The 70,170-nt window shown below is 53.7% G+C and overlaps 1 protein-coding gene across 5 annotated transcripts; it reads right to left on the bottom strand.

The window, feature by feature from the left end:
- Positions 1–25,058: 25,058 nt before the first annotated feature.
- MYL10 (myosin light chain 10) lies at positions 25,059–51,810 on the bottom strand. 5 transcript variants are annotated; one of them, XM_082712652.1, is made up of 9 exons: positions 51,709–51,810; positions 47,287–47,426; positions 32,009–32,096; positions 29,543–29,635; positions 28,978–29,053; positions 28,037–28,141; positions 27,114–27,192; positions 25,595–25,643; positions 25,059–25,332 (listed from the first exon to the last, which is right to left on the bottom strand). In XM_082712652.1, exons 3-9 carry the CDS (start codon positions 32,009–32,011, stop codon positions 25,234–25,236), a joined length of 504 nt encoding a protein of 167 aa, XP_082568778.1. In that variant the 5' UTR covers positions 32,012–32,096; positions 47,287–47,426; positions 51,709–51,810; the 3' UTR covers positions 25,059–25,233. The 5 variants fall into 5 exon arrangements, with proteins under 5 accessions (XP_082568778.1, XP_082568775.1, XP_082568776.1 ...); XM_082712649.1 differs by lacking the exon at positions 51,709–51,810 and adding an exon at positions 33,232–33,542 and having other exon boundaries at positions 47,287–47,360; XM_082712650.1 differs by lacking the exons at positions 47,287–47,426; positions 51,709–51,810 and adding an exon at positions 37,602–37,727.
- Between the last annotated feature and the right edge of the window lie 18,360 nt (positions 51,811–70,170).

Consider the following 70,170-nt stretch of genomic DNA (forward strand, 5'->3'; position numbering starts at 1 on the left):
CCCAAGACAGGCCTTGTATGTATATTCCCTGGTTTATTACACCCGCTACCTGTCAGACTGCAGTGGCCTCTTTCTCAGGCCTCTCCCTGCCCTCTGAAAATGGGGCCAATTTTAGAAAGTCCCTAAGAGCTTGTGAACCAACAGTTTTTCAAGTTGTTGGTATATTTCTTGTTCATATTCAATTTGCTGTGCATAGCGCTCTCTTATGATCTTCCTGGAGAATGAGTAGAAATATCTCAACTTTCATTTCTGATTTCAGTAATTTACATTTTCTCTCTTTCTTTCTTAGTCACTCTAGCTAAATATTTGTCGGTTTAGGTGACCTCTTCAAAGCGACTCGGTTTCATTGATTTTCTTGATTGTTCTGTTCTCTCTCTTACTGATCTCTGCTCTAATCTTTATTCTTTCCCTCTACGAGCGGTGGGTTGTTTGTTCTTCTTTTTAGAATTCTTTAAGTTGTGAAGTTATGTTGTTGATTTGAGATTTTTTTTTTATGTAAGTGTTTATGACTATAAATATCCCCCTGGGTCCTGCTTTTGCTGTCTCCCGTAACGTTGGATATGTTGTGTTTTTGTTTTCATTTGTCTCTAAGTATTTTCACATTTCCCTTGTGATTTCTTCTTTGATCCAATGGTTGCTTAAACGTCTGTTGTATAATTCCCACAATTTTGTGACTGTTCCAGTTTTCCTTCTGTTGTAGATTTCTAACTTCATCTCTCTGTGGTCAGAAAAGACATTTTGTAGGAGGTCCACCTTTTCAAATCCATGGAGACTGACTTTGTGGCCTAACCTCGAGACTGTCCTGGAAAATGTCCCCTGTGCGCTTGAGAAGGATGTGTATTCTGGTTTGGGGTAGACCGTTGCATATGTGCCTGTTAGATCTAGTTATTTTGCTGTGTCGTTTCCTTATTTATATCTGTGTGGCTGCTCTGCCCACCATTGCAAGTGGGGCATTGAAATTGGCAGCTAGGGGTGCCTGGGTGGCTCAGTGGGTTAAGCCTCTGCCTTCGGCTCAGGTCATGATCCCAGGGTCCTGGGATTGAGCCCCGCATCGGGCTCTCTGCTCTGCAGGGAGCCTGCTTCCTCCTCTTTCTCTGCCTGCCTCTCTGCCTACTTGTGATCTCTGTCTCAAATAAATAAAATCTTAAAAAAAAAAAAAAAGAAAGAAAGAAATCAGCAGCTAAGGTTGTAGAGATGTTTTCTCCTCATAGTTCTGCCAGTTGTTGCTTCATATATTTCAGGGTCTGTCATTAGGTGCATAAGTGTTTATAATTTATATATTCTTGCTGCAGCAAGCCTTTTATTAACAGATCATGTCCTTCTCAGTCTTTCATAAACTCTTTAAAAAGTTTTTTTTTTCCAATGGTGGCTATAATCAAAAGGACTTCTTAAATTATAAACACCTCTTTTTCTATTTAAAATCTGTTTTGTCCAGTATAGCTACTGCTGGTCTCTTTCCGGCTCTATTTGCATGGAATACATTTATTCATCCTTTCACTTTCAAGCTATTTGTGCCTTTGGATTTGAAGCGAGTCTCTTACAGACTTGAGGTTTCCCAGGAATTGATGAATCACTGTATTGTACCTCTGAAATTAACCTAACATTGTATGTTTCCTAGAATTTAAATAAAACTTTAAAAAAAGAAAGTGAACCTCCTTTTTTTTTTTCTAAGATTTTATCTACTTGCTTGACAGAGAGAGATCACAAGTAGGCAGAGAGAAAGGGGAAAGCAGGCTCCCCGCCCAACAGAGAGCCCGACTTGGGGCCGGATTCCAAGACCCTGGGATCATGACCTAAGCCAAAGGCAGAGGCTTAACCCACTGAGCCACCCAGGTGCCCCAGAAAGTGAGCCTCCTATAGATAGTATATAGTTGGATTATGTGTTTTTATCCATTACACTTTTCTCTGTCTTTGGAGACTTTAATTCCTATACATTTAAAGTAATTACCAATGAGGAGAGACTTCTGTCATTTTGCTATTTGTTTTCTATATGCTTTCTTTAAAAAATATTTTATTTATTTATTTGACAGAGAAAGACACACAGAGAGAGGGAACACAGCAGTGGGGAGCAGGAGAGGGAGAAGCAGGCTTCCCACCGAGCAGGGAGCCCGATGTGGGCCTCAATCCCAGGACCCTGGGATCATGACCTGAGCTGAAGACAGCCGCTTAACAACTGAGCCACCCAGGTGCCCTGTTTTCTATGCTTTATAGCTTTTTCTGTCCCTCATTTCCTGCATCACTGTCTTACTTTGGTGTTTAGATGAACTTTGTAGGGAAATGTAGAAATTTCTCATTTCTTTTTGTGTAAATTCTATAGCTGTCTTCTTTGTGTTTACCGCTGGGATTATGTGTAACATCCTAAAGTTATAACATTCAAATCTGAATTTATGCCAGTTTAATGTCAATAAAATGCAAAAACTCTCCTCCTTTACAGCTCTGTCCCCACCCCTTTCAGGTATTGGCGTCAGAAGATTACATCTTTATACTCGGTGTTGCAAAAAACCATAAACTTGTAGTTCCTTTAAATGCATTAGTCTCCTGCATTATATAGAAAACAAGATTTGGAGTTATAAACCAAAGTTATCCTAGTTTTTACACTAATGTATTTTTGGTAAATATATTAGTCTTTCTTTTTTTAAATTTCACTATAGTTTACACACAGTGTCATATTAGTCTCAGGTACAATACAGCAACTCAACAATTCTATACTTTACACAAGAGTACTCATCCTGTATTCTTTTTGAAAGACTTATTTGAGAGAGAGAGAGAGAGCAAGCAGGGGGTGGGGACAGAGGGAGAAGGAGAGAGTCTCTTGGGCAGACTCCCCACTGTGCACAGAGCTGAATACGTACTAGATTTTATCATCGCCAACATATCTACCTTTAATTATTGAAATCTTTATTTCTCCATAATCTGCAAGTTACTGTCTAGTGACCTTTGATTTCACCTTGCAGAACTCCCTTGAGCATTTCTTACAGAGTGGGTCTTATGGCCATGAACTCGCTCAGCCTCTGTGTATCTGGGGATGTCTCCTCTTGTCCCTCACTTTTGAAGGACGGTTTTGCCAGACAAAGGGTTCTTAGTTAATAGTTTTATTCTTTTGGCTCTTTGAATACATTGGCCCACGGAATTCAAAGTCTCTGATGAGAAATCTGCTGGTAATCTTACTGAGGAGTCCTCAAGGGTGACGATTCACTTCTCTCTTGCTTCTTTCAAGGTTCTCTCTTTGCCTCTGCCTTTTGAAATTTTGACTATGATGTGTCTTGGTGTGTGTGTTTTTTTGAGTTCGTTTTACTTAAAGTTCATAGAACTTCTTAGAAATGTATATTCATGTCTTTCATCAAATTTGGGAGGCTTCTAGTTACTATTTGTTCAAATATTCTCTGCTTCTTTTGCTCTCTTCTCCTTCTGGGATTCCCACGGTGTGTAGGTTGGTCCTTTTGATGGTGCCCTGTAGGTCTCTTGGTCTCTGGTTACTTCCGTTCAATCTGTTTTGTTTCTGTTCCTCCGCCTCAATCATTTCCATGGTCCTGTCTTCAGGTTCACTCATTCTTTTCTCCTGCCTGCTCAGATCTGCCTTTTAATCCCTCAGTGAATTTTTCATTTCAGTTGTTGGGACTTTTTAGCTCCAGAATCTTTCTGGTTTCATCTCCTTGGGTTTTCTGTCTCCTTAACAGCACTGCCATTTTGTTCACACATTGTTTTCTTGACTTCCTCCATACTGTCCTTTAGTTCTTTGCACATCATTAAGACAGATGTTTTAAAGTCTTTGTCTGGTATATCTGCCTTAGGGCCATTTTCAGGGACAGTTTCTGGTGAATGATTTTTTCCCTCTGATCGGGCTGTATCTCCCTGTTACTTTGGTATGCCTTGAGATTTGCTGCTGTTGTTGGTAAGAACTGCACATCTGTATCTAATTGTGTGGTAAGTCTGGAAATCTATTCTCCCTCTTCCCCCAGATTTGCTGGGTTTTTAAAAATTATTATTGTTTATTGTCTTTGGTTTTTCTTTTCTTTCTTTCTTATTATTTATTTATTTTTTTGATGGTTATAGGCTGTTTCTGTACTGAAGATCAAGCTGAGGCGTAAACATAAAGTCTTCTCAGATCTTTTCCGAGTCTTTCTTTGAGCACGCTAGTCTTTCTAAATTTCCCCAAATATGCAGTTGTTCTGAATGTCTGAGGGATTTTTCCCCCAGCCCTGGCTCCCACCGTTTACATAGAGGCTGCTCCAGGAATATGTACACAGCTGCCTGCCACAGGTGGGGGTGGGGATAGGTAGCAGCTATTGTGCTATGAGCTTAAAGTCACTGAAATCGACTGCAGTCCCAAAAAATTTTTAGAACTACTTTACTGACATATAATTCTCATGCCACACAATTCACCTGCCAAAAGTGACAATTCATCGACTTTTAGTCTATTCTCGGTGTTGTGCAACTATCAGGACAATTAACTTTAGAACTTCTTATGATCCCCCCACCCAGTCAAAAACCATACCCTTTAGCCATCATCCCCAATCCCTCCATACCCTCTGGCCCCCCAGACTACTCATCTGCTTTCTGGCTCTGGATTGGCCTGTTCTGGATTCTTCGTACACATGGAATCACACACCCTGTGGCCTTTGTGTCTGGCTTCTCTCACTGGGCGTCATGTTCTCAAGGCATGTTATGGCAGGAGTTGATGCTGGTTCTGTCCTATGGTTGAGTCCTATTCCATTGTGTGGATGGACCACATATGCTGTATTGTTCACCCCCAGATCAACTGCAATTCACCATCTAAGCCTTCCCCTGCAAGCTGAAGCCTTCAATAGACTCCAGAGCCCCAAAATACTTCTATCAGACAGATCCTGTCCAGTGTAACTGTTGTCTAGGTGGAGAGGGAGATTCCTGGTGCCTCTGACGCCACATCCTCCCAGAGTCCTGTATTCAATTTTTTAGAGATGATGGCTGTCTGCCACCGTGAAGACTCATTGTCACAGTGGACTTCCTGTGGCTACAGATGGATCCGAGTGTTGCAAGGGGTGGATTGCAGCAGACGCTTTTTGGTGTCCCCATGTCACCCCCCCCTCAGCTTCCCTCTGATGGCACAGCAGCTGGGCGGACAGTTGTAGGTGAACTTGGGCACATGGATAGTGTCCCATGTAAGCCTGTGACATGTGTCTGTTCCCACTCCGACTCGGGCTCCTCTCCAACAAAGGGCCCGTTGAGTCTATGAGCAAACACTGCAGGCAGAATTATGGGAGAGAAAATACTCCCAAAGGAAACACTCAGCCACTGGGGCACAGGTGACAGTGGACGAATGTTCCATTCTCCTTCTTCCAGAAAGACAGTTCTGGAAGACATTCTGAACTTTGCAGGGGTCCCTATGGCATCAAGCCCCCCATTGCTGAGAGCAGTTATCTGCTGCTTTTCATCTTTTCCCCAAGATTCCTCTCTCTCTTTCTACTTATTTCCTGAGCTCTCAAATAAATTCCCAAGGCCTTGTCTTAGGCTCTGCTTTGTGGGCAATAAATTCAGACACCCCCCTAATCGTGGGGTCCTGGGGGAGGGGCTAGGATGGCCAGGGCAGCAGGCAAGGCCCTTCCAGTGTTTACAGAGGCTGTCATTTACTGACACACGAGGGGGGCACAGGCCGCCAGGACACACCAGCAGAATACTGGCTCTCATTTTCAACTGTGACAAAGTTCTGAGCTTACCTATAGGCCTGGGACCCAAGCAAGTAAAGCCACTGACAATCAGTTCTTTCATGCATTCGTAAGGTTCCAAGAGAAAAAAAAGATGGTTTAGGTGGTTATCTTGATTGGCTGGGCCTACCTCCCTGGTGTCCACTGTGTGCAAAGCAGGTAAGTGGTCATCCTTTTACTAAATGAGGCTTCCGCCAGAGATCTTATTTTGCTTGGTCTGATGGTCAGGTTGTGCCAAATAGGACATACGATGCTTAGTAAGGTTCCAAGAGAAAAAAAAGATGGTTTAGGTGGTTATCTTGATTGGCTGGGCCTACCTCCCTGGTGTCCACTGTGTGCAAAGCAGGTAAGTGGTCATCCTTTTACTAAATGAGGCTTCCGCCAGAGATCTTATTTTGCTTGGTCTGATGGTCAGGTTGTGCCAAATAGGACATACGATGCTTAGAGTATCAACCATGACAGGAACAGAAAAATAACATTCGTGGCCACTTACCGAATGCCAGGCACTGTGCTCAACACTTCATGTGCGGTACCTTGTTCGTTCAAATGCCCTCTGGGGTCACCATCAGCTTTAACTTCCGTTTTCTGGATGAGGAAAACGAGGGACTCAGAGAGGTTAAGTAGTTTGCCCAGGGTCACTCAGCAGTCAGATGCCAGAGTGAGTATTCTCACCTTCCCTCTGCCCCTTAGTCGTCACTGTGAGTTCCTGTGGGGGTTTGAGGGCTGTAGGCAGGACCCTGGGAGACGGGTTCATCTCCACACACTGACTCCAGTGCAGGGCCCAGCTCCGAGCATCCACGGGTCTGTGTCCGCTTCTTGAACCTGTGCGTGCACAAGTGAGACCAGCCCCCGGCCTCCCTGGGTGACTCGCAACAGCCTTGAACTCCGCTCCGGCTCAGGCTTTCTCAATGCAGATGAACTGCTGTTGATGTTCTCTGGACATAATTTCCAGCAAGACAGGATCATTTGGAAAGTCATAAATACACATTCAGATGCACGTGATGGATAATAAACTCGGCTCCAACGAGTCACTTGAGTCTCCATAAATCTTGGCTGCATTTTCTTCCCTGGTGCCTGTAAATCAGGCCCCTCTCCTCCTCCTCCTCTGTCTTCCTGGCCGCCTCTACCTGTCATCCATTAGGGGGCAGGTGGAGCGTCTGACAGCCGGCCCCACATGCTGCCCTTATGCCCCGGTGCACATCCTGTCACCGTGCTGGGGGGCCCATGCGTCTCCCCACTTTAGGCCTCCTCTGTGCTTTCAGCCACATCTCATGGTTTACACCAGCCTGATGGGGTTTTAACAACATGCAATGTTTAAAAGCAGGCTGTAGCTGTTCCTTGCCTCCCTCCCCTGGGCCTGGGCCTGGGCCTGGGCCTCCGCAGGCTCTTTCCAATATGCCAACTATGCAAGTCGCAGGGAAAACCCCACGGGGGTGTGGAGCCAGACACAGTGGGCTGAAGTGGTTCTGCAAAGGGATTTCAGCCCAATCCCTTCTCTGGGCCTCAGTGCACTCATCTGCAGGATAGGGACAGTAAGCCCTACTTCCCAGGGCTGTTTCACTCTAGATAATTGTACTCGGGTAATCAAATCAGAGAAAGCCTCAAAGCTCAGTTCTCTGGGGCGCCTAGGTGACTCAGCGTTGGGCGTCTGCCTTCTGCTCTGGGCATGATCCCTGGGTCCTGGGCTCCCTGCTCAGTGGGAAGCCTGCTTCTCCCACTCCCGGTCCCCTCGTCTGTTTTCCTCTCTCTCTGTGTCTCTTTCTGTCAAATAAAGACATAAAGTTAGGAGCGCCTGGGTGGCTCAGTGGTTAGGTGTCTGCCTTCAGCTGGGGTCGTCATTCTGGGGTCCTAGGATCGAGCCCCCAGACGGGCTCTCTGGAGCCGGGCAAAGAGCCTGCTTCTCCTTCTCCCACTCCCCATGCTTGTGTTCCCTCTCTCGCTGTGTCTCTCCGTGTCAAACAAAAAAATCTTAAAAATAAAAAAAGCAATAAAATTAAAAAAAAATCAAACCACCCTTCAATTCCTTAACTGAACACAAAAGTTTAATTTTTTTGACCTGCAGAGTCCCGCATGGAGTTTTTCCTCTACCTTAGAGCCTCATTATCTGGAACACGTGCCCCTCCGCGACCGCAGCAGCCGGAGAGAGAGAGATGCAGACCGCCTCGGCTAGGAACCGCCGCAAACCCGGAAGTGAGGGGGCGGGGTCACCCCCTTGCTCCCATCCTATTGGTCAGAACTAGTCACATGGTCGCGGGCAAATCACAAAGGATGCTGGGACACGGAGAAGCGCATGGCTAATTGGGAGGCGTTTGCGTTTCTGCCCGAGTGTTGCAGATCGCTGCATCACAGAAGTTTCAGATCCTCTGTTGACCGCCTCCCGCCACCCGAACCCTAGGTGGCCCATGGATCCTTCCCAACCTTCTTAGTTTTCTTCTATTTAAAATGGGACAAATCGGGGACATCTGGGTGGTTGTCGGTTAAGCATTTGCCTTCCTCTTGGGTTATGATCCCAGGGTCCTGGGATAGAGCCCCACAAAGGGGTCCCTGCTCAGTGGGGGCCTGCATCTCCCCCTGCCTCCTCTGCCTGCTGCTCCCTCTCTCTCTGACAAAGAAACAAAGAAAAACAAACAAAAAAGGGGGGGGGGAGCAAATGAGGTCACTCTGAGAATTCCATGGTGGTTATAAAGGGTCCACAGCTGGGTCTCCAATAGGTGCTCAGGAAGTGGGGTTCAGGCAGGCCGCACGTTTTTCTGTCATGTAATGCACTCTCTGACGGCCAAGCTCTCTCTCCTCCACACTCCCACCTCCCAGAGCTAGTTGGGGCTGGCACCTAACAGCATCCCTGGCCTTTCCATCCCCTGGACCCTCTCAGCCTCTGTTTTGGGCTTCATTCGTCAAGAGAAGGAGAGCAAGGCTCCTGCCCACAGGTGGCCCCTGCCTGCAGGAAGCCCTCTGTGATTTCCCTGGCTCTCCTGAGTATGGGGAGAGAGTAGGCTACTCTAGGTCCTCTGCACTGTGGATAGGGAGGAGGCAATCTGGCATAGGAGGGTCTCCGTTGTCTGGGGCCTGCCCGCTCCCTGAACAGCCTCCCACAGCTGGGCCATGTGGTTTCAAGACTGGAACTCCTCATGCATGGTCTACCCTCCTTGTTAAGCATAGAAGCAGTGGGGCTGCTGCAGTAAGGTTGCAAAGCTGGATACCTAAGAGGGCAGAGGCTGGTGTGGCTGGAGGAAACAGACTGATAGGATACCCTCTGATACCAGGGCAAACTGTTGGAGACCCTTGGGCCCACCCCTCCCAGGGCTGGAGACAGCTGAGCTAAAATGAACCAGCCTAAACTGTAGGGACAGATGCCCTGAGTTCTAGTCTTTGCCTGGCTGCTAATTTAGCACGTGGCCTTAAGCCAACCCTTTCATGCCTGGGCCTCAACTTGCACATCTGTAAAATGGGGATCATATTCATGCCGCCCACCTTACAAGGTTAGCTACAAAGCACTAGAGAAGGGGTTCTGTGTGGGGGTAGGGAGGTGAGGTGTGGGAGAGCCAGAGGGAACCCTCTGTTGGGATCTGAAATCCTCTCAGTGACCAGCTCTGGGCTGGGGTAGTAACTCCAGCTCCTCTGGAATCCAGACAGGGCCGAGAGGTCAGCACTGGACAAGCGAGGGGCTGTTGTTTCTCTCTCTTCCCTCCCACCCTAAGGGTGAAGTCTGCTGCTTGTCCCTAGTGGAACTCTCTTTTTCCATCTCCCATTCTCAAGAGCACCCGTAAAATGCCAAAAATAAACACTGTGCATGGCTTTCATTTGAGGAGGGTTTGCCTTTCCCCTTTTATTACTTCTTACCATGACATACCAGCCTTTCATCTTTACACACCCGGGTCAGTGACCCTGGGAGGCAGGCCAGAGGCAGTGTGTCTGGGCCCCTTCAGTCACAGGAGGACTCACTTCTTGGAATGCGGGGGTAACCACAAGGGGCTGCCTGGGTGAGGCAGCAAATGCTGAACAGATGAGGGAACACTAGACCTGGGTTTTGAAGGATGAGTAGAAGTTCATCAGGCGGAGAAAGTGACATGTGGAGAGCCCTCCCAGCAGGTGGGGGCGGTATGTGCAAAAGGGACAGACTGGCTTGTTTCAGGACCAACAGGAAATTCAGCAAGGCTGGTTATCAGGGTGCCTGAGGTGGGGGGAGGGTGCCCAGAGAGGCCTAAAGGGCTGGTGTAGAGGCCTTGAATGCCAGGCTAAGGAGCCCAGACTTTATCCCGAGGACCATGGGGAGCCAAGGAGGAAGGGAAGTGAGGTGGGCACGACCACAGACACCTCCCCACCAGGGCCAGTCTTCGTCACATCGCTGTTTCTTCTTGTGTTGATGGGAAGTTGAAGGTGGCAGGGTGACCCATCTCCTCCCCAAACTTGAAGGCTTGAAAGAATCTAAAAGGAGCCTCCATATAAAATGACTCTTTAAAAAAAGTCAACATTTCCGTGATTTTGTAGGAATTAATCAGGAACACATGTGTTCTATTTTTCATAAATTGCATGAGATCAAAAGGGAAGGAAAAATCTCTTAGGGTAAAAGACAATGTGAGTCCCATCACCAGCTGAAAGGCCCTTCGTTTCACCCAGCATCCCCTGTGTCCCCCAGTGGATACGAGCCCCAGACTGGGCGTGGGCCACGGAGGGGGCTCAGACACAGCCCATACCCGGGGTGCTCACAGGCAGGCGGGAGCACCAGCCATGAGGGGCCACGGCAGTCCTTGTGACCCATGCTGGGAGGGAAAGCCCAGGGCTGGGGGAGGCCGGGGGAGCCCAGCCGAGTACGGGAACAGGACAAGGGACAGTTGGAGAAGACATGAGATGTGAGCTGGGAACGGACTAGGATTGCCTGGAATGCGCCGCTGAAGAATCTGGATTCCCAGGCGATTTCCTCCAGAGCGCTTGGAGGACGGGGGCTTGGGGCCAGAAGCTCTGGTCAGTCTCCCTCTTCCTGTGAGGCTTCGCCCCAGCCTCGAACCTCAACAGGCCATCTGTAAAGTGGGACGATAATGGGGCCTACTTCCTCCAGGGGGCGGCTGTGAGGGGCTGGGAACAGGCGGGGACTTGCTTGGGCCTCCCTCATCTCTGCTGGCCTTGTCTGACCTTGACCTCGGTGGGGGTCACAGCCAGGGCCAAGAGAGGCAAGAGAGCAGTCCCTCAGGCCTCCACCCTGCGGATGCCCAGCCCATCCAAAGGCCTGGGAATTCTGCAGCAAAGAAGAGGGGCCCGGGCCTCCCGGGATCCTGACTCTCCTGCGTGTGTCTGGGGTAGAGACCCGGGGCTCTGGGGGCCCCTTTTAGGCTTCAGCCTCAGTGCACCAGATCCAGGGCTCCCTCCCTGTCTCCCAACCCCCGACCCGGGGCCCCCCCACCCTGAGCTGCTCAGCACCCAGCCTGCCACCCCACCCGCCCCCGCGGTGGGCGCCGAGCCAGCCCTGCGGGCGGCGGGGAAATAATCCGGCTAGACGGGCTGCCACCTTGGCACGTCCCGAGGCGCCCGGGGCCGCGGGGAGCTTCAAAAGGAAAATTAATGTCTCTTACCAGCAATTAGAGGAAATTATTTAGATAGAAATCTTGTTTTATATCTCCCCATTCTTGTTTTTCAATCCCCAGCCTTTGATTTCTTTCTTCGGCGGGGATTCTCAGAAAGACACCGAAGCCTGGGCCGCGCACCGGGGCCTAATGAGCGCCCGGGCGCACCTGGCGTGGCGGCCTCGCCCGTGGAGGCAGCTGCCCAGGCGCGGTGCCTCCTAAACCCAGCCCTGGGGTCTTCCAGAGCGGCCGGCGGCCCTTTGGCAGCGAGGGCCCTGCTCCTGGGGTGGGCAGTCGTGGGTGGGCCTCTGCTCTGGCTGCCCGGCGTGTGGCCCTGGGGGTGGGGGGCGCCCCAGGTCGTGGAGTCTGGGGGTGGCGTGGTGCCAAGGGCAGGCCTGAGGGCCAGGGGTCCGAGAGGCAGCCTGGCTGAGGGCCAGCACCCTTCTCCTGTCCGCAGGGGGACCCCCCTCAGAGCCCTGCCCTTCAGCATCTCCCCGCTGCGTCAGGTGAGGCCCAGAGCCCCCGCAGATCCATCCCCGCCAGCTTCCCTGGCACAGCCCTGGCCCCGCCACCACTCACTCCGGCCCCATCCAGCTGCCCACACTGCCTGGCTTGTCCCAGACCAGAGCTGCTGCTGTGGGCCTGGGTCCCATAGGGCCTGGGCCTGAAGTCAGCGGACTGATCTGCCTCTACCTGGCCACCTCCAGCCCCTCCTTCTGGGTCCGGCCCTGCCTCGCCTCCTCCGAACCCCTGAGTCACATCCCTCCCCCAGAAGAGTTGGTACCGTCTGCACTTAGCCCAGGCCTCTGCCCTGATCCCGTCAAGCTGTTCATGGGCTCGGGAGCTCCTCAAAGCCGGGGAGACAATCTGCTGCATCTTCCAGTCCCCAGCCCTGGGTGGCCCCCAACAGGCTTCGGCAAGTGACAATGACTGCCTGAATAAATGAATGAATCAGGGGATGAATGGAGTTTACTGGGAAAGCCACCAAGAGTAGAGTGACAAGAGTCATCTTGACATGTGTCTCGGTCACTTCCTTCCTGTGTGACACGGAGCAAGTCACTTTATTTTTCTGAGCCTCAATGTTCAGTTCTGTAGAATGAGATCAATGGTGCTAGCTCTGCCTACACCACAGAGTTATGAGGATAAAGCAAAATAAAGAAGCTGAGATGCTTTACAATTGTATTAAAACCATGCGCCATCCCTCCTTCCTCCTCCCCACCCACCCGTCTGTCCACTGACCCACCCATTATCAACTCATCCGCCCGTCCATCGGTCCGTCCACCCACCTATCCCATCACTATCCATCCATCCATCCATCCACACTCATCTGTCCTTCTGTCCGTCCATCCATACTCATCTGTCCATCTGTCCGTCCATCCATTCTCATCTGTCCATCCATCTGTCCATCCATACTCATCTGTCCATCTGTCCATCCGTCCATCCATCCACCCATCCATCCATCCATCCATCCATACTCATCTATCCATCTATCCATCCATCCATCCATCCATCCACACTCATCTGTCCGTCCGTCCATCCATTCATAGTTATCTGTCCATCCGTCTGTCCATCCATCCTCCATCCATCCATCCACCCACCTATTCCATCACTCATCCATCCATCCAACCACCCACACTCATGGTCCATCCGTCCATTCATGAATCCACACTCATCTGTCCATCCGTCCATCCATCAGTCCATCTGTCTGTCCATCCATCCATTCATCCACCCACACTCATCTGTCCATCTGTCCGTCCATCCATCCATTCATTCACATATCCTTTCACGTATTCACTTAACAACCACTCGCTGAGGCTTCTTATGTGCCCAGCTTGTGTTAAGATCTGAGGGACCGAGGGGGCTCAGGGGTAAAGACCTGCCTCTGGGACCGCTTCCCAGGGAGAGGTCGGCAGCAGCAGCAGAGAGGCGTGGGCAGGAGCTGAGGGAACAAGGGGGAGCACGAGTCTTGGGATCCCAGCCCCAGAGCACCCCTGCTTCTTACCACCACTGATACACCTTCTGCTCTCAAACTCTGCTTGCTTTGGGAATCCTAGAACACCAGGAACCCCTCCTCCAGGAGTGCACCTGGAGGGCATGGACATGGAGGTGGAGGCGGGGAGGCAGGACACCGAGGCACCGAGAGGCTAAGCCATAACTCCATGAGTAGGAAGCTGCTGAACGAGGATATGGGCCCAGAGGCACATTCTTTTTTTTTTTTTTTTAAGATTTTGTTTATTTGACAGACAGAGATCACAAGTAGGCAGAGAGGCAGGCAGAGAGAGAGGAGGAAGCAGGCTCCCCGCTGAGCAGAGAGCCCGATGCGGGGCTCGATCTCAGGACCCTGAGATCATGACCTGAGCCGAAGGCAGAGGCTTTAACCCACTGAGCCACCCAGGCGCCCCCAGAGGCACATTCTTAACTTCTGCCTTGTGCTGACTGGTCAATAGCCAGTCAACCTCAAGTCAAATGTCCAGAAAAGTGCCAGCCAGTGGCCGCTACGTGGAGCTTCCATCTCCTGCCACGAGCCTTCATTCATTCCCTTCTGCTCCCGAGGCTCTGCGGAAGTGCCTCTAAGAGCCTTCCCACCTGGTGTGTGGCCGAGGCCCACTTGTCCTTCTGCTCCCTGGGCTGGAAGCATCTTGAGGGCAGGGATGGAACCCCAGGGGAGGCATCGGAGCCCCTGCACCCCTCGCTGAGCGTTTGGGTAACCAGAAACCCAAGGGTGCAGAGTGAGCCAATCACTGCACACTTCAGTGCTAAGCGCCCCCTACCTCCCCACACTCTGCCCCCCCATCCCGGGACCAGGGATGCAGAGAGATCAGGGTTCCCCTAACTGATGGGCGCATTCAGGGCCAAGCTGGAGCTGCCCCCACCTTCCCCAAGCCTCTGGCCGGGCAGGAGCGGCCAACAGAACCAGCTCCCATTACCAAGCCGGGTGCTGACAGCCGGGTCCGGGAGAACAAGAGGCCCTTTCAGGGTACAGGGCCGGGCGGGCCTCACGTTCAGGTGCATGATCTCACCTCGCAGAAAGCCAGTGGGCCTGCCAGAGGGCCTCATAAAGCCTTTGATGACCCAGCGTGGAGGACAAAAATCACAGGTCCCCAGGCCTCCCAGGCCTGGCCCATGCCCCGCTCCATGGACAAAGGGCTGAGTTCTGAAAGTGGCTCAGACGGGTGGGACCGCAGGGTGCTCGGACAGACGCAGAGTGTCTACCCAGCCCCTGCCAGCCGGGGCACCCTCCGCTCCCACTGCCTGGCACACAGCAGCCCGCTGGCCCTGGCACCAACTGTGGCAGCAGCAGCTCCATCTTGGATGGAATCTGCCAGAACTCCTTAGCCTGCCACTCATGGGAGGCCCTACTTTCTGTGATCTCGTAGGACGTGGCCTGGAAGCCCAAAGTGACCCAAACGAAATGGAACTCAGATGAACCCAGAAGGGCTGCCCTCTGCCCTCTTGGCATGGCATCTTGGCTCAACCCGCGAAGAGGTGGGCAGGTGTCTCTGGCTTCTCCGAGTCCTCCTGAAGCAGAAGAGAAGGCCAGGAGCAGGCGCACACCCCTCTCAGTGTGCCCGGCCTCGTAACCTGTTCAGCGGGTCCCCATTGAGAATGGCTCCTCCATGCCCTTGGGAAAATGGCCCAGCTCTGGATGAAGGCTCAAGGCTCTGCCACCTGACCCCAAGGGCTCCTCCCAGCCTCAGGGCCTGCCTCCCCACCGCCAGCACCGTGCAGCCTCTGCTGCCTCCCGGAGCTCCTCCTGCTCAGGCCTGATCTCCCACTCGATCTTCCGTGCTCAGGCTCCTCCCTCCGCCCCCCACAGGGAGAGTTCCTCTCTCTTCTAGGTCCCCCACTGCACAACGAACGTGCCAGGGACTTTGACGACTGTGTCCACGGCTCTCCGCACAAGTCTGGTTTTCGGAAGGCAGCCTGACCCACCCCAGGAGCAGAGAGATGGCAGACTTGGAGGACAAACGGCCCAGGACATCCTTGGCCTCAGTGTCCTCATCTGTAGAATGGGGATCCCAGTACCCATTTTTTTTTTCCTCCCAGGTGGTGACAGGCTTGAACCTCAGAAAGGAGGTCCGAGGGCTACTGAGTGTCAAAGCCTACCTAGCAGGTGGCCCAGGCCTCTCAGCAGCTGGTGACAGGGAGCTCACCCCATCACGGGCAGGTTTGTATAGACGAGACGGCTCCTGTCCAGGACTGCCTCCTCGGATGGCGGTCCAGTGAGGGTCCTCAGCCCCCAGCCAGGGCTACTCGGGGCCCAGCTTGATCTGTGGTCACATCCTAACGTTTCCCAAACTGCATAGTGGGTTTCTGGGGGTGCCCACTTCCCTTTCCATTTTATTTGGGTGTGCACAAGCCGGCCCAGGCCTCCAGCTTTTACAGCAGGCTCCTCCTGTCTGCCAGCAAAAGCTTGACGGGGCTTGGGGGTGGGGCAGGAAGGAGAACCAGTAATTACCGAACTGATGAGGGCATTTCTGGGATGGGTACTGCGCTGAGCGGGAGGCCCACAGGGAACGAGCCCAGGCTGGATCGGGATGGTTGTTCCCGGCCCCTGAGCATCGTGGCTCCATCCTTGGTCATTCCACCCCCCAACCATAGCCCCTGGGAAGCTTGCTGCTGTCACTGGGGGGCTAGACGGCACAGACAAGGCCCTCCCCACTGGAGGTGTCTGGAGGCCGAGAGCGGAGTCCTCGGCTAATCCAGCGCTCTGATGGGCACAGTGAGGGAGGCAAGGAAAGGGTGAGGGGGTTCTAGAGCCGGAAGTGGTGGGAGATACAAAGTAAGCCCATCTGCAGACCCGGAAACCGGGGATCACGGAGCAGATCACATGACGGATGGTGGCAGGCAGGAGGTACCCCCCAAAGAGATACCCCACTAGACTTCTAGCTGAGCCGCCCACCTTGAACCAAGGGTTTCAGCCCCTGACTGGGAGTCTTACCTGTGCCCGTCCAAGGTGCCTCTACCTGCTGCCTCATTGGCCTCATGGTAAGAAGCAAGGACCGATGGAGGAAGACTGCCTGGTTCAAATCCCAGCCCTGCCACTTACAGGCTGTGCAGCTCGGGGGCAGTGTCTTGCCCTCTCTGGCCCCGACTTTTCTCATCTGTGAAATAGATACAGTGGTAGGCTCTACTTCCCACGGTCATTGGGAGAGTTCTACGTATGAGCGCCTAGAAAGTGTACCGTGTGGGGAACACGCACGCTCAGAATATGCTGCCGTCTTTAACAGGAAAGCAAGATTTGAAGAACTTAAAAACCTTGCCTTGCCCTTCATCCAGAAATCTGGCAGCCAGGACTCATACTCAAGTCTTGTTTGCCTCTAGATTACATTTTTAACCTCGTGCGGGTGGCCCCGGGGAAGCTGGAACGGGGCATGACTGCTCAGCTGTCGGTAGATGGCGCTGTGGAGCCATAAGGACCCACCTTCGAGCCTAAGGCGGACGTTGTTCCCTTATCAGGTCCAGCACGGCAGACTGGGGTCCCCCCAACTGGGGTCCTCCCAGGCCCCGGGCCATACCCTAGACGAGGTGCTGCTCTAGAAAGGAGGTACCGCTCACCCTGTTTCTCTGATGAGGATTACAAGGACCCAGAGACATTAAGCCACTGGCACGAGGTCACACAGCAATAAGGCACTGGGGATCCCGCACCCCAAACACATCCCCTGAGATCTCCAGCCCCGCCCTCACGGGCCCCGAGAGGCCACAGTTACTCTCTGGAACTTGATGGGAACCAGGCATCCCCTTTCTGCCCCCACCATGGCTGGACATTCCAACAAAGCTGAAGCCGCCAGCTTTGAAGTCAGAGCTAAGCCCCAGATTAGGGTGGCTCCAGGCTGGCCTGTCCCTCCCAGCCCCGTCGCCAGGCCCACGCCCACAGTTCCCCCCAGTCCAGTGTCGTCTTGGCACAGAAAGATCTGGGGCCCAGAGAGGGAAAGCGTTGCTTAGCAAAACACAGCCCCTCTCCTGAAGCCCTCTCCTTGCTAAGGAGTCCCAGCCCCCTCCCCCTGACATGCCAGAGGTCTCACAGCCCCCTACCAGCACCCAAGAGGTCTCGTGCTAACATGTTGTCCCCCTTCCAGGCCCCATGGACACACAGGCATTAGCACCTATCACCCCAATGATGCAACTTGGACAGGAGAGTGATTCTGAATATATTCAGGGGTGTGGGGAAGACGGAAGGGGTATGACTGTGGAAGGTGGAGCTGGAAAGGGCTACCCCTCTCTGGACCTAGCTTCATTGTCTGTCCACGTGGCACTTTGCACCTCCGTGACCCTGGTGCATTCTTCCAGCTCAGCCTGTCACCAGCTCTGTGATTCTAGTTGGGTCATACCCCCACGGAAGCCAGGCAGGTGTGTTTGGGGGGGGGACACCCCCAGAATGCCAGGCAGCAGGTTAGGGGCTTTATGTACCCCTATCTTTATGTCCTGAGGAGCAACTGGGCTTCTAAAAGCCAGCCAGCCCCATCCCTGCCGTGTGGTCGCCAATGGTCCCAACAGAACCACAACAGAAGACCTGGTGTCCCATCAACTCCCCCTCACTGAACAGGCGCCAGTTGAGCTGCGAGCTTTGCTAAGCTGGGAGAGGCTGGGGCGGAGGGGGCAGGTAGGAGAGAGACAGATGCCAAGTGCCCCAGAACGCCATATCAGTGGGACCCAGCTGGCACATGAATCACCCAGAGAGTCTGGCTTCAAGACAGTGAACTCGGAGCTCCCGCGCATGCCCAGCAACAAACTCCCATGTGGCTGAGCGCCCATCTGTCTGTCTGTCTGTCTGTCTGTCAGCAAGCAGCCACACTCCCTCGGCCCCACCCTACTGGATGGAGCCTCTTCTGTTCAAGGGGATTTTGGACTCAAGACCAAAAGCTAATGCTTTTAGCACTGGGCTTCGAGAACACATGTTCCAGAGAGTTCCAGACTATTCGCTTTCCAAAGAGTCTCTCACAGTCTCTCCTCTAGAACCCACCTCTTCCCCCCAAACCTCAGTGATTCCCACCCCACATTTGTTATTTCTGCTCTTAGGTATTGTCTACCTTAGTTGTTTTCCTTAAATTGACTCACGGATATACAATCCTTCTGAAGAAAGCACTTCTAAAAAACCTTGCTACCAAACGTGAAAAGCTAGTTCCACACGCCATCATCAGGAGATGACCACAGAAACAGAGAGGGTGTTGCTCGAGTCCAGCTGGGTGCTGGGTCTGAAGGAAGGCCCCTGACCTAGGGTCTGCTTCCTGCTGGTTAAGAAGGGCGCGGGCTGGTCGGAGCCTCGCCAACATCGCCAACATCCAACAGAGCCTCTCTGCGTGATGTCATCAGGAGTGGACTTCTCCAGAAGACTCTCTTTTTCTATTTTCTACCTGGAAGCCTGTCATCATCCACTTTGTCTGCATTCTTCAGGTTATCACCTCCTCCAGGAAGCCTTCCAGGCTGGATTGGGCTCCTCCTCTGCGCTTTCTCAGCTCCATGGGCCTTTTCTGACTTTGCACTTGTCACTTTGGATTATTAAATTACACTTGTGCTCATGTCATTCCCAATGACACGGAGGTGTCCCACCTCCTAGGACGCAGCTTTACCAGGGCCTACACGGGTAGCCTACAGCCTCTCCACCCGCCCCTTGCCCATCTACCCCTCTATCACCTTGAGTCCTTCTTGTCTCATGATGTCATTTCCGGCATCTGCCTTCCCCTGGACGTGGGCTCAGCAGGGGTCCAGATGAGATCTGTCTGTCCACCACTGGATCCCAAAGCCTGGCCTGAGTGAAGCAAGGAGCTATCCCGTGAGGTTAACACTGCCACGAGCTTCATTTTCTAAATAGGGAAACTGAGTCACAGCAAGGTTAATGACCTTGCCCAGAAGTGACAAAGCCGGAGGCAAACTCAGAGATCCAGGCTGTGGAGCCAGCCAAAGTCACCAGGGCCTTCCGCCTGAGCAGGGTTCTTTGTCAGGTGAGACTTGAAAGTTTTATGTGTGAGACACACAGACACTAACACTTGGGCGTCCCCAGAGGCCCAGCCTAACCCTCAGCCAGACTGAAGGACAGCCCGACTGAGCACATTGTGGGCTCTCCCCGCCCCCATCCCCACCCCCACCCCAGCCACTTCCTGGCTGTGAAAAAGGTCCAGAGTCACCCCCAGGGTTGCCACGGAGATGGCCAGCGGAGCCCAGCAGGGTCCCTGCAGCAGCCAGGGGCCAGCCGGAGGGGGCCCCCCCTCTCCCGTGGTCAGCAGAGGCTCCCGGGAGATTCCCCGCCCAGCCGGCTCCAAGCCCCTGGGGTCCGTCCTGGAAAGACCTTCAAAGGACTTGGCCATTCTTGAGCGCGCGCCAGGAGGGAATCTGCTCTCAGAGTCAACTGAGCCAGCCGCACGGGTGGAAGGAATTTGCCGTTTCTCTTAACAGCGACCCCCTCGTGATTTTACGGGGGCCACTGTCCGAAGGCCCGGGCTGACGGATCACAGTGGAAAATCAGATGCCAAGATCCAGGCGGCTCCCAGGGCTAATTACCCTCAATGAGACCCAGCTGGCTGGGGGAGCCAGAGTGGGGCCAACATCTACCCCCCTGTCCCCTGCACCCAGCTCCCTGGGGACGTGAAGCCTCACCACGGCTGTGCTTGGGTTTGCTTCCTGTCACCTGCTGGGCTTGGGTTGGGGCCACCAAGAATCCCTGGACAGCCAATCTGGCCAGCTCTCGAGATGGGTCACCTCCCGTGCAACACAGCTAGCTGGACCCAGGGATGCCCATGGCCTCAGGGTTCTCTGCTGCCCTGGGGGCTAGAGTTCCTGAGACTCCAGGGACTATGGGATCCCATTCTGTTTGGGGGGGGAGACTAAGTCACAGACAGATAGGGCAGGCCCCATGCAGCCCTGGGGATGGATCTGGGAATGCTGCGGACCCTGGCTGTGACTTGTGGCCCATAGTGTCTTCTAGAAGGCCCAGAGCCCACAGCACTGACCACAGAAGCTGCCTCCGAAGGCCTCATGCAGTCTGGGTCAGCTCTCCAGGCCTGCTGGAGCTTGTTAAATGTTTCCCTAGAGTCTTTCCAGTGCCAGGTCCTGTGCAGGGTGCTAGGTAGGGGTGCAGGGAGGGAGAGAATCTACCCTGATCCCAGACTTAAAGCCCTATGGGAAAGGAAAACCCCACTTACTTGTCCCCAGCAAAAGTGCTGGGTGCCAAGATGAGGCGCTGGAGGGGGTGTGGCGCATTCCAGGCAACAGGAACTGGAGATGAGAGGCGGGACTGAGAAGAGAAAGCTGAGTGGGGCCAGTGGGCAGAGGAGGGGGTGGTACCAGGCGGGAGAATGTGCCAGGCAGCAGGAGAAGCATATGCAAAGGCCCTGTGGCAGGAAGAAGTGTCTGGCACTCAAGGGGCCCAATGAGGAGCATTTGCAGCTGGAGCCCAGAGCCAAGAGGGTAGAGGTACCGGGCGAGGTTAGGGAGGCCCCAAGGAGTTCTTGTACCTTAAAAAGCGATCCGAGATACAACTCAGGAGACATGATGAGTCCATCAACACTCACGCACACTGCTCCCGATTTCTCTCTGGCTTTCAGGAAACTCAACCCCCAACCCAGCTTCCTGGAGTAGAGGAAGATCCAGTAGGACCCGTCTGGTGGTCCTGTGGGGCCATGCCAAGTGTTCCTCAAGAACTGGATGGAAAGTCTGAGAAACTAAAGGCCGCTGGTTGTGGGCTTGGGTCAGGGGCAGTCAAATCACCAATGAAGCTCAGTGGAAGGAGAGGGGCCATGAGCCACCTAAGCTGTGGAGACGCCGAGAGAGGCAGACACCGGAGCCCATTCACTCCCATGCCCGTGGGGCCAGAGCCCACTGAGGACAGAGCTGGGTGTTCCTGGTGTTACCGATCCTCTCTGGGCTGTGGAAGAGAGTGGGTGTAAGTGGTCGGATGTCTGAGGGACAGGGGAGTGAATGGGCCCCCAGGGTCTTCTCCTGAGCTGCACGGAGCCCCTCTGGCCCTCCCAGCTGGCTGTCCCATGTCCTCGTGGGGCTGGGCCACTGCAGGGCGGGCAGAACTGGGCCTCCTGGAGCTGTGAGGCGGGCCAGCAGGTGCCCATGGTGTCTGTTCCCTCCAGCTTGGCTCTGGCCTGGTTCCCCAGGGCGTAAACAGGTCTGACGAGTTCCTCAGCAGCAGAGCTCTTGATTTCCAGGAAAGCCAAAGTCTTAGAGAGCAGAAGGAGCAAGGCCTGGGCAGAGAGAGAGAGGGCTCTTTTGGAGTACTGCTCCTCCTCGGCCTTGGGCTTTCCCCAGCCCCTGCTCGCAGACCTTGCCCTTGTGCCGGGGAGCTCCGGGCTGATGGGCACACCTCTCTCCCCACCTCCCCCAGAGGCAACAAGGAGCTTAGGAGGGTGAGGGACAAGGAAAGGAACCTTCTTGTTGTGGCCCTAAACTTTGTCCCTAAACTCCGTCCCTAGCCACACAACCCTGCTGCATCGGCTGGTATGTGGGATAGAGCTTGTGGGTGTACAGCGGGGCTGCCTGGGTCCCCGTCCCAGCTCCACCAAGTGACCTTGGGCAAGCTCCGTGCCTCCCTTTCCTGTCCTGCACTCACAGGGCTGAGATGTCTAAGAGCATGTGCAGACCTCAGCCTGGGGTCCAGCCCTTCAGATCCCACATTGTTGGCATTTTTTCACACCATAGACAACAACAACTCCATAACCCTCAAGATGTCATAATGTCCTAAATGCAGAAGCTGAAACTATGAAACTCTTGGAAGAAAGAATGAACATTAAACAACCCTATCAGGGGTGCCTGGGTGGCTCAGTGGGTTAAAGCCTCTGCCTTCGGCTCAGGTCATGATCCCGGGGTCCTGGGATCGAGCCCCATGTCGGGCTCTCTGCTCAGCAGGGAGCCTGCTTCCTCCTCCTCTCTCTCTGCCTGCCTCTCTGCCTACTTGTGATCTCTATCTGTCAAATAAATAAATAAAATCTTAAAAAAATATATCAAGGAAGTGAAAAGACAACCCACAGAACAGGAGAACATTTTTTTGCAAATCGTGTATTTAAAGAGCCTAGTATCAAAATATATAAAGAACTCTTACAGCTCAGCAACAAAAAAGATAAATAACCCAATTTAAAAATGAGCCAAGAAGCTGAAAAGACATTTAAAAAAAAGAAAGAGATAAAAATGGTCAATAAGAACATGATAAGATGCTCAGCTTCATCAATCGTTAGAGAAATGCGAATCAAAAACAAAATGAGATGCAACTTTACACCCACTAAGAGGGCTATTTTTAAAAAATAAATAAATAAATAAAAATAAAAACAAAAACAGTGGGGCACCTGGCTAGCTCTGTTGGTGGAGTATGCCACTCTTGATCTTGGGTTGTGAGTTCAAGTCCCACATCGGATGTAGAGCTTACTTAAAAAAAAAAAAAAATTAAAAATATAAAAAAGGAAAAAACCAAAAATAACAGTGCTGGTGAGGATGTGAAGAAAGTAGAAGAAACTCGAACATTACCACTGGGCATATAAAATGGGGCTGTCCCTTTGAAAAAGTGCTTTGAAAAGCAGTTTAGCAATTCCCAGAAAAGTGAAATATAGAATTTCTATATGACCCATCAATTTCATCCTTAGAAGAGAATCAAAAAACATGTTCACGCAAAAACTTGCACAAGAATGTTCACAGCAGTGTTACTCATAATAGCCCCAAAGCGGGAATGTCCTTATTATCTATCAAGAGCTGAGTGCATCAACAAAACATGGTCTAGCCACACAACGAAATGTTATCCAGCTATAAAGAGGAAAAGTACCACAACACAGACGAACCATGGAAACGTTATTTGAAGAAGCCAGACACAAAAGGCCATATACTATATGACTCCATTTATATGAAATGTCTAGACTAGGCAGATCCATAGAAAAAGAAAGTAGATTGGGGGTTGCTGGGGATTGAGTACAGAAAGGGGTGAGGAGTGACTGCTAACGGATTTCTTTATTCTTTTATTTTTAAGATTTTATTTATTTGTCAGAGAGAGAGAGAGACAGAGAGACAGAGAGAAAGCAGGCAGAGGCAGAGAGAGAAGCAGACTCCCCAGTGAGCAAGAGCCCGATGTGGGACTCGATCTTAGGACCCTGGGATCATGACCCGAGCCGAAGACAGCGGCTTGACCAACTAACAGGTTTCTTTTGAGGGGTGATGAAAATGTCCTGGATACAGACAGTGGAGATAGCCACCCAGATTTGGGAGGATACTAAAAGCCACTGAACTATATACTTTAAAAGGATAGGTTTTATGGCACATGAATTATATCTTAATAAAAAAGTTATTTTTAAGCATGCTATCATTTAAAAAAGTTACAGAAAGAAGTATGCTGTCTTTTGTGTATGTCTCTCTTTCTCTCTCTTTATTTAAGATTTTATTTTTAAGGAAGCTCTCCCCACAGCGTGGGGCTGGAGCTCAGAAGCCTGAGATCAAGAGTTGCACGCTCTACCGACTGAGCCAGCCAGGAGCCCACTGTGTGTGTGTGTGTGTGTGTGTGTGTTGTGTGTGTTTGTGTGTCCATGATTGTTAACTTTCCATTAAGGATGGGTAGGATTTTTATTTTTTTTTAATTTATTTTTATTTATTTATTATTTATTTATTTATTTGACAGACAGAGATCACAAGTAGGCAGAGAGGCAGGCAGAGAGAGAGGGGGGAAGGGGAAGCAGGCTTCCTGCGGAGCAGAGAGCCCGATGCGGGGCTCGATCCCAGGACCCTGAGATCATGACTCGAGCCGAAGGCAGCAGCCCAAACCACTGAGTCACCCAGGCGCCCCAGGATGGGTAGGATTTTTAAAAAAATAATTCTCCATGAAGTCTTTTTTTTTTTTTTTAAAGATTTTATTTATTTATTTTTGAGAGCGATAGGGGAGCAAGGGGAGGGACAGAGAGAGAGGGAGAGGCAGACTCCCCACTGAGCAGGGAGCCCAACATGGGGCTCAATCCCAGGACGCTGGGACCATGACCCGAGCCAAAGGCAGAGGCTTAACCCACTGAGCCACCGAGGTGCCCCAGTATTTTATTTTTAAAATAAATAAATAACAAACAAACAAATAAATAAATAATAAATGATGCAGGATTTTTTTAGAAGTATATTTGGGACATGAGATCTTTGTCAAAAATCTATTCCCAATACTGGGTTTTGCCTTTTCACCTTCTTCCAATATGTCTTCTGCTGGGGGCAAGTGTTTACTTTTGGTGAAGTCCAACATACGCCCTTTCATTTTGTGGTTGGTGCTACACGGGTCCTGTTGAAGGAGTCCCCAGAGTCCCCACCTGCTCCTTGAGCATTCCTTGAATCTGCCCCCTCATCTCCACCTTCTTGCCCTCTGCCCAGCTCCCAGATGCCGGGTCTCCTGGGCTCTGCTCTGACCACCCCCCTCCACCCCCAGGCGGGTTGGGTTGTGAGTTCAAGTCCCACATTGGATGTAGAGCTTACTTTAAAAAAATATATAAAAAAGAAAAAAAAAACACAAAAATAACAGTGCTGATGAGGATGTGAAGAAAGTAGAAGAACCTCGAACCCCACATCTTGTCCTGCTCATTGCACGACCTTACGGCCCAGGGACAGGGTTGACTCCTCTCTGTGTCCCCCTCCCAGACCGGCACCGGGTTTGCACGCCCCAGGTGCTCAGTAAAAGCTTCCTAAATGAAGGCATGTCCTGTGGCCCAGCTGGGGATCATTAAAACTGTCAATTAGTTCTAAACACCAGCTCATCAGGAACATTTGAGCAAAGCAGGGGAAATAAAAAAAAAAAAAGTTTTGGAAAAACCAACAACGCAGGAATGTTTCGCTTTCTCCCCACCCGGAGCATTAATCACGAAAACGCAGGCCTTGTTAGCATTCTTTATTCTTGCTTTGCCCCTGAGCCAGCGATAGGGGGACGTGGGGAGACGCTCCTTTGCACATGTTGGCTGCAGGGGGCTCACCGGGGGTCGCCCCCAAAACACCACGGGATTTTGCTACCTCCGAATGTTGGGGGGGGCGGGGAGGGGGTCCCTGGCCTGCTAGTCCTTCTCCTCTCCATGCGTGATGACGTAACACAGGTTCTGGTAATCCAGGTTACCGCACGCATCTGGTGGGAAAGCCGCAAACATCTGCTTGACCTGGGGAAGGAGTAGGGAGTCAGCCTGGACTCGGGTCGGAAGGGGGCCGGAGCAGGAGGCCACCCGAGAGTGTCAGGCAGAATGCGGCTCCCCTCTCCGCAGGTCGAGGTGGGGATGGCCAGGGGCCTGCAGCCAGCCTCACTCACCCCTGTCCTCCCCCGAGGAGTCACCGTCTAAAGAAGAGGGGCCATCTCCCGGGAAGGGGGCCTTCTGCCCTTGCCCAGGAAGATTCTAGGCTGTGCCCTGGGAAGCCCGCACTCACCTCGTCCTCACTGAACCGGTCGGCCTGGGTCATGAGCTTCTCTTTGATGCTGCTCAGAGGGGAAAGGAAGGGTCAGGTTGAGGGGGAGGGCGACCCCGGGGTGCACATGCGGATCCCGGGGGTGGTGAGAGCGGACAGGGGGTGGGGAGGCATCGTGCCCCAGGAGGACGCCGGCCAGACGACTGTGTGGCCTCAGGTGGACCCTTCAGTCTCTTCTAGGGACGCTGCTAGTTCGGCCAGGGAGCGACTCGCACTGACACTTCCCCGTGCCTCCGAGAATACAAGGGCTGGCCCTCCGCCGAGGCAGGAGACAGCCTTGCCCAGGTCTCCTTTGCTCCTCATAGCCCTGGGAAGTGAGTGCTATGAGCCCCTTGTATAGAGGGAACAACCAAGGTGCCAAAAGGTCAGGACTGGCAGTAATAGGATAGGGTCTGAGCGGCCCCAGGGCCTAGGGGAGCAGCAGGAGGTGAAGCCCCACAGGACTGATGCCCTAGGAGCTTGGAGGGCCCCCTCCGGGCCCCTCGGCAGGGCACAGCGGGCGGAGAAGGGATCAGAGGGCTGAGCCAGGCCTGAGTGCCAAGTGTCCCGCGGCGCCGCAGGGGCCAGCCCGCTAAGGACCGACGCACATTTCCCATTATTTATGTTACTGTGGGACAGTCACAGTTTCCGACTCTCCGGGCTGGGGACTGTTCCCAGACTCCCTTTCAGCTGGAGCCTCCTCTGTGGCCTGCCTGGAAGGCGGCCACCTCTTCCAGGTCCGATAGCCCCGGGGGTGGGGCTGTTGGTTCCCAAACTGGGTGCCAGAAGTGTTCCTGGCCCAGCCCTGGTGGGAGAGAAGGTGAATGCCGGGACAGAGGCTGCCCTCAGTGCCTCGCGGGGGTCCCCAAGACGGATGTGGGAACCGTGGATCCCGAGGGAGGGGCGAAGGAGAGGGCCCCAGCCCGCAGGAGCCCTGAACAACCCCTCACTTAGCCCTGGGCATAATGTGGCTCACAACTTGGGGGTGGAGCATTGGGGCCCCCACCTCCACATGCCAGCCCAGTGGCGCCCAGTGCAGACACGCAGCCCAGGGCCTGTCGCAGGACCTACCCCACACAGACCCTCTCTGTGCTCAGCGTCCCCCACCCGACCTCCAGCCGCCCCCTCACCAGCCCCGCAAACGCCAAGCCCTGTTCCTTCATAGTTGTGTTGTGGCATCTAGAATGTTCCCTGCCCCAGCCTAAGTAGCCCTTTGTTTCCCTTCAAGGCCCACCTCTACCACTGGGAAAATCTCCCCTGGTGACCCCACATGCCCCATACCACACAGAAATGGGGGGCACCAGGTCCCAGAGAGGGGAAGGGACACCGAGTGGTGGCTAAGCTGGGCAGGGCAGTGCCCTCCTGGCTCCTGGCCAGACACTGCCCCAGCTGGCTAAGTGCTGGGAGAGTGGGCGGCAACCGACCCTGACCTCACCCAGCTCACTGACCACCTGAACCTTTGGGGAGAGAAAAACCAAAACAAAGGGCAGAGGGGACTTACAAATCAGCCTTGACGAAACCTTTCCCTTCAGTGTCAAACACCTTGAAGGCATGGAGGATGGTCTCCTCGGGGTCCGTACCTAGAAACAGCACATTCAGGCAGGGAGAAAGCCAGGGTGAAGAGGACAGGCCAGCGCGAGGAGTTGAGGGGGGCCTGGGGGGGCTTCTTCAGTTGGAGCAAGAGAAGGGAGATTTCTGAGAAGGAATAGGAGTAATGACCAAGGGTGCTGCGTGTACTTATGAGCAGCCTGTGCAACTGTACATGGAGACCCCACGGAGCACTTATTATGGGCTTAACCCTCCTGATGATTGGCCTGATTTTATAGACAAACTAAAGCTCAGAGGTCATGATTAGTGAGGTGGGGTTGGCATGGGGGCATCGCTGGGGCTCTCTCATCACCCAAGACGTGCATGAGAACTGGCAGGCCAAAAGGACAGTGCTGTACTTGGGGGCTGAAGACTGGGCTCGGGCAGGGCCTGGAGATCAGAGGGAAGGCATTGGGAAGGGTGTCGGTGGGGAGGAGTGTCACCTCCCAGAGGGCCTCCTCCCTCTGTCTAGGGAAGCCTGGAGCCCAGGAAAACTCTACTAAGGGTCAGAGGGTAACTCCCCAGGGCCCAGAGAGAAAGGGACAGAGCTGCCTGGACCGCTGCCCTGACCCCACATCCCTAGCCCAGGAGCTGCCGTGGTTAGAACTGGGAGTCATGGTTGGGGGTCTATCCTTGCTGAGCCCCTCGAGGGGAGGGGAGGGTCTTCACACAAATTGTCTCCTCCCAGCCCCAGAAGTTCTCCTTCTGCTCTGGCCTAGAGGTGGAAACTGGGGTAGGGCTCAGGGGGCTGGCAGCTGGGGCTGCCCTATGCTCCCAGCGGTCTGCACACGGAGCCCGACCGCCCTCCCGCCCCGGGCGACGTGGGGTCTCTCTCACCCTTCAGCTTCTCCCCAAACATGGTCAGGAAGACGGTGAAGTTGATGGGTCCAGGCGCCTCCTTCACCATGGCTTCCAGCTCCTCATTCTTCACATTGATGCGGCCTGGGGCGGGGGGGGGGGCACCCACAGGAGCACAGTGAGGGACAGAGGGGACCCTGCCCGCAGGCAGTCCAGGAGAACAGCGCTCAGGACCAGGGTCTCCCAGTTCTATCCTCCCCACCCCGCCGCCCCGACCCCGCCTCAGCCCTCAGGCCCTGCCCACCTGCTGGGGGGACCTTAAGAGGGGGTCACATTTGGCCACAGCACTGGGCTGCTTCCAGCCTCACTGCCCAACCCCCCGCCCCCGCTAACACCTCGGCCTCCGGGAAAGAAGAGCGAGTTGGTGATTATCTCCATTTCACGGAGGAGAAAACTGAGGCCCAAAGAAGCTGAAATGGAAGTGCGTAGGGGCCCGAAGACCGGGAGCTCGGAGCTCATATGCCATAGGAGGAGATCACCTGGGGGTTCCTCATGGTCCCACGGGACAATCACATCTCCGAGAGCTCAAAGCATAGCTCAGGCACGACTCGGTTATGCCCCCTTCCCGTGAGCTGAACCCCCTCCCCATTCATGCCTTAAGGCCTCTCCCTGGGCAGCTTCCCCCGGCAGCTGAAACCTGGTCGCCTTGAACCCAGACACCTCCCCCAGCATCGCCCACTGCTTTCTTGGTCCGCTTCCCCACCCTGGGCCCCTAGGCCAGGCCATTCGTGCACCTGCTGCCTTTCCTGTGTCCTTGGCCCAGACCATACCTTCCAGGCACAGGCCACCCACCGCACCCAAGCCCCTCATACCGCTGCAACTGCTGCCCTGGCCTGTCCCCAGGTACCCACTCCTTCCAGAAGGCCCGGGCTCAGTTCTGCCCCGAATCCCGAGCCCCCCCCCAGCTGCTGGTCACCCACCCAAGGCGGCAAAGGTGTCCCTCAGGTCCTCCTTGTCAATGAAGCCGTCCCGGTTCTGGTCCATGATGGTGAAGGCCTGGTGGAGACAGGGGTACTGAGCCACTCGCCCAAGCTCGTGCCCTCCCCCCCTCCAAGGGTCCTACACACCGCTGCCTGGGGAACCTCCAGCCAGTGGGTTTCCTGGCTCAGCATGGCACCAGCACGACAGTGTTGGCAGACCCACTCCGTTCCCACTGCATGCCAACACACGGCGGGGGTGCCATGCCCACCCCTCACGTCATGCTGCGGCAACCCCCTTTTACAGAGAGGGAAACTGAGGCTCAGAGAGCAGAAGGACTCATGGAGGTCACGCAGCAAGCAAAGGCTCAGGTAGAGAGGGGTGGGGGTTGCCCAAAGACAGTAAGTCATGTCTCTGGGCTCAGAGGCACAACGTGGGAAGCTCTAAGGATAGTGACGTCATCATCGCCCCCAGGGACCAAGGGTGACCCGGGCCTTGCCAGCCCCTTGGATGCTTTCCATGCATTGCGCTAACACTCCCGCTGGCCCCGAGGGCACACGGACCGACCTCTTTAAACTCCTGGATCTGGGACTGATCAAACATGGAGAAGACATTGGAGCTGGCACCACCTTCTGCTCTCTTGCGGGCTCTTCTGGGTGCCTGGGAAGTGCCAGGTGGGAGGCAGTGAGAGGGCCTTCCTCCGAGGTCAGCCGCGCATCCGACCTGCCACCCACCTCTCCATGCCATGCTGCCCGTCCCAGCCTCTCCCAGTCCCGAGTGACAGGGCCACCCTGGGCCGCGGGGCACCGCAGAGGACAGGGCTCTAAGGAAACCTGGCCCGTAAGCGGGGCCTTTGTCCTGCCTGAGGCCAGAAGCCTGGGGACCCCCACCCCATGGGCCAGTCAGCAGCTTCTTGACCTGGTGGGGGGAACCCAGGCGGTATAGCAGAGAGGACCCAGTCCGGCTACATCTCCCTCTGTCCGTCCCCCCTCGGGGCTCCCCAACACCCACCCAGGGCCCAGCTCCGAGTGCGGATCCATCAGGAAACGGCTGCCCAGAGCCCGTCTCCACAGCCGGTAGAGCAGGCGACCACCCACGCGGAAGGTCTCTAGTCGGCCTTCCTGACTCCACGTGCTGCTCGCAGGATATCAGGGGCCTGAGAGCATAACCTTGAGTGTTCCCTGAAACCTCTGGGTCCCCAAGACCCCCCGAGGGGACTTCGCCCCCAGCAGCTCTCACCAGGGCCTTCTGTGGACGAGGAGTCTCACTCAGCCACGGCTTGTGAGACCTCAAAGAACAGCCCGGGCTTCACAGAACCAGAGGGGCAAGGGGTGTCCCTTGACCCCCCAGCCCTCCTGCCTCCATGTCAGTGGTGCCAAGCCTCTGCCCACCCCGGCCCAGAGCGTGGGCTCCCCCTGCCTTCCCCCCACTGCCCCGGCCCCTGTGTGGTCTCCTCTTCCCGAACTCACTCCCGTGCCCCCCCCAGACTGCGCTCACCCCCATTTCCCCTCCGGCTCCTGGGCTCAGGAGCTGCACCGCCGGCTGACTTCTAATTAGCTTTTACTGGGTGCTTTGTCTCCACTAATCCTTTGAAAGGGGGCAGGCAGGACGCTATGTGCAGTAAAGCCTCTGTAATATTTATAAATCCCTTCAGACATCATAAAGAAAGGAACCTCCCTGCGGGGCTCATCTCACATAATTACATACACATTTCCCTCTGATTAATAAAAAACAATCACTTCCGTCTATGGGATAGTCTGCCTCTCTCTCCTCAGACCTGCCCTCGGCCTGCGTGTCCCCCACCCCGTCTCGGGCAACCTTCTGGGTGCCCCTGTTGTGGGCCACTGCCCCACTCTGGGCCAGGCCCCCCCCTGCCAGAGCCCCCTGAGGGAGGCCAGGATTGTTCTCGTGGACTCCACAGGGGCCCCCTGAGCCCCAGGGGCTTAGGCGGCCTCCCACTCTCCCAGCTGGGACCTTTTCCAGCCCAGCCCCGTCTTGGAAATTGCCTTTTACAATGTGCCCTTAAAAAAAAAATGAAAATCTTCCGAAAGGAGCACCTCGGGGCAGAAGGGGGTTACCCAGACCTGAATTCTAATCCTGCCTTTGCGGCTCACAGCCCTGCAATGCTGAGAAATTAGCAGCCTGCTCTGAGCCTCAGTGTCCCCATTTATAAAACCAAGATGATGTCTACCTCAGAACCTCGGGACACTGATGAGGTGCCTGCTGGGCTCCAGCCAGGCCCTGTGCCCAGTCCCGGGGACCCAGCGCTGAATCAGGCCCTGCCTTGTCCCCAGGGATTCCCCGGAGACAGAGGATCAGTGGGGAATGATGGAGGGACGGACAGACACTAAGAGCACAGAGCAGCCCTTATGCTGTTGGGGCAATCAGGGCAGACCTCTCGGAGGAGGTGGCTTCTGAACTGAGACTTGACAGTCAGGTCAGAGTTCTCAGGCCAGGAGGGAAAGGGAAGGTGTGAAACAGAGACTTGAAAGGGCCGTGCCATTGAGAGCCTGCAGGGACACCCAAGGGGCTGGGGACAGAGGCAAAGAGAGGGCAGCAGGGCCCAGGCTATCCTGGAATATCAACCCCGGACCCCCGGGAACCATGTCCTCTCAATGGGACCAGAGTCCTGCTTCTGCTATGAAACCTCTAAGCATAGCCCACCCTGTCTCCTTCTACCCCCTTCTTCTTTGTTCCTATCCGCCCCCCTGACCCCACACCACTTCACCTCAGCAGCCCCCACCGAGTCCAGGAAGCAGAGATGCAAATCGGGACGTACATGGATGGACTGACCACCCGTTAAGGACAGTCCAGGGTAAGCCAGGTGCAGGGGTAACATCAAGGGTGAAGAAAAAGGTCAGGACTAGGGACAACATCAGGTCAAGTTCAAGGATGTCAGAGGAGCAAGGTCAAGGTCAGGGTGAGTTCAGGCATGAGATGAAGGTCAGAATCACGCAAGAAGTCAAGGTCACAGGATGAGGTCAGAGTTGAGGAAGGAGGTCAGGGTCAGGAGGCAGGGCAGCCCCAGCATACCATGGTCTGGAGAGCTCCCTCTGGGCGCAGCAGGGCTGGAGGTTCTCGGGGACGGCTCTTTAAATAGCGCTCCGGGTCCGGACAATAGCTAGGAGGGTGACAAAGGACAGGATGGCGCCCTCCCTGCCAGACACCTGTTTGGGGCCATTCGGAGTGGGTGGGGTCCAGATACCGTCCAAACCACAGGATCTCCGCCCGTACTGGGCCAACCGGATCTCTGCACCCAAGGGACAAAGGCCCAGGAAGGGGCACTTGGCTGAGAACACAGAGTATGTTGAGGCCTGGAACCCGCCGGGAGGACTTGGCCTTGGGCCATTTGAGGTCAGGAGAGCTTCCAAGGCAGGGCCAGCCACCCCGGGTGGGGAGCATTCAAGGCTGCAACATGGCCCGACCCCTTGAGCTCTGTGACTCTTGAGTGGGCCACCGTCCTCCCGTGAGAAGTGCAAGCACATGTCACCCCCAGTCAGCTCGGGGAGAGGGTTTCTGCACCAGCCTGACCCACAAGACCCCTCAGGCAACTCGACTACTGCCGTGCGGTTGGTTACTGGGGCGACCATGACCCCCTCCAGCCCTCGGGCCATTGACAATGTCTGAGGAGCTGAAAAGGCAAAGAGGCGGACCAAAGAAACGTGAACGTGACCCCAAAGAGGGAGAATTGGACAATCAGATCCCTTATTCCACGCTGGCTGCAAGTACCCCTGGCTGGGGCCCGTCCCTACCGGGCCTGACACAGCCCAAGAATTCTCCAGGAGATGTGCCAAGCCAAGTCCGCACCTGCCCCTGGCAGGCCTCGTGGGTCTGTCGCACCCCCCCCCCGCAGGCCGTCTGGCCAAATGGGCTCCCATGTGAGGCCCCCCAATGTCTGATCGGCCGCCAGCGCCGGTAGCACGGGGCTTGTCTCCAGGCCCTGCATAGCTTAACTGTCCCCGGAGCTGGTCTCCAGGCCTCCGGGCCGCAGGATGGCTGATCCCAGCCTGGGTGCAGGGAGTGTGATGATGACAATAAGCGGAGTAGCTAACTTTCATACAACACAGAAGGTCAGGCCATGTTCTAAAACGCGTGACGTCACAGCGAATCCTCACCCCAATTTCCTGGGGATAAAACTGAGGCTCACGTGGGTGACATCACCCATCCAAGGCTGATGAGTGTAAGTGCCAGGATGAGTCTTTCTAGTGATTCCAGAAAGGGAGTTTCTGGAAGGTTCTGCCCATCCTGATGCTCACCTTCCTGACTTCGCTGGGACCTGTGATGGAACCTTCCACCCTGAGCAGGTGGCCCACTGTCCACGTTGGCTTTGGAGAGCCGCCTTTCCTGGCCTGGTCCATGAGCCTGGCCCCGGGGGCCTCCTGGCTCCGGGCTTGCTGAATGGGGAGACATTCGCCATCTGGGGCTTTAACACCTGCTTCCTGCTGGCCGGAGGACCCTCACGATCAGCTCTTGTCTCTGGAGATCACCACCGGGGTGATGATCTCTCACCCACAGAGGGGCTCTGGAGAGCTCAGGACAGTCCCAAATAGGCGGAGAGCCTCCCAGCCTGCCGGATGCAAGGAAATCCAAAAGAGCATGCCGGTGAGAGGTGGGGACCAAGTGCTTAGCCAACCAGTCCTGATGCTTTCCTTCCCTGGCCTCCTACAAGCAGGGGAGAGCTACAAGAGCAGGGAGAGCTGATCCAAAAAAATCAACAGAGACTGTGAAAACTCACGGGAGAGACGGAGAACATTTGTCCCTGGGGCGAGCAGGGGTGAGGCAGGGGGAGCCTGCAGCGGCCCCGAGCAGGGGAAGCACTAGGAAAAGGAGGTGGCCTCTGGGGTCAAGGGCTTTGGAAGGCAGATCGGCCACACTGACAAAACCTGCAGCCCCGTCAGCCAGGTGCGGCTGCAGAGAGTCTGTTGTCATTGCTGGGTCACACTGTTTGGCTCTGCGGACCATGGGGTGGCGGCCAGTTCCAGGGTCACAGAGAACCCTGAGGGGTCTATGCTCTCAGCCAGGGGCCTTCTGGAAGTAAGTAGCTTCCCAGCTGGAATTTCAAGCTGGTCTGAGGAACGCAGAGGAGTACCAAGCCCCTTGTGGAGGGGGCATTTTCTAGAGGGCAACATGAGCTCCCAGGGGTCACCAGACCTGGAAGAGAGCTTGAAAGACCTCAACTGCCTTTGGACATGGCTTTCTCCCTTGCAGGGTGACAGCTGTCACCCACACCACAAGAAGGCAGGTGGTCCAGGTGACCTCGCCTGTTCCTCCTCACCCCTAACTCTCCCTTCTAACTCTCCTCTGTCAGCAGGCTGTCCTCGGCGTCCGCGGCCCCCATCCCGGCCGGCCACCTCCTTGACCTTCACAATTTTCCCAGTGATCTGCAAAATCTCCTTCCTCCAAACCTTTGACCATGGAGCACGTTCCCCCACCCCAACCACACCTCCATCCTCCCATTTTCTATCACTTCTCACCTCCTCCCAGAAGCCTTCCCTGGTTTCTCTACCCTCTCTTCTCCCACTGGAATCTCTGCTTCTCTCTGACCTCCATTCTGTAGACCAGTTATTACCTGCCTTTCCCTTGGCCTTGGGGCCTTACCATCATTGCTGCTTGGCCTCTAGCCACTTGGCCACTAGGAGCACAGAGGAGCCTCAGTAAATCAGATCCCCAGGGGTTTTTTCATAAGTAACTTTCCACGTGGGGAATCACTGTCATAGACTTTCTGGCTAGAAGGATCTCAGAGCCCCAGAGGAATCCATTGGCCCCCTGAGTGCAGCCCACCTCGCCTGAGTGTCCTTTGCAGACTCCCTCGAGTGGTTCTTGCTTGCACACCACCTGTGATGGGGAGCTCGCCACCTCCCCCAAGCAAAGGCAACTCAAAATTGGCAAATGTTTATCCATTACCTACTGTGGCCCCACCCTGGTGTTCTGGGGGACTAAAAACTCATCCTTGACAAATCCCTGGGTTTGAATTATTTTAGTAACACAGTCAGACAAGGTAGGCTGGGTTTATTCACTCATTCATCAAATATTTATGGAGTACTTAAGAGTGCTGAGCATTGAGGGGAAAAAAACAGGTATGGCTTCAAGAGCGAGGGGACAGAGTGCCATTACCCATTCAGAGAAGTCACGAGGGGCTGGGACTCGAGCATGGGGACAAAATGGAAGCTGTCACTGCTTCCAGTGCGCAAGGAGAGGGCGGATGTATGGCACGTCCCAGAGCACCCACAGAGCTGCCCGGATATGTGAGGGGCCAGGTTCAGGCAGGAGAGGGGAAGCAGAGGGACCAGGGTGGCTCAGAAATGGTGGCTGAACCATCCAGAGGTGACCCGAGCAGGACCAGGCAAAGAGTTCCCAGACCTGGCTTGGAGGCTCCCTCTTCTGGTTTAGGGTGTCTCCTGGCCCAAGGGGCAGAGGGATCCTAGCTCCTTTGTCCCTCTTCAACCATCATACACCACAGCTCTTTTTACAGCAGGATGCTGTGGCCACAGGCCCCTTGAACAGGATTCAGCATTCATGCTTCAGCAGAGCGAGCGTGTTTGCCAGCACCCCCCTCTCCCCCCTCCGCCCGGCTACAGCTATAAACCAGGCAGGAGGCATTCCGGAGACATTCTTCCTCGCTTTAAAGGTTTCCCTGTCTTTTCTAAGTGGCTCCAAATTAGAGGAAGGCTCCAGACAGGGGCGGGTCTGGAGAGGAGGGGACACCAGGGAGTTTGGGAAAAGACAGACCTCCCCTTAATTGTCTTCAAAATCTCGGTCATCCCCTCTGGTAATTAGGGAGTTGACAGTGCATAAGGCAATTTCCTTTGGGGTAAGAGAGGGGAAACAACTAATTGGCTCTAAGCCTGGGTTTTGCCTGCAATATTAACTACAGGGCGGTGGGCTGCTCTAGTACTGGGGGGGCCCTGCCTCCTAGAGCTTGTTTGGAGAGTCTCTGACAGTGGGGGGTGGGGGAAGCACCCCTCTGCCCACTCTCTGATTTCATTACTGAGCATGTGATGGTGGGGGGATGGTGAGAAGTGAGTATCAGAACCCAGACCTCCTGACCCTCTGCTTGCAGAAGACTCTTCCCATGTGCTCACATCTCCTTTCTCAGACCCAAGTGGCCCCCGAGGTGGACAGGGTTGGCGTGGTGACCTTCTACAACGGAGAGAGCTCAGGGGTCCAGCCATGAGAGCATGGGGCTCTCAGTGCAGTATTACGCACCCAGAGAAGGATGGTGTTAACATCTTCCCAGCCAAAGTAGCCACAAGGCAGGTGGGACTGAGCACCCGCTTGGGCTGGGTTGTTGCGGGGTCTCAACAGCCCAGGAGCAAGCTAGGGATTGTGGTTCACAGTCAGCTCAACCGAGACATGTGGTTATAAAAGTGAACCAATCCTTGGGCTGCATTAATAGAGGTCTAAGTCTTCAATCCAGGGAGGTGACTGTGCTACCTTGCACTGACTACCACAAACAATAGAAGATCTAAGCTTGTTCCTAGCCCTGTGCTTCAGGAAGGGTGCTTTTTGGAGGACAGCAGCATGCAGTCACAGGAATCACGGCTGAGGGGCTCGGGGCTCTCAGCTGGAGAGAAACAGCCTGATTGGGGAGCATCGCTATGGCAGCTTTGTCAGTTTACCAGCTGGGCCAAGGCCTCTACATGCACCCAGCCGGGACCAGCCCTCAGTTCTGCAGCCTCTGTCTTCCCTCCTCCCGGTGTCGGCAGTGAGGCTTGCCACCCTTCTCCAACCTTGGCCCATTGGGAAGACCTTCCCCTCTGTGACCCCACTTAAATCCCATTCTTGGGGCTATTAGCTATTATTATGTAAAGAATCGCCCCAAATTACAGTGGTGCGCTCCCAGGTTCTGTGGGTCAGAAATTCAGGAAATACAGAGCGAGGACAGTTGATGACTGCTTCGTAAGGTCTGAGGCCACAGCTGGGAAGATGTCACGGCTGGGGAAGGCCAGTGCCAGAACCATACAAGGCTTGACTGCTCATGTGTTTGGTGTCTAGACTTGCCAAGACTCAGAGTCACAGCCATCAGATTTCTGCAGGGTGGCTCAGGACGCCAGCGCCGCTGATCCCACAAATAAGGTAGAAGCCCTTGGCTTCTAGCAATCTAAGCTCAGAAGTCCCAGAATGACACTTCTATGATACCCTCTTGGGCAAAGCAGTCACCGAAGCCCACCCAATGGCAAGGAGACCCGCATAGACCCTGCCTCTTGATGGAATGAGCCAAAGAATTTGTAGGCACAGTCTGTGACTATCACTCCCAGCCAGCCCAGGCTTGGGGGAGCGCAGAACATGGCCCAAGGTCACCGAGCTGGTAGGTGGAGGAGCCGGAATTCAGAGCCAGTCTGGAGGGACTCTATCCCTCAGAAAGTATGTGAGCCCAGAAAGCCTTTCCAGAAAGTTCACCTGGGGCCATTCAGTACGGCAGGTGGTCACTCACGGTCTTTCCACAGCTCAGTGGCCTGACGTCAGAAAGGGACCAGAGCAGGGATGAGAAGCCAGGCCCCCTGGTTCACAGAGAGTCAGGCAGCCCTTATTCCATTGGACAGATCGGGAAACTGAGGCCTGGATCAGGGAAGGGCTGGGTCAGGGTGTCCCTGTGAAGCTTACACCCCATACCCCCGGGGGCTACCTGGGAGCAGAGCAGGTGAATGTGAACAGGCCCTCCGCTGAGACATGGGGCATCCTGGCAGCCGATGGTGGCTCCGACAGTCCTGGGGCTCCGGGCCCTCCCAGGGGCCCAGAGGCTGCCAAACAGGCCCAATTTGCTGTACTAATGTGTGCTTTCTGCTGCTTGGAGCTTCCTCACGCCCTCTCCTGTGAGCCGGGCCAGCGGCAACAGAGCAAACTGTAATTATGGCAAGCCACACCCTGCTGCCCTAGCTTAGCAATTAGCTGGGTTGCCTGGTATCCGGCAGCTTCCACCCCAGCCCGGCTCGGGGTGGGGTCAATCAGAAGCTGGGGGGCAGGGGTGGCCCGCTTTTTAAAGCCCCCACATGCCCTCTCTCAGAAATGAACCTGCAAACAGGGCTTCCTTCCCTAGCTGGCCGCCTATGGCTCCAGCAAGACCTCAATCACCCTCTGAGGGAGATCACAGAGCCAGGAACCCATCCCCACCCCATACACACACACACACACTCACACACACACACACACACACACACACACACAGGCCAGGCCCCCCCATGGTGGACGGAACAGTGGAGAGCAGAGCCCTCCCTGGGAGACATCGTTCCCTGGTGCCCAGGCTTATGGGCTGATCTGTACAGGGACTGGCAGAACAACCACAGTCTGACCATGACTTTGATATCAGATAGACCTGGGGTCAAGTCCTGCCAGGCGCACCTGCTCTGTGACCTCACACGTCACTCAAATTCCCCAGGATCGCCGTGTCTTCACCTGGAACACAGAGTGAGCGGCGTTCCCTTTGCAAGTTTGTCACGAGGTTTAAGAGCATTATGCCTGGAACGTGATTGGTGCTTATCCATTGTGGCTACAGACCCTGTCTGGTCACTGGCAGATGTTGCTGTCAGTGACGAGGTCCCTAACTCCCCCCAACTTTAAGACTGCACCGCCCAACTCACCCCTGTCCCAGTGGATAGGCAGATTACGATCACTGAGCCTCCAGAAAGTGAATTCCTGGGGAACACTAGGTCTGCCTCATCCCAAGTGAGTCCCCCAGTCCCGCAAGGAGCCAGGTTCTTGATGCTTTCTTCTCTGCCTCTCTCGCTTCCACTTTCAAGGGACATGGGGTGTTTGGCTTGTGCAGAGCTCCAGCTTCAGGGAGGAATGGCTGGAGGGAAGGCTGAGGGGATCATCAGAACCTTGTTTCAGCCAGTATTGAGCCCGTGGTTTCTCCCCTCTCTTTGCCCGAGCCCTGGGTTCCCCTCTTGGCCACTGTCTGACTCCATTCCTCAATCTGACCAATCCTTTTTGATCTAGAATCCCAGGTGCCCAGTGATTCTGAATGTTGCCTCTGCTGCACAGATCAAGGCTCCTTGGACATAGTCCACAGTGATCCTCATGTTTCAGTCTTTAGTTCTACACCTCCAGACCCAATCACTGAGGCAAGGACACCATGCACAGGTCCAGGAAGATACTCACATATATTGCATCTGCCTAGAACCTAGAATACAATGGAAATGGTGACCTCTGCAGTTGAGCAGTGCACAACCCAAATGGCTGTACATGGCCACCCCTCTCCAAGGTTCACATTCTCAACTCCTTCTCTCAACCACATATGACACATGTCCCAGGGCCACAGGTCCAGCCATCGAACTGACCTCTCCTGTAGGACTTCTATCCCAGCAGGATGATGTTCTCTGTGAAGCAGAATAAAGACTCCCTCTTCACTCTCTTCTGGATTGGTGCTCTCCTAGAATTCTGAATACAGTTCTGGCCTATTTTGTGGGAGAAACAGATACACTGAAAAAGAGATTGCTGGGACTTGGGAGATGGTAAGAACCCAGACTCACATTGTCCACGTCTGGCTGGGACCATGAGTCAACAGATGGCCCAGCAGAACCTCTCAGAACTCAGGTTTACAGAACTGGGATGATCATGATTGTTACTCGTGGGATACCCTCATCATTGGCTTAGGCTTGGCCTTTTCTTTTTCTTAATTGAACTGATTGATTGATTGATATAATGTTACCCATGAATCCACCATCTGACCCAGGAACTAGAACATCACCAAAAACTTATATCCTCATCATCTGTCAGAAGCCATCCTGAATTTTGTGTTTACCACTCTCTTCCTTATTTTTGTTTTATTACATATTCATGTGTGATTACTTAATATATTATTTAGCTTTGTTTTTTTATATTTATTTTTCTTTTTCATTTTTTAAAGAGGCTCCACACCCAATGTGGGGCTCAAACTCACAACCCTGAGATGAAGAGTCACACGCTCTACCGACTGAGCCCCTTGCTTTGCTTATTTTTAAACTTTAATGTATAAATACAGCAGAAGTCTTCAGGGACTTGCTTTTTTACTCAACGTTATATTACTAAGTATGGAAAACTGAATGACTGGCTCCAGGCTTTCTCACCTCCCAGATCAGCACTGTGGGTAAACTATTTCCCTGCCCTGAGCCTTTAGGCTTGGCCATGTCATGCTGTAAGATCTAAAAATTCAAGTCCTGTCTTGACCTCTTTAAGCAAAATGGTGCTCACCAACCCACAGACCTCTGGCTGGGGCAGGGCTGCCGGCCAAGTTCAGTCTAGATCAGCCGAGACCAACCAAGCCCCAGCCAAACTAGAGATCCATGAGAATGAAGGATGACTTTCACCATTGGAGATGTGGGGCCATTTGTTACGCAGCATTATCGTGCCCATAGCTAACCATTACATCGGAGTTCGTCATAAGAAGCTGTATGTGGCTTATTCTCATAAACCATGGTCATGACCACAGCACCAAGGTCACCCTTTTGTTATCATGAACACCACCACCTTGGACACTCTTATAAAGATCTCTTGGCGCACGTGAGCAAGAGTTTCTCTCGGGAATACGGTGAGAAGTAGAAATGCACATTTTCAACTTCACGAGGTAGTGTCACGCTGTTTTTCAAAGTGGCTGTTTCAGTCTCACTAACTGGATATGAGACTCTGGTGTATGAGCCCCATCCTCTCCAACACCTGTTGTCAGACTCATGAACTCTGGCCCCATTCAAGGGGTCTACCTGGTGTCTCACAGCATATGGGAGGAATTGTGTTTCCCTGAATAGATATGTTGGGATTCTCCCCTCCCGACACTCCACCCAACCAGACCTCAGATCATGGTCCTAGGTGGTGGTAGTCTTTATAGAGGTCATCAAGTTAAAATGAGGTGATTAGAGCTGACCTTAGTCCAATACAACAGTGTTCTTATACAAGGTCAGTCTGCTTACAGACATAGACATAGAGGAAAGAGTGGGAAGACACAGGCAGAGAGCCATCTGCAAGCCAAGGGACACCTGAGGCTAGCCTAAGCCTAGATCAGATTCTCCCTCCCAGCCCTTAGGAGGAGCCACCCTGACCTACACGGTGACCTTGGACTTCAGGCCTCCGGGGCTGAGAGACAATGACATTGTCTTGTTGAAGTCCCACAGTTTATAGCACTTGTTACAGCAGCTCCGGGAAGCTAATACACACAGCAATCTTAATTGGCTCCTGCCTGATTACTTCATGAGGCTGAAGCTATCCTCTTGTGTTTATTGGTCTTTTCTTAAACTCGTATATGAAATGCTGTTCTGGTCATTTGGCGATTTTTCTATCGGGTTTTTTCCTTCCCGACTTACAGGAATTCCTTATTGATTCTTGATACCGGTCTCTGCTGGCATTTTCTCCATTGACAGCTTGTGTTTTTATTTTCTTTAGCATTTCTTTTTATGGGGTTGCCCTGGGTGGCTCGGTTGGTCGAGAGTCTGGCTTTTGATCTCAGCTCAGGCCATGATCTCAGGGTCGAGGGATGGAGCCCCGCGTCAGGCTCTGTGCTCAGTGGGGAGTCTGCTTGTCCCTCTCCCTCTGCTCTTCCCCCCACCCCCTCTCTCAAATAATAAAATAAAATTAAAAAAAATTAGGATGTCTTTTTATGAATAGAAGTCCTCCATTTTAGTGTAACTAAATTTCCCCGTCTTTTCTTTGGAGGCCGGTGTTTCCTGTGCCTTCTTTACTAGCAGCAGCTAACGCCAACAACCGCTAGTACTACATTTTCTATAATGGGGATAATAAGTAAAAATAGCAAGTGACAAAATACCACACAGGATTCTATTTTGGTGTGTGGCCAGATGCACTGAAACCTGCCCACCTTTCAATAGGCCCGGACTTGGAATAAAAAGCAAACGATTCGAGTTGGGTCTGTCCCTGCAGGGGCAGGTTCATTGTGACTGAGCCGGGCTCCCGCCAGCAGATCCACCCTTCCAAAGCGAGCAAGGCCAAAGCCGCACTGCCAAGGGAAGTGTGGTGACCTTGATTTGAAATTGGCCTGTGTTCTTCTGAGAAAGAAATCGTGAAAACAGTGCTTGCTTTGGCAAGATGTGCATCACTCTTGTCCTTCTGGGGAAGATCGCATTGCTCCCTCCAGCAGGGTCCTGAGCCAGGCCGGGGCGCCCAGCTTCATCCTAAAGAAGGCACCAGAATGGGGTGGGGGTGGGGCAGATGCGGAGGGTCCCAGGTTCGCCATCAGAGAAGCTTAGTGGCAACATTCTGTTGGAAGGAAGGACTTGAATTAAAGTCGGCTGGCTCAGTTGGTTGAACGTGGGATTCTTGACCTCAGGGTCCTGAGTTCAAGCCCCACATCGAGCATGGAGCTTACTTTAAAAAAAAAAAAATTAAATTCATATAACGAATGCCCTGAATATCTACACTGTTTGTTTCAGGGAATGGAGGCGGGCCCAGGGGGCCCTGGAGGGAACGGATGGGAGAGCTAAAAATCCACTAAGCCATCACTTGTGCCTTGTCTGGTCTAGAACCAGAGGGTGGGAATTTCCTTCTCCGGAGGGGGGTGGAGGCATATCCAGGAGAGGAAGGCAAGGCCCGGGATGGTCAGACGGAGGGTTCGCATGGGGAGTGGGGAAGAGGGGGAGCGTAGAAGGAGGACCCTCCCCTTAAGGAGGACTCCTCCCTACTGACGATGTCATGGGTTCCAACTTTTCTTCCTCCACACTGTCCTGCCATCCAGAATCCCAGCCTCGGGGGAAAGGGAGAGCACATTCTCCTCTGCCTGTCCCATCTCCCGATCCGCTTACTTGGGGGGACTGTGATAATTAATTTTACGTGTCCTCTGGACTAAGCCATGGTGCCCAGATACTTGGTGAAATCTTATTCTGGATGTCTCTGTAAATGTATATTTTAGATAAGATCAGATCGGTGGACTTTGGGTAAATCAGATGTCTTCCATAATGTGGGTGGGCCTCATCTAATCAGTTGAAGGCCTTAATAGAACAAAAACTTGACCTCCTGTCAGCAGGAAAGAATTCTGCCTTTGGAATCAGACTGTAACTTTCCCCTAGGTCTCCAGCTGCCAGCCTACTCTGCGGATTTGGGACTTAACAACATCCATAATTACATGGGCCCATTCCTTAAAATAAATCTCGGTCTCTCTGTCTCTGTCTCCTACTCTGTCTCTCTCTCTGTAGGAGGAACAGCTGCAGGAATCAGGAGATTGTGGGCTGGCTTGGGGCAGAGAGAGAAGTTAGGTTTTACCCCACCTAGGGAGAGATACAAGGTAGTGAACTCTCCCATTGCTTCCAGAATCAGCCACGGGAGGAAATGTCAACCCTGGCATACAGAGAGCTCTCAGTTAATATCATCAGAGGAAGGGTGAGTGCGTGAAGGTTGTGGAGGGGTCCCCAGCCCTGGGGCATCGGAGCGGGGGTGCGTACAAGACTGAACTCTCCAAGAGAAAGAGAAGGGCCTTCCCTCTCTCCTAGCCCCACCTCAGACCCCGGCACAGGACTGGGCACACTGGGGATTATATAGCCTCCCAAGGTCATGATCCTGCTCCCACCCGACCCTGGAGCACAGAGGTGCAACCGACGCCTTACATTGACCTCGGGCTGCTCACACTGTGGGGAGCCTGCTAGGCGCCCCGAAGAACCAGGGACACTGTTTGAAGTCCCGGCACCTTCTAAGCATGGGGTTTAATAAGCTGGGTGCTACGGGCACCTGGATGAAAGACGCTATATAAAAACAGGAGATAATTACCAATTAAAGCCATTTTCTTAGAAACAGGAAGATCCCATGTGCCAAGAGTAAACAGTGGGGGCAGGCCCTGCCCGGGCAGAGGACCTGACGTCTGGGAGAGTCATTCTGGGTGGGCTCAGAAGGAGCTGTGAGTCAGAGCGCGGGGTCAAGTGAGGCCAGAGCTCCCTCCTCCTGAACCCCCGCAGCTAAGAAATCAGCAGAGAGGCAGCAGCAGGGCCCCCCAGGGCCCTGACCCCGCTGCCCTCCGCTGAGCCTGGCAAGAGTAAAGGAAGAACTGCACCAAGCCCAGATCGTGGGGCTACTTCCTCTCACTTGGGGGCACCCTGACATCCTCTGCAGGACAGGACAGATGGGGAAAGCTGACTCTGTGGCTCCCATTTCACTCATGTCACAAATATCTTTTGAGCCTGTCCCATGTGACGCTAAGTGCTTGGGCTGTAGCAGTAGACAAGAGACGAACGTGCCTGCCGTCCCAGGGGTAAGCAGCCGAGCCTCACAGGTGGTTATGATGGAGCAGGTGCTGTGTCTGGGACTTTAGCTGGGCTGACTCCTCTAACCTTCACCCCGACCCAAGAAAGTTAGGGTCCCCATTTACAAAGGAGACTAAGTGATGTACTTAGCACACCTCACTATTAAACTAGACGCTCCAGGCTGGGAGCTTATAACCTGAGTTCCTGCCCTGCCTGCAGCTGGAGGTTTCTGCAGACCCCCAGCCTCCAGGTGGACCCGAACCCCTTCCCAGTCCACACGTCTCTCCCGGAAGCCCCTCAAAGCCAGACTGGGAAGCCAAGCTCTTCCTCCACAAGCCCAGACTGGCCATATCTCCATTACCGAGAACCTTCCACTCCACCTCGCAGCTCCTGGGCGGGGACCAGCTCCCGCCTCTCCCACTCCCTGCTTTCTGTGTGCTCTTCACACACACAGGGTTCAGGCGGTGTGTTTCTCTCTTTTTTTTTTCTTCAAAATTTTATTTAAATTCTAGTTAGTTACCATACACTGCAGTGTTGGTTTTAGGAGTGGAATTCGGTGATTCATCACTTACATACAACGCCCAGGGTTCATGGCAGCAAGTGCCCTCCTGCAACCCCCTCCCCCATCCAGCCCACCTCGCCTCCCCCCCACTTCCCTCCATCAACCCTCAGTTTATTATCTAGCGTTAAGAGTCTCCTATGGCTTCCCTCCTCTCTCTTTATCCCTCTTCCCATATGTTCATCTGTTTTGTTTCTTAAATTTCACATAGGAGTGAAATCATATGGTATTTATCTGTCTCTGGCTTATTTTGCTTAGCATAATACAAGCAAAATATTTGCTCCTTCCACAAAGAGCAAGATTTCATTCTTTTTGATGGCTGAGTAATATTCCACTATACATACATCTTCTTCAGAGGCTGTACATCTCGGAAGGGCCAGTTGGAATCTAGAGTCGGGACCTGCTGCCCAGAGCAGATCCAAGAAGGGCCTCAGCTCTGTTTACCACCTGTCATGGTGACCTGGTAACTCGCTTACCACTAGCTGCTGGTTAATTCCTGCCTCCCTGCCCAGTGGGTAAGTTCTTTGCAAACTATAAAATCCCTAACAATGGACGTGGGTATTGAAACACTCAAGGCAGGGATGCCTGGGTGACTCAGTCTGGGAAGCATCTGCCTTCAACTCAGGTCATGATCCCAGGGTCCTGGGATCGAGCTTGACATTGGGCTCCCTGCTCAGCCACTTCTCCCTCTCCTTCTGCTGCTCCTCACTGTACACACATGCTCTCTCTAATAAATAAAATCTTAAAAAGAAAACCCACACACTGGGGTCAAATGTACAGGCATAGTCCAGTTTCCCCAAATCACCTGGCTGCAGTCAACGTTTCACAAAGGAAGCGACCCTACTGCGTCTGGCACCTTTCATGTGCCGGCCGCCATGCTGGGGTGACCTCAGCCCTTAGCTGGGGTCATCCCCACCTTATGGGTGAGGGACTTGACCCTCGGGCAATGGGAGTGCTGCAGTGGTGAGAGACAGCTACATCAGAGATCAGCTCTTTCTTTGATGCCTCCCAAATTAGTTTTTCCATCACTGCATAAAACATAACCACAGATTTCATGACTTGGTGCACACATTTGCCTGTGATGACGGTCTGGACAGCTGAGTTCCCTGCTCAGCGGCTCGCAGTCAAGCTATAGGCTGGGCTGCACTCTCATCTGAAGGTTTGATCGGGGAAGAATCTGTTCCGGAGCTTACTAAGGTGTCTGCAGAATTCATCCCAGTTCTTTGTGACTGTGTGACCTAGGGCCCCCGCGGGCTGACCACTGGGGTTGTATGTAACACTTTATAATCATGGGAGTGACTTCTGAACCCTTTGGCCATATTTTCTTGGTTAGAAGCAAGTCGCAGGTCCGCCCACACTCGAAGGGTACGGATTACACAGAAGCATAAACAACACAAGGCAGAAGTCATCAGATGTCACTTTAGGGTCTGTGACTGATACGCCCCAGGAGGAGCGAAGGGCACATCCAAGCCCAGTGGGGTCGTTGCAGGCCGGGCTTCCAGAAGCGGACACTGAGACTGAGTTTGTGATGCAAGAAGCTTATTAAGGATCTTGCTTATGAATGGTGGGGGGACAAAGCAGGATGGGGCGGGTCTGACAAATCCTCAGCCGTTCCGACAGGATGTGCTCTAACAAGGAGGGCCAATGGAAGTCTCCCATGTGGGGCCGAGGAGGCCAGACCTTAGTCCCTTGCCTCGCTTGGTCTCCAAATGTGGATTGCTCCAGGAGACCGTGAGCTCTGGCAAGCAGAGCCTGGTGGCAGCATAGTCTCCCTGGTGCTGGGAGGCACTGCTTTAGCTGGGCCCCAGGAACCTTCCAGAAAGATTGTCTATCCGCTAAAGGCAGAGCTGCTTTTGCTTTTGGAGCTCATCTCTTTCTAAGAAACACTGCTTTTCTTAGAAAAGCACTAGGTAACCCTCAGGCTCCTGGCTCTCACCCCAATATACACACACACCCCTACCCCCAGCAACCTCTCCCAGTGAGACGACATTTGGATCTGGGGCTTTTAAAGAGGCAGAGAGGGTTAAATAGGGTCACAAGGGTGGGGCCCCGATCCAGCGGTACTGGTGTCCTTAAGAGAGGCACAGGCTGGTGGCTCAGAGGAAGCTCCTCAGATAAGAATCTAAGAAAGTGAGAGCTTGTTGTCAGGCCTTGGGTGTGCACTCCGGCAGGAAGGGACCCGGGGGTGTGCACATTGGGCTGCGGGACGGGAACTGGGGCTCATCTCATGTCCCAATCTCAAGCTCCATTCCGAAGCTGTAGTCATCAAAACAGGATGGTATGGCATAAAAACAGACATATACACCCCTGGGACAGAATCGTGGGCCCCCAAAACAAATAATCAACAACACACAAAGACAACCTGTGGAACAGAAAACAAAACTACTTGCAAACCATATCTCTGACAAGGGGTTAATATCCAAGATATATAAAGAACTCCTACCATACAATAAAAAAAAAAAAAAGGATCCGATTAATAAGTGCACACAGGACACAGACAGACATATTTCCTAAGATCTCTAAAAGGCCAGTAGGTCCGTGAGAAGGCGCCTGTCAGCCCTAATCATCAGGCAACGCAAACCAAACCCACAAGGAGATCTCACCTCGCCCCTGTTGGAATGGCTGGCCTCCAGAAGACAAGGAATTAGAAGCGCCCGCCAGGAGGTGGGGGAAACAGGGCCTTGCTCGCTGCTGGTGGGAGTGTAAGTTGGTGCAGCCACTGTGGAAAACAGTACGGCAGTTCCTCCGAAAATTAAACATAGAAATACCATATGATCCAGCAATTCCACTTCTGGGAATATATCCGAAGGCAATGAAAACACGGTGCCAGAGAGATATCTGTGCCCATATGTTCGTAGCAACATTATTTACAATAACCAAGACACGGCAATGCCCAAAGTGTCCACCGACAGATGAGTTAAGAAAACGTGGTGTGTATAAATCCATAGGCGATGGAATATTATTCAGCAACTTGAAAAAAAAAAAAAAGGAAAGAAAGAAGAAAAGAAAGGAACATCCTGCTGTCTGTGACCACATAGATGGACCCCGAGGGCATCGTGTTAAGCGAAGTAAGTCAGACAGAGCAAGATATTTATTTACTTGACAGACAAGAATTATAGAGAGAGAGAGAGAGAGAGAGAGGAGGAAGCAGGCTCCCCGCTGAGCAGAGAGCCCGATGTGGGGCTCGATCTCAGGACCCTGGGATCATGACCTGAGCCGAAGGCAGAGGTTTAACCCACTGAGCAACCCAGATGCCCCCAGACAGAGCAAGAGAAACACCGTATGATTTCTCTTGTATCTAGAATTTGAAATAAAAACAAAATCCCCCCAAAACCAAACTCCTATTAAAAGAGATTAGGAAAAAAAAAAAAAGAAGCAAAAAAAAAGAAAAAGAAAAAGATACTTTGTTATAAGCCAGTTACAATAAAGTTGGTTTGGGAAAAAAAAAAATCCTGGGGGAGGGACGGGTGGTCTCACCTGGGCTCTGGGTCCCCCCACTCCTGCCCCACCCAGAGCCTGGGCCTAGAAGTTTTCTCCAGTAGCTGGCTTTTTCCCTTCCATTCTCTGGCTAGCATGTCTGCTTTCAGTAAACCGCTGTGGCCTCCCAGGGCTACCACGAAGGCAGCAGAAGGAAGCGTGAGGGGGGCCAGCAAGCAGCCCAGCTCCCCCAGACCAAGGGGTTTCCCAGGATGGGCTTAATGAGCTGGTGGCCCGCTGTGGCCGGTTGGGCTGGCTTAGGGGTGTTGATGGCCAAGGTCCACAGGGTGGGCACAGGGAGGTCACTGCTACAGCTAGAGGTGAGCACACTTTGGGGAGCACCCCCCCCCGAAGTCTCCTAAACACTTCGGAGAAGCTCTCTCCCCTCCCTTTGCTGGAGCCCTCTTCCTCCTCCTGTTCCCCGACAGGACCTGAGTCTTGGGAACACCGAAGGGACCCCACTGGGAAATGGCAGGGTTGGGCTTCCCGGCCAGGCAGTCTCATCCTGCGGGTACACCAGCAGGCCCTGCCCACCTTGCCTATCTGACCGGGACCACAAGCAGGCAATAGACAGCATCATCACCACCCCCCACCGTCACCTGCCACTCCTCTGGGGACCAGTGTTTGCCCTCAGAGCTGGGCACTCGAAGAATCCCACACCCCTCTCGGCTCAGGAAGCCCCACTCCAATGGGCACCCAAGCCTCCCAGCCGCTGTGAGAGAGGCCAGGCCGGGGGCTTTGCAACAACCTCGGCTTAGGGAGGGTGGGCCACGACCTGCCGGTGGGCTACCTCATGCCCATTCTGCTCTCCTTCTCTCCTGCAGAGCCCTGACTCCATGCCTAGCCAAGATGCCATGTTTCTGTCTCTCTTGAAGATCGAGAGAATCATGTGACCAAATTCTTGACCAAGACAGGTGAAAGGCATTGAGTGCTGTTTCTAGGAACGGGCCTACGGGGGGAGGCACAGGCTCAGACGCACTTCCCCCTTCCCTCTTTGTGCCCCCGAGGATATAGTCACGATGGCTGGAGCGGTAGCAGCTATCTCGAGGCCAGAGGGGGACACTCTTATGAAGGATGGTGAAAAGGACAGAGGGAAACTGGTACCTTAAGAACATCATGGCGTTCCAGCACCAGCCACAAACGTCCTGTTCGTCACACACGAAACCTCTTGTATAAGCCGCATTTGGAGGACAGGATCTGTTACTCTCTTACTGCAAACACGGTCCCTAACTGGTACAAAATGCTTCTTGCGAAAGGTAATGCCGGTGACTCATGCTGAAGGAAGCAGGTCAGGGACAGACTGAGCTCAGGTAACACCAGCACCTTTCCTGCCGCAAAACAGCATTCGGCTGGTTGTCCATGGACATCCTGAGTGGGAGACAGGGCCGGGTTTCCCATCCCTTTGTGGGTCTGAGGAACCCAGGCCTCCTGCCTCCACCCAGCTCTCCCGCCACCCCACAACTCCAGGCCCAACCTCGCCCCAGCACCCCCTGTCCCTGCCCCGCAGGGACCCATCTGCAGCCTCAAGCCAACGCCGGCTCTGAGCCTGGGAGTCGCCGGGCCCTGCTTCCCGGCACGCGTGTTCCCACAGCCTTGTTTACAGTTGCTGAACTACTTTCGTCAAATTAATTAAATACATGCTAAATCCTCTCCAATTTGTTGTGCGATAAATTAAAGATGCTGAGATTGTGAAATGCACAACAAAGCCTGTTTATTCTGATAAGAGCCCACACGACAGGCCGAGTCAAACGTCAGACGGGCCGGAGGCTGCTTCTGCCGTGGCTTCATCGGAGAGGGGCTCCTCGGTGGCCAGTGTCTCCTCAGCCCCTCGCAGCTAGCTGAAATGGCGACTCGAGGCACAGAGGGAGGGGACAGGCCCCAGGTCACTGGAGAAGGTGATGCACGGCGGCCAGGACTGCAAAATAGAGAGTCCTTCCCCAGCATCTTGGGCTAGGTGTCCCCCTGCTCCCCAGGGGCCCACGCATGTGGGAATAGTGCCAGCTCCCATCGGTGTCTCTATGCACACCTCTTCCAGCTCCAGCTTCCTGTCCCAAGGAACAGCTTTGGCAGAACCAGTCACCACGGGCCGGACCCACACCCAGAAACCCTCTGGGGTCCAGGACCCACACCGCCGCCCTCCAACTAGAATCCTAGAGTCCGCCTCACTCTTTCTCTGCTCTGGGCCAAGTGTGCCCCGTGGGTCCATGTCAACACGGCAGGTCACTTGTGAGAGCCCCTTTCATCCATCCCCTTCCCTGTAGCTGTCTGGGAGAAAGAGGGCAGGGGCATTCCGGCTGGAGAAACTGAGGCATGGAGGGCTCATGTCCATCAGCCGGTGGCCCAAACCCCCACTTCCCTGAGCACACATGGGTCACTCGGCACACCCCTAGCTATGTTTTGTTATTCCCATTTTGTAGATGAGGAAGCAGACCCGGAGAAGAAAGGACACCTGCCCGGCTCCAAGTGAGGAAAGACAGAGAGATAAGTTCAGACCCAGAAAAGCCTGAGCTCCTGGTGCCTAAAGCCCCACTCCCTGTGCCAGTGCACCCTGGTCACCACCTTCACACGCCTAACCCTGTGCTCTGGGCATCTTGGGGCTGCTGTCGGTGGGGAAGAAGATGAGGACACACTGGGTGAACTCCAGGCTGGCCCCTCCTGCCAGGGAGGGTGCTGCCAAGGGAACACGTGAGCAGAGGGGGCATTGAAGCTAAGGTTTTGAGGGATGAGTAGAAGTTTTCCAGAGATGGGAGGCTGGGGGGGGTGCGCGGAGTGGTGAGGGGGATTCAGATGGCCTGTCGGCAGGATACTCACTCCCTTTGCTTCTCATTTTTTCTAGAAAGATCCCTGGTTGGACATTTTTTCTAGAAAGATCCCTGGTTGGCGGGGAAAGATCTAGTGTGATTGGCGTAGGACCCAGGACAAGGAAACGGCAGGGACTTGTCTGTGAAGGTGGTGAGTGCCGGACCCCGCCCCAGAGAAGGGTCTTGGTCCCTGTGCATGGCTGAGAGCCCCAGATGGGAAGCCATCACTGGGTCCAGCCACAAGAGCTAGACCAGAAGTAGAAAACCAGAAGTCTCAGATCAGATCGTGCAGAGAAGCGGTGAGAGAGGCCCGGATGGGGTGAGCCTTAGTAGGAAGGGCATTGACTGAGGGTCAGTCATGAGCTAGAGCCAACAGGATGCGGCCTGTGGCTGAGCAGAGGAGGGAGGGAGACCGAAAGGCATGGGGACGCTCCCACTTGCTCTGATGTGGGGAACAGGGTGTCTACCGTTTGGGCTCAATCCGGGAAGCGGAACGACCGTGCGCTTTAGAGCACAGGCATTACTGGCCTTAACACCCCTGGGGAGGGCTCGGAAGTAAAGGTCCAAAGAGAGGAGTTTTATGGGGACTGGAGGGAACGTCCCCAGCCAGCCCTCTTGAGGCAGAGGTACAGGTGGGAACACGCAGAGAAATCGAGAAGTCAGGCAAGTGGGGCTGTTGGAGTGGGAGCCCGGGCCGGGAGCGGACATGGACAGGAGTCTAGGGGAAGGCTGCCCGGTCTTCGTCACCTCCCTGCTGGGCGATCTCATCAAGCCTCCGGTGGAAGCACTGGGTCCCCCTGAGTCAGCGGGGCCAGCAGTCTGGGGAGAGCCGGCCGTGGATCCGGAAGCGGACACCCACAGAGGGAGCAAGAGGACAGAGTGGCACCTGCTGGCACTTCCGCGTCTGTGCCTCCCACCTCCAGCCGTGGTGTGGCCCCCGCCAACCCCAGCACGGATTCTCTTTTCGGCTACCGTTAACTGAGACGCATCGAGGGGAGGGGGTTCTAGGAAGCAAGTTTCCTGCCAGGCCACTTGGCCCAGCACAAACCACCAGGGAGGGGAGATAGGGCCACTTGCTGAGACAGGACACCCAGGGCGTAGCGGGGAGGGGTGGGGCGGTAAGGGGACGGTGGAGAGGGGTGGGTCCAAGGTCATGGGGGTGGTTTGTGTCTGTGCACGGCTCAGATGCACTTGGCAAAGGCATTGGTGGGAGCTGCACCCCTGACCCCGGCAGGAAGCCGCTGCTGCTACCTGGAGGAGGGGGCTCCACCCCGGAGGGCAGGGGGAGGCCAAGGCAGGGGTGCTGAAATGCATAGAAGCCAGCTTCCTGCTGGAGGCAGAGCTCCTTCCCAGAGCACAAGCTGCTGTGGGAGGTGAGGAGCTCCCGATGGCCAGAGAAGGGCGAACCAGGCTGGACAGATGCTTGGGGGGGGTCTGGCGTCTGGGCGGGTCTGGGCGGCCGTTCATCTACCTGCCCCTCCCGGGGCTGTGAGTCAACCAGAAGAGAAGGCCTCCAAGCACGGGCAGTGGGGCTCCCCCCCAGCCCTCGCTCACCCTTCTCCCTGCTCACTTCTTTTTGGAACCAGCTTGGGTATTTAGAAGATTAATTTCATGTTTGTGCAAAGCAGGGGATTAGGAGGGGAGAAGAGTGAAGCTCTCTGTAGGTTGTTAAGGAAACATCATCTAAAAAAAGATTCTGGCAAAATTACTGTGGATACCAGTTAGAGCCGAGTGCGCTGCTCACCTCCAACAACCCAGGGCTTTTAGCTGGTAACTTGCTGCCGTTCCCTGCAGTCTCAAAACCCTCGCGTTCTGGGACGTTTCAAGACAGAGCGTGGTGGGGGTGCCTCCTCCTCCAGAGCAGGAAGGTTGGGGGGATGTCCCACTACCACCCCTGTCCAGCCAGGGTCCGGGCTCCAGACCTCACGCAGAACTGGCTGCATGGGGATTCCTGGCTCGTCTCCTGCATTACTGCTCAGCACTCCTGGGGGCTCAGAGAGGGCACAGACTCACCCCAGCACACACAGCAAGCTGCTGACCCCAGTCCAAAGCTCACGAGCTCCTCCTCTGAGCTACCACTTGCACAAGAGGTAGGCACGGCCCCTGCCACCCGCGTCCAATGCTTTTTTTTTTTTTTCTTTTCTGGCAATAGCTTTTTTGAGATTTAATTCACATACCACACAACCCACCCACTCCCAGCGTACAACTCAAGGGCTTTACGGACATTCACAGAGTCGTGCAGCCGTCACCACGTTCAACTGGAGGACATGTCCATGTCCCCAAAAGGAAACCGTGGACTTTGCAGTAGGCACCCCCAATCTGCCTTCCCACGGCCCCCGGCAGCCGTGAACTGGCTGTCTCTGAGGATGTGCTTATTCCAAGCACTCCGTATATGGGATCCTACGCTCCGGGCTGCTCTCCACCGGCACGGCGTCTGGAGGTCCCTCCACGCAGCATGTGTCAGTCTGTCCCTCCTTTCTATGGCTGACTAATATCCTGTCGTCCACACCTGCCGTATTTTGTTTGCCCCTTCAGACACAGACAGACATTTGGGTTATTTCGCCCTTTTGACTACTGTGGAAAGTGCTGTGGCGGACATAGGTGTGCAGGGTTTTGAGTAGGCAAGATGTTTCCACGCCCCTCGGGGGCTTCTGAAGAGAAGAAATGAGCCGATGGCAAAGCGTTCAAAAGGAACCTAAGGCTGGGTGAGAAGATGGGGCAGGAAAGATCACAAAGGGTGGGGTGGTCTTGGCAGGCTTCCTGGAGGAGGCAGCTCTGCACTGGGGGTTTGAAGGGCAGATAGGAAGGGAAGAGACAGAGGGGCTGGGAGAAGCGTTCCTGGTGGGAGAAGCAGCCTGAACAGAAGCATGGCGGGGAGGCCACGGGGGTCCCATCCTGGCACCTTGGCGCCTTCTGAAACAGCCGTGGACCCGAAACTGTGGGAAGTGGGAGGTGGGAGATCCTCTCTGCTCTGTGGACCAGAGGCATCAGCACTTGGGACTTGTTAGAAATTGCACGTTCTTGGGCACGGCCCTGATCTGCTGAATCAGAAGTACTGGGGAATCAGCCACCCGTGTTTATGGAGCCTGGGGCGGTGGGGGGACAGGGGGACAGGGGCACAGGATGGATGCGCTCTCAGCGTGAGAGTCATTGGCACTGCTGTGGATGCCCTGGGCTGAAGGCAGACACCCCGCCCCTCCTTCCCTTTCCCTGCAATGCGGGGAGGGAGCTGGAGGGGTGTGGCCAAAGGCAGGAGAGGCCAGTGCTTGGACTCGGGTGGTGACAGTAGATATCACAGAGACGGTGTTCACCAAAGCCACTCCCTTGTCTCCCGGGGCGCACGACTAAGTTTTCCAGTGTTCCTTGCCATTAGGTGCTGCCCTCTGGCCAACCCACGTGACAGGCGGTCATGCGCATGTGCCATCCACTAGGCTCTTTCTCTTTCTGTGGGCTGAAGGTCATCTCCCAGGCTGACCTTGGGGGCGTCCAGCGGAAGATAGCGGAGCCGCCATGAACCCACGAAGGAGGTGTTGGGAGAATCCGGGAACGTGGGGCTTTTCAGGGTTTGAAAAACCCATTATTTCTGGCTTTCAACTTTACAGGTGTTATACGAAATGTATTCTGAAATGAAAGGTCTCCGAGGAGGCAGACCTAATTCAGGGGTTAGAGGGTCGTCTTCACAAAAACTCCGATTAACAGCCCCAGGGGAGTTCAATAAGAAAACAATTAAAAGAACTGTAGGAAACTTACAATGTGTTTGCTAGAATTTCAAAAATATAATGAAAGTTACTGATGAAAGTCGCGGGAGAAAGTAGGGGAGAACGAGAGAGAAATGAGGAAAGGAAAGATGAGATGGAGGGAAAGTCCATGGTTTAATACTGGGAATTCCAGAAGGAGAACATAGAATAGGGAGGGAATGAATTATCAAAGACCCCCCCCCCCAGGAGAGGTTTCCAGAACAGAAAGGCCACAAGGCTTTAGCTCGGATGGGGCTGAGCGACCAGGACAGTGAATGATTCCAAACCGAAGACACGGAGACACATCACAGTGACACCTCGGTAGGGACAACCCGTGGTCAACAGAGGGTCCTTAACATTTCTGATGGGCAGAGGCGGAAACGAATCTCATGCAGAAAAACTATGAACCAGCCATGGAACTCCTGTTCACAGCACCGTCTACCCTAAGACCATAATGCAGCAACACCTTCCCTTCTGAAAGGAAATGATTTTTACCCTAAAATTCTAGACCCAGGCAAACCAGCAATCAAACCAGAGGACCACATCGTTTTTTTTTTTTTTACTGGGCATGCGAAGTCTCAGCTAGCTTGTCACTTCTTCACTCTTCCTGCCCGCCCACGCCTCCCACCAAGAGGGAAAAAGCAAACCAAGAAAGAGGAAGAAATGGATTGTAGGGCAACAGTGATTCCAGCCCTACGGGACAATGAAGGAAAGTTCTAGAAGGACAGTGTCCCGGTCTGCAGAGGAGTGTACATAATCACAACAGTGGACGTGCTTTAGTCGTGGCCTTCATAACTAGCCTCGAGACAAAGCAGAGAAGACTTCATTCAGGTTGAAGAGTGCAAATATTTTCAACCACGAGGGCAGAAAGTGGAAACGGACACACGGGGGCGGTAGGGAGGGGAGAGGGGTCCACAGCCTTAAATGACTAGGAGGAGGGGGGGCTGAGGGGGGGCAGACATAAGGTCTCAGATCTGGGAACAAGGAGTCGTCTGATAGCTACAATTGATAAAGCAAGAAATCCCAGCATGGGAGACCCCTGCCATCCTTACTGGCCACTGGGCATCTGGGCTCCTCTCCCGTGTTTGGGGAATCCTCCCCCCCCCCCCAAGAAACAGGGAAAGGCCAAATCCCCTTTCCCAGCCTCCCTCAGGGTCAGGGTCAGGTTCGGCCCCGGCTGGGCTCAGCCAGTTGGATGCGCTCGGTCGAACTGTGGTTCAAAAGCCATGGGATGGACAAGCAGATGCGTGGCAGGTTCTGTTCTGGGATGCCAGTTGTGGGGTGGGGGAGGGGAACCGCCCTCAGCTTCTAGAAGTGGCAGGGAGCACAGAGCAGGGCCCAGGGAGCTCCAGCCTCCTATTGATTTGATGGACCTCCCAATATGTTCCTAATAAGTGCTCTTTCTACTTAAATTACCCAGGATTTGTTTCTAGTGCCTACAACTCACCCTGCTGATAATACAAGTGGTTACGAGCTTGTACTCAGAGATGGGAAGGTAATCTCCAGGTGGAAGGAAGGACAAAGTAGTTGCCGGAGTGGGGTAATGGGGAGTGGGGGGGCGCCTGGGTGGGGGTGGGGGAGGGCCAGGGCTCCCCTACTTTTCCTTTTCTAAGCATTTCTCTGTGATGTTTTTCTTTAACCCATATGCATTCATTAATATGATTTATATATATATATGTGTACATAAATATATATATTTTTAATTTTACAGGTCAAGTTCTAGGTGCTGAAAAGACTTAGGTTGCGACAGTGGGGGGAAGTGGCTGAGGGGTGCAGACAGGAAGCGCTGGCCGGGTGTAGCACAGGTGACTCACAGGCATGCAGGCGGTCAGCCTGGTGGCTCCAGAGAAAGCCTGAGGCGGGGGGCAGGGGGGGAGCTGATGTCTTCATTGCCTGCTGGGTGATGGGGGTAGATAAACTGGGCCTCCAGGGGTCCTCAGAGCAGCTGCTGCTGCAGGCTGGGGAGACCGGGCTCTGAACTTGGTCCACTGCCCCAGCTCATTGCCCTGCCTACCTACTGGTCTATCTCATCTCACGTCACCCCAATTCTGACATAAGCAACACTCCCCTGGCCTCATAATGCCCCACTCTGGGATGTGCTTAGGTGGGAGCGAGTTTGCTGTTCAGACAGGTCAGCAGTGATGGAGGGAATGAATGGAGAAACTAAATACATCTCCCCAGAAGGAGAAGACTTGGCATGGGAGGAGGGAGAACAGGGCTGCCGGCGGCAAACAGCATATCCAAAGAGAGGTAGACTGTCTGTGGTCGGGGACCCCCCTGTGGCTGAGCCATCGGCAGTGGGTGGATGCCAAAGGCGTTCGGACTTGGGTTCAGATAAGTCCACTTGGAGGAGTGAGTTCCCTGTCAAGGGAGGTGTGTAAGCAAGCAGAGACCACGGCTTCACCCAGGACTCCTACATGGAATGAGCATCTCCCCCAGTGCCGAAACTCTACGAGAAGGACAAGCAGAAGAAGAGCAAGCGGAGGGAGGGAAGAGCGAAATGGGGCCCAAAGTAATAAGAGAGGAGATGGGACCACAGCAGCTCAAGATGGAAACATGCCTTTATTTGCGAGGAATCTGTTTCAGCAAATGAGAGACAGTGATGATGCTCAGACTGTCTCCTGAAATGAATACCATCTGCAAAAAAAAATGTTCAAATTCAACAGGACCAAAAAAAATTTTTTTTTCCCACTAATGAACTAAGCCAAGTTTTGTGCCTGTCTTGATGGTATCTTTTCAGAAAGCAGCTCTTTATGGCCGAGAGCTGGGTCACCCTTCTGGCCGGATGAAGGAGAGGTTCCCCAACTGAGGCTCTTTGTAAAATGATGCTTATTGTGAAATACATTGTTCTGAATTTCAGGTTAATTACTCCCTTGCTTTTCCTTCAAGCCACCCACATTCGTATCCCTAAATGACACATTGTTTCCTCTGCTTGTCTGTGACCTTAAGATAAATGGACGCAAACTGCATACAGTCCTCTGTGACTTTCTTCTTTTGCTAAGTATCTTTTGGAGGTTCATTTGCATTGATGAGTGTAGCTGTATTTAATTTGTTTTTATTCTCAGTGGTATTCTATCCAGTGAATATGGATATTTTTCGATTGACTTGGGGATTGAGAAGTTTTTCTGTTTAAATTTCCAAATGTAGACTGTCTTTATTGATTTACCATCGATTTCTAAATTAATTTCACTGTGGTCCTAAAATATGGTCTTCAGATACACATCCTTTGAAAGTTGCGGAGGCTAGCTTTATGAACGAACGTGATCATTTTTCATAAATGTTTCTGGCTCTTGGAAAAAACAAATTTTTTCCTGTTGCTGAGTACAATGTTCTCTGTATATCTGCTTGATCAAGTTTGTGAGATTTACTATTAAATCTTTTAAGTACTGTCTTATTTTTATCCACTTGATTTATAAGTTATTGTAATCAGTCCCATTCTAACATTGGACTTTCGCATTTCCTTTTATATCTGTCAATTCTTGCTTTAAACGTTTTGGCCTGAGTGATTAATTTATAAAAGAAGCAAATTGTCTATCTTCCTGTTGAAGTAAATCTTTTTTATTTCTTCTTTGCCCTCTTAATCTCTGGTAATGCTTTTGGCCTGAATTGAAGCCTTTTTTTCCCCCTGACATTAATACAGCTATCCCATTTTTCTTTTTTTCATTTTCCTAGAACATATCATTCTATCCTTTGATTTTCAATCTTTCCGTGTCCTTATGTGTTTTTTTTTTCTGTATCCCTTATAAATAGCATATGGTTGGATTCTATTTTAATGTTCTTTGACACTCTTTGTTTTGTAACTAGAGAGTTTAAGTCCATTTACGTTTTAGGGATTGGTGATCAATTTGAAAGGTTTTTTGTTTTGGGGGTTTTTTTGGGGGGGGGGTATTTGGGGCACCTGGGTGGCTCAGTCATTAGGTGTCTGCCTTCAGCTGAAGTCATGATCCCAGGGTCCTGGCATCGAGCCCCGCATCAGGCTCCTGGCTCTACAGGAAGCCTGCTTCTCTCTCCCTGACTCTCCCTGCTTGTGTTTCCTCACTGGCTGTTTCTCTCTCTGTCAAATAAATAAAATCTTTTTTTAAAAAAAATTTATTTATTTGAGTATTTATTTGAGAGAGAGAGAGAGAGAGAGCATGAGCAGGGTCAGGGAGGCAGAAGGGAAAGGAGAAGCAGACTCCCCACTGAGCAGGGAGCCAAAGGCAGACACTTAACCTACTGAGCCACCCAGGTGCCCAGAAGGTTCTATTTTTTTATTTTTAAAAAGATGAAGTGAGGGATGCCTGGGTGGTGTAGTCAGCTGCATGACCGACTCTTGTTTTCGGCTCAGGCTGTGATCTCAGGGTCGTGAGACTGAGCCCCACGTGGCTCTCTGGGCTCAGCGCAGAGTCTGCTTAAGATGCTCTCCTTCTCCTTCTCTCTCGCCAAATAAAACAATTAATTTTTTTTTTTAAAAGGATGAAATTAAGTCCAGAGTGTTAAGTGGCTTGCCTGGGGTTCCCCAGCTGGTAGGTGGCAGACTTGAGACTCAAACCCAAGCAGTCAGTCCCAGGGCGGGAGCTTGTGCTACCCTGCATGGCCCCCGTGGTCTCCAGTCCCCCGGCATCTAAGGACAAGAGCTGAAACAAGCAAGCAAACACGGCCTTGCTCAACCTTTGCAAGTGCGCTGGGCAAATAAAGTTTTCCACCACGGTGCAAATATCCACGGATGGCAGGGACAGCACCATGAGCATGGGTTACAGATCCATTTCAGCGAGCTGAATTCATAAATATGGCATCCACAAATAAGAAGCCTGACAATCTTCTTTTATTCTCTGCCACAAAATGACTCAATCATTATTTGCCTGGTTCTTTAAGTGCCTATCGGGGAGTGACCGTGCTTGAGCAAAACGGTGTCCGTCTCTGTGTTTCAGGATCTTCATCTAGAAGATAGAATAATACGAGTTCAAAGAACCACATGGGACCATGGACAAGTGCTCTGCAAACAAGGAAGGGGTTGCTGCTTCTTGCATCCTTGTAACGGTCCTGAGCCTACAGGGCAGGGACAGCCTGGTTCCATGCACCATTTCCAGTTACTCCCACAGAACAGAAGTTTGTGTCACCAGTCAACATCCCGGGGACTGTCTGATCCCGTTCCACTTCTCTCGTTGGTCATTTCTTAAACTCCGACTGAACATTGATGATGAGTCCAACACAGAGCGGATGCCTGGCGGCAGGAGGGTCAGAGCTGAGCTAAAGAGACAATCCAGGACATGGTACAGGGTACCAGGCTCATTTCACAGAGCACACAGACCTCTTGGCCAGAGGCCCGGAGAGGAGCCCCCGGCTGGAGGTAGCCACTGGCATTTCAGTCTTACCTCTGACACCTCCCACCACGTGACCTCCAGCAAGACACTTGCTCCTCTGAACCCACTTCCGGAGGGATGAGACAAGACGACACGCGCCAGATCTCATTATCTGGTCTTCCCATCAGCTTTTGCGACAACTGGCCTCTCTCTGCCTAGAAGCACGTTCTCTGCTTGTTCCCCGGGACCCTGTTCCCTCCTCAGCAGCTCCCGAGGGGGCAGCATAGACAGGCTCTCCCTGGGCACCTCGGTGTTGTGTGGGGTGGACAGCCTATTCTTTGAGCTCCTCCTGGGTAACTGGGGTGGACAGGTGACTCCCTTCGTTTCTGTGGCCAAGTCTTAACCTTTGCACAATCTTTGGAGGTCTGGATCTGACATTGGATTGGAATTCCTGTGCAGAGCAAGAATTCACATGAGCCAGCCCCTTAAAATGGGTCTCTTTGGTAGTGACTGGATAGGAAATGTCCTGGGGCTGCCCAGGAATTCCAGAACATTCCATACGGTGACATTGGGTAGGGGGTTATTGCCCTGCCTTTTGAAGAGAGTCCCAGAGTCCTGCCTCACACCCATTTCACAGCTGAGGAGACTGAGGCACGCCAAGTATAACTTGCCCAGCATCCCATGGTATGAATCCACCACAGAACTGGGTCTAGGCGGTCTGGCTCCAGAGCCCGCCCCGGTTATCCCAGGTATCAACCACAAAACTCTCTTCAGCCTGTCCCTCCTGCATCCAAATCTTCAGGAACTCAGCTCCCGCCTTGCCCATTCCAGTCCCGAAGGCCTCAGATCACCCTCTGAATGTCCGGGGGAAGGTGCTAGAGACCAAGAAGAAATTGCATTGGTCTCTGGGGCCCTGGGCGGCTCAGTCAAGCCAGTGGCTGCCTTTGGCTCAGGTCATGATCCCAGGCTCCCCCGACAGAGCCCCACATCCGGCTCCCTGCTCTGCGGAGGGTCTGCTTCCCCCTCTGCTCCGGCCCCCACTTGTGCACGCGCACGCTCTTTTGAAAAATAAATTAAAATTTAAATTTAAAAAAATTACATTTGTCTGAAGCAGCCCTAGAGACTGTTTGGGAAAGGGGAGGGTTCAGACTCGCCCCCACCCCCAGCCCTGGCCTTGACAGAGCCCTCTATTGGGTTCCTGTGCTTTCCTGGTAAGATTCCCTTTGAAACAAGGGTTGCTGAGGCAGGAAACGAACAAACCAAAAGCTTTGAAAACCAAAGGGCTCAAATTCACTGGTTTTGAAACTTGAACGTGCTGAGGATCTTCAGGTCTGCGTTAACTTTCATATGCACAGGACTTGGGTACGGGCTACATAGGAGGCCCCGGAGATGGTGGGGGGCTAGTCGCAGACCCAAGTGGGGAGAACAGTTTCTTTCTTAATAGACCTTGTGGCTGGTGGCCCCTGGATTCTGAGGGGCTCCCCATCCTGGCCCTGCCTGCAAACACCCCATCTGAGCCCATCATCCCCCCACACTTGGGCCTAGGAGCCCTGGGGCAGACACTATCCCCTAGGAGCTCACCGTTGCCCGCTTTGACCAGCCCAGCTCTGAGCTCTCTGCAAATACTCCTCATTAGGGACCAGAAAGCTTAGGGGTGGGGGGCGGCGGGCGGGGGGGAGGCCCCACCAGTTCCCCGGGGCCTAGCAGGGGCCGAGAGAGTCTGTAACGGCAGCCAGCCCCAACTGCCTTCCAGCAATCCATCATTATCCCTTCCCTGGCCCGGTAATTCCATTGTTAATTAAAATCCTACAGCCTTTAATAACACGGCTCATAATTGCTGTTTTTACCAGTGCTGGATTGGCTGTGCGGGCTTTGGGGGGACCTGGGGCTGGGTTTCCTGGGCTTTGCCTTGATGAAGCTCATGGCTCTATATTTACTCACTTGCCCTCAGCCACGAGCCCCGCAGTGGGCTTCACAGTGGGGTGAAGGGGCCCAGCGTCCCCCAGCCTGGGGGCCACCCCCCGCACCCCCACGACATCTCCAAGGAAGGAGGCAGGCTCTCCACCATTCCCAGAGGTGCAACCCTCGGCAACACAGGTTGGATGAACGAAGGAGGTCTGGCTTCTGCATACACCACTGGCTGGTGGAGGCCTCCCGCTGCTCTTGTCTGCTGGGGGCCACGCTCTTGTACACCCACATCTCCCCCGATGCTCCCCAGCGCCCGAGCCGCCCACTGTGCAAGTGAGGAAGCTGGAGATCAGAGTGGGCGGAGGAGCTCCCAAGGCTACACAGCAGGCAGACAGCAGAGCCAGCACGAGAGCTCCCCAGGCTCTCCACCACCCAGGCCAGACCCCTTTCTGAGGCAACCCTGTGCCCGTGAGGGCTGAGTGTGGGTCTCTGAAGGCCCAGCCCCCGCCCTGAGGTCTGGCCATGAGGCCAGCTCTCCCTCTGGCCCCCATTGCTGTCCTTCCCTTCCAGGTACTAATCCCAGGAGCATCCCGTCAACCGTCCTGCACCCAAGTCTCCATCCAGAGCCTGCCTTCTGGGGACCTGACCTTCTACAGCCGCCCTGTCCTTTGGGATTCCGGCTCCAGCTCCCTTCACTGCCCATCCCCGTCCACCCCAGAGACCCCAGATCCCCCCCACACCGCTGCCCACACCCAAGCTCCTTAACCAGCCCATGCGTCTGGTTCTCTGCTCCTTCGGAATGGACAATACAGTCCACTCCGGTTAAAAATAACCGCAGGTACCCCCAGCTGAACTCAGGAGGCCAAGGACCCCTTCAGTGTCCTTTTCACCTCTGAGGCTGGCTGTGTCAAGCTCATTTTTAGGGCTTGGCTCATAGCTGCCTGGGCCAGCCTCCTAAAAGACTCCCCACCCCCACCCTCGCTGCAGGCTTTGTGAGAACATCAGTCCCCGAAGTCCCTGGGCCTCGGTGATGCCTCACAGGGAGAATCATGGTCAGAGAAGCCATTCACGCCATCACTCACTCACTCAACAAATGTGCTTTGAATACCCTCCCTGTGCCAGGCACTGTGTTGGGTGCCGGGGCCACCTCGATGAAGAAGATTCACCAAGTCCCTATCCTCACGGAATGAAAATGCTCTGGGGGGAGGCACAAAATAGGCAAGATACAGAAGGAAAATAAATGTAATAAATATGCAATAGATATGTAAAGATACAGAAGTAAAATAAATATGTAATAGGTTAGACGGCGGTAGGTGCTTAGGCGGGGAAAAGGACCCGAGGTGTCTGGGGTGCGGCGGGGGGGAACATTGAGGCAGGATGATGGCCAGGGAAGGGCTCCCCTCCTCCCCGGGAAGGTGACAATGACAAACACGTGCAGGTCCCAGCCGCGAACCCTAGGGCGGGGAGAGAGCCCTTGTCCTGGGCTCCTGGACCCCACCGGCCCCGGGAGGTAGCCAAATCCGTAAGAAAGATTCGGTGGGAGTCAGAAAGGCGCATTCTGCCCGGGGCTGGTGGGCAGCCGGGATGAGGTTACGCAGTACTGGACAGTGGTTACAAATTCACGAGGACGAACACGGCACACGTGGGGCAGCAGGCAAGATCCCGTTCCAAGATCCCGAAGTCAGGCGGACGCGATCACCCCCTTCTTCCTCCACAAGGAAGGTAAAATTCAAGAAGTACATTGCCCAAGTGGCGCAGTGGGGGTTCAGACCTGCATCTTACCCACTCCCAAGGGGCATCTTTTGTCCAAGAGACAGCCCTCCCCCCGGGGAGGGGAGTAGGGATGCACCCGGCCCAGGGCTCCGCCAGGGGCCGGGCAAATCAACCTGCCTTGCTTAGTGCCAATGCGCGAAGGATCCGAAGACCCAAGGAGCGTTTTGCTCAGAGTTTTGGCCAGAAGGGGAGGCCCATCAATGGCCAGCAGGGTCCCCGGTCCCTCCCCACTTGGTTTCTGTCTCATCGAGCCCCCCACCCCCATACTGAGGCCACCGCAGATGCCCGCAGGTGCCCGCAGGGGGCAGTGTGGAGCAGAGACGAGCAGGGGCTCTGGAACGAGGCTGATCTGGGAAAACCCTTAATACTGTGCCCTCTTGGGCAAGTTACCAAGTCTCTCTGAGCCCCACTGGATTAGTGTTTAATGGCTGCTGTAACAAATTACTACAATTGTGGTGGCTTCAAACAACACATATCTATTATCTTACAGTTCGGGAATCAAGAGATCGGACACGGGTGTCACTGCACTAAACTCAAGGAGTCAGTCAGCACGGCTGTGTTTCCCCTCCAGAGGCTGTAGGGGAGAATCTGGTCCACGTCCACTTACCTCTTCCTCCGTCTGTGACTTCCGCCTCCCTCCGTGGTCCTCCTCCACCTCCAAAGCCAGCTGGTAGCATCTTCCAATCAGTACCTCCGACCTCCTCTTCTTGCCTTAAAGGGTCCTGTGACGACATTGGGTCCACCTGGAAAATGTCAGGTAATTCTTATCTTAACATCAGCTGATCTGTGACCTTAATTTCCTCCATGATCTCGAGTCTTTCTTGCCACGTTTGGTAACCTAGTCACCCGATCCAGGGCTCTGCGAGTAGACAGCTTTGGGGAAGGGGTGCGGTTTGGGGTTAGAAGGGGCAGTCTTCTGCCCTCCTTACTGAGTGGTGATGGCTTGGAATAAAAAGAACCCCAAACATGTAGCTATCATAGACAGATGCTTCGTAAATGGTCCCGGTGAGTGTTTTTTACGCTAATTGATTTAATAAAATACACATGTAAAAATGTAACCCTCACCAAGGGATCAAAAGACTTCAAGGAGCCAGGGGCAGGTCCTCCCTGCGGGCCCCCAGGCCTGACAATGAGGGGATCCCTCCAGGAAGTGCTCCCTCCAGCCCAAGACTTGGACCCTGGCTATTAGGGTATCCCCTGGGGAGGTGGGCTGGCCTGAGCTCTGTGCCGGGATTTAATTAATTCTGACATAGCCACACCTCCAAAGCCAGACTCCAGAGCTATACTGTGGATAACCAGGTACTGTAATAACCCACCCCAGACCTGGTATTTCCTCCCAAACGGCCCCCAGGGGCAACTAGCTAGCTCCTGGGTCTGGAAGTGTTAGTACTTGGGGTCCACAGAGTTTTCTGACTCTTCCTCAGGTATTTCAAAAAACCTTGGTCCAGGTGAATTTGCTACTTGAGTTCTTAGGCATTTAAGTGAAAATCAAGGCATTGATCCCAGCGTCTCATGTTACCAGCTCGTCTTACAAAAGAGATGCAAAGTCCTTGGATCTTTCAGCTCTTTTTCTTGTGAGACAGGAAGTCAAGTTTCTCTTGTAAGACAAGCTCCAAGCCTCCAAAGGTCTGGCTTCCAATAAGAACAGGTCAGGATGCTCAAGCCTTCGGTATGAGGGCAAGCTTTCACTCTTATTTACCATGGACAGTTGTATACTCTGTCCACTGCACAAATACAGCCAGCTGAGGTATCAGGGGAGTGAGCATGGGGCCTGAGAACCAGCCCCCACTGCACTTACCAAGGGCATGTATTTCCCCCAGGGTTGTGTCCTTCCAAAGGGGAGGCATGAAGGCATAGTACCTGCTCAAACTCCACTTCTCAAGCTAGATGTCCATCATAGTATGTGGTCCCTCTGCACATGACCGGAATGCTGCTCAGGTCAAAGGTGACACACCGCACACGTTGGCAAGTGTACTGTGTACTGTCTAGTTCCCATTCAAAGAGACAAGTGCACGGATCAAAGCTTGGCTGTCATGGCAATGTCAAAGTTTGATGCCAGTGTCTAGACTTGCTCTATTTTTGTGCTCATCTTGTACTGACCAGTTAGCTGTTCGCACAGCCCTGCTCCCTCCCACGGCGGGCCCCCCAGGGACACTCTGGGGCCTCCTGGCCACACATTTTGGGTGATGGCCGGAAACCAAGGGCAGGGGTGAGGTATAAACCTGACTCCAGGTGAGGGAAGGCTGTCCAGAGCACAGGCCCTGGCTTGTGGATCTGCATACGCTCTCAGTGGAGGCTTCTTAGGTGGTGTGGGGGGCTCATTTCAGAGAAGGATCTTCTGACGTGGCCTTGGAAGTCACTCATTCATGTCCAGTACATTCTATTACAGGGCCAGCCCGTATTCAGAGGAGAGGGTTGTAGGAGGGCTTGAACACCAGGATGGGGGCGTGCTGTGGGGGCCGTCTTTGAAGACTAGCTACCATAGGGGGGTTTCCGATGACGGGGCAGCGTGGAAGAACCAGGCCAAAGGCAGAACAGCCCAACGGTTCCCTGTGGTTCAGGGCTGAGCTGCACTTTCTCGGAAATGTTATCCTTGATTGATTTCACAACTGGGCTCTGTTGCCTGCCCCAGTTAGGACAGAGCGCCCGCCCTGCCCTCAGGGTGCCTAGAGTCACCAACTCTCGGGGGGAAAAAAGTATCTTTTTTCCTACAGGAAATTGTCCTTCCAGGTAGAGAAACAGTGTGAGATCTTCCTGGCCTCACTACTCGGTCCGATCACTGATTAAATATCTACAATGTATTAACTACAGCCCACTCCGTGGTCCAACTAGTTGAGAAATGCCCTGGATTTTTTTTTTTTTTTCCCTCAAGCACAGTCTCAAAATTATTTAACTCAATTGTGGATTTTCAGCCAGAACCAGGACGTACACAGCTCTACATTCATCTGCTGCGTGAGGCTGATCAAGCTTCTCCCCACTCTGAGTGTCCGTGTTCCCCGTGGAAGAAGGGTAGCGAGAGGGAGACGAGGTTGACCAGATGACCGGACTCTAAGAGCCACCGTTGTGACCCATGGACTCCAGTGGTCTCTGTGGCCTTGAGCAGATCCCTACCCATGCCAGGCTGTTCATCTCCCACCTGAAACATGGGAAATCGGACGAGATGACGCTATGGGTCTTTCCAGCACCATCTGCCCCACTTTAGCACATGCAAGAAGGCATCCATTGCCTTAGGATTGGGATTCAAGCCTGGATGCTCAGTATATTGCTCTTCCCAGATCCAAGGCCCACCCCTAGCATTTCAAACCATTGCAGACAGACGTGCGCAGTCGCGGAAAGTGATCTGCAGCCCATCCACTGGCCCCCCGAGCTGCCGCTGAGCCATGAGCCCGGGCGGTAGCTTGGTATAAGTGGAAAAGAGATAAGAAGTCAGCCAGCCTGGGTGAAAATCCAGGCTCCTTCTTGAGGATGGCACTGACCTTGAGAAAGCCCTTAACCTGGATGAGCCTCAGTTTCCCCGCCTGTAAAATGAGGGCAAGAGGGCACACCGCCCAGCAGAGGCCCCAGGACTCAAGAGCGTATCCAAATAAGCCGGTTGTAGTGTCTGTTATAATTCAAACCGCACGCTGGAAAGCAACGTCTGTTTCGAAGGCAGTGGCGCGGATTCTTGTCACCCGAGCGGAGCCTTCCCTGAGATAATTTAGGAGGTCTGGGCTCCGGAGCGCTCCCGGGCCAAGCTGCCACCTCCCCTGTCGGCCCCAGGATAGATAGGCCCCGCAGCCCCGCTGGAAGGGCCATCCGCGCCCCCGCCCCCTGAAGATGTCCTGGGCTGTCGCGCTTTCTGGCAGGCCATGCTAAAAAAAATGACTCCGAAGAAAAGTAAGCAGACACTCCAGGCCATAAATATTTCAGAGCCGTATGAACGTCCTCTCCTCAGCACCGACTTGCCATATATATTATTTATAAAACCATAACTTGAGTTGAAAGGTAGTCGTCGGAAGAACAGAGAGAGTCTCACTCAGATTCACTTGGTGATTGGAAAAGCAATCTGGAAAGGGAGAAAATAGCGTTGGCCAGATGAGGTCCCAGGAGGTCCTCGGGTTCCCCCGGCTCCAGCCCGGCCCGGAGGGAGCGTGGCCTGAGTGAGCGGAGGGCACATCCGGGGGAGGCCCCAGACACTGGCAGACTGCTGGGTCCGCACAGCCCGGGGCCTCGCTGGCTTTTCGGGAAGTTTCCAAGACATGACAAAAGTCGACGGGTAAGACATCTTTCATTGCCCCTTCGTAATAGGGAGCAGGGCTTGTCATGAGAGAACAGGCCGAGGAGGAGGGTGGCCACAGGAGGGTGGCCTCCTTCTTGAGGAAACAAGAAGAGCCCCGGACCTGCGGGGAGACCCACATTCCAGTTCTGTCCGGCCCATTCCTGGGGCCGCAGCCAGCAAGTCACGGGGCCCTCCTGGACTCAGTTTCCCCATCCGTGAAATGGAGGAGCCAGGATTTCTGCCCCAGAACAGATGCTCGCGGGCCTCCTCCCTCTCTCTCCAGAAATGACGTGAACTGACAATACGACCTATTCACAGATATAATTTTGAAAACTGATATAATGATGTCTTTCCCTGTGATATCAAAGAGAAATGAAAGGAACGGGATATAACATCGAACCACATTTGGCGTTAAATGTTTCGGCATGTGTTCCCTGGAGGTCCAAGCGAAGGTTTGGAACTGGGGATGGCGACCCCTGCTTATCTACTCACCATGAATGTGACATGTCCAAACGCAGCCTAGCGCCGGGCCGCGACACCAGCCCCTCAAATACCTCGAGCAGCCCTGCGTCTGGGGAAAGACGTTTCTGGAACCGTGGATGCTCTTGGTAAGATCCCAAGACAGAACAAAAGACAGTCTCTCCTCACTGTCTGCGGGAGCTGCCCACCTTGGAGATTCTGTTTTTGTTAAGACTGAGCCAAAAAAAAAAAAAAAAAAAAAAAAAAAAGCTGTTTATTAATATGTAAAACAGAGTCTGGTTCTGGGCTTAGACCATTTAAAAATATTTTTAAAAATTTTTTAATTTGGGGTTTTTTTCTTGTTTTATTTTATTTTATTTGGGGGGAGGGTTCAGTCCATTTTAAACAAGTTTTTCACCCATAGGAACGTCTGGTGGGACATCGGCAGCTTGTGGGGGATGTGGGAACCGTTGTTCACAGAGCGGGGCTGCGGGGCCCACGAGACGTTAGAGAGTCCCGGGCATCCGTACCCGCCAAGTGCCAGTCCTCCCTCCCAGCACTGTGAACGCTGACAAGTGTCCCCCCACACACGTCTGAGACACCCCCAGGGAGCCCTCAGACAAGGTGCTCTCAAGGTCATTCTGCACTGCTTGGGCCATTGGATGTCACCCACGAATGGCTTGGTGACAAACAAGGCGAGACTGGCCCCCACGGTGGGCACCTCAGTTCCTGCCCCACTGTCGCACCGTGGTGACAGCAGCGACCAGACTTTCCGGACACGCCCTACACTGCTTGAACGGAGCCTGGACCACAGTTTGCGGCAGAGATCCCCGCTCCTTCCCCTTCCCCAGTCCGCCTGCTCAGGAAGTTGGGGTGCCTCCTGCGCACAGAGGGAGCCCAGGGCCCCACCAAGCCACCCAAACAGCAGTGCCGTGAGCCCCCTCGGGACAGTGCGGGCCGTGAGGCCGTCTGCTGGGGCTGTGAACGCCCACACTGGCTGCCCCTCACCACACCCCAGCTGTTGGCCTCCAGCACCCCGACAGAGAAGATCTAGGTCTCTATGGGCCACTTTGCAGCTGCCTGGCCTGTGTCACAGGACAAAAGGGTCCCAAAGTTCTGAGTCTCGTGCCCAGCCCCAGGGCTCACAGCTATATGAGGGGATGGAGTCCCCCAGGAAGCCACAGAGGGACAAGGCACAGCCATGGGCTACCACGGGTGGCCTGTGAAGGGCCTCGGGGCGGCCTTGCTGCCCTGTAAGCCTTGGTTTGCTCAGCTTTACAATGGGCGCAGAAGCCGTACCCACACCGTAAGCTCATTGGGAGGACCGCTGAAATGCTTCATGCAGACAGCTCAAAGAACCCTTGGGATTTTCATTTTCAAGATTTTATTTATTTATTTGAGAGAGAGTGAGAGCAAGCAGGGGGAGCAGCAGAGGGAGGAGCAGACCCCCTGCTGAGCAGGGAGCCCGCTGCTGAGCTCAATCCCAAGACCCCAGGATCACGCCCTGAGCTGAAGGCAGATGCTTAATGACTGAGCCACCCCGGGTGCCCCTCACCCTTGGGATTCTTATGTCCAGCGTTCCCTGGCCCTCCTCAGTCGGTTCCCTGCAGTAAGTCAATCTCCCTGACTCTCAAGCCTGCTAATCTAGGTCCTCCGTCCTCCTGACCTTGCCCAGAACCGGGAAGCCCCCGGGAGCATCTCCTGGGAATCCCTGGCTTTCTCTGGTACTGATGGCCCCGCCATGATGCTTTCTCCAAGACCACCGACCTGCACAAGAGCCCCTTCCTCGTGG

This window comes from Mustela nivalis (genome assembly GCF_964662115.1).
Source record: "Mustela nivalis genome assembly, chromosome: 19".
Classification (NCBI taxonomy): Eukaryota; Metazoa; Chordata; class Mammalia; order Carnivora; family Mustelidae; genus Mustela; species Mustela nivalis.

Coding starts and splice junctions, on each gene's coding strand:
- MYL10 (XM_082712649.1), bottom strand. CDS start 33,392: ATGGCGAATGTCTCCCCATTCAGCAAGCCCGGAGCCAGGAGGCCCCCG. Junction 27,193..28,036: donor GTTTGGGGAGAAGCTGAAGG/GTGAGAGAGACC, acceptor TGCTGTTTCTAG/GTACGGACCCCGAGGAGACC. Junction 25,644..27,113: donor GGTTTCGTCAAGGCTGATTT/GTAAGTCCCCTC, acceptor CCCTCTGAGCAG/CATCAAAGAGAAGCTCATGA.